The 72,089-nt window shown below is 32.4% G+C and overlaps 3 protein-coding genes and 1 pseudogene across 7 annotated transcripts in view; 2 read left to right on the top strand and 2 right to left on the bottom strand.

Annotated features, from left to right (window-relative positions):
• Positions 1-24,380: 24,380 nt before the first annotated feature.
• Positions 24,381-26,575, bottom strand: LOC112284987 (remorin). The gene is made up of 4 exons (XM_024525415.3): positions 26,329-26,575; positions 25,887-25,943; positions 25,240-25,399; positions 24,381-25,062 (listed from the first exon to the last, which is right to left on the bottom strand). Exons 1-4 carry the CDS (start codon positions 26,387-26,389, stop codon positions 24,783-24,785), a joined length of 558 nt encoding a protein of 185 aa, XP_024381183.3. The 5' UTR covers positions 26,390-26,575; the 3' UTR covers positions 24,381-24,782.
• Positions 26,576-40,501: 13,926 nt separating this feature from the next.
• On the top strand, positions 40,502-42,404 carry LOC112284395 (uncharacterized). 2 transcript variants are annotated; one of them, XM_024524146.3, is made up of 5 exons: positions 40,502-40,652; positions 41,017-41,174; positions 41,362-41,553; positions 41,694-41,966; positions 42,107-42,404. In XM_024524146.3, exons 1-4 carry the CDS (start codon positions 40,537-40,539, stop codon positions 41,825-41,827), a joined length of 600 nt encoding a protein of 199 aa, XP_024379914.1. In that variant the 5' UTR covers positions 40,502-40,536; the 3' UTR covers positions 41,828-41,966; positions 42,107-42,404. The 2 variants fall into 2 exon arrangements, 1 of the variants encoding a protein (XP_024379914.1); XR_016504226.1 differs by lacking the exon at positions 40,502-40,652 and having other exon boundaries at positions 40,756-41,140.
• A 464-nt stretch (positions 42,405-42,868) lies between these two features.
• LOC112284394 (putative nucleolar protein 5-2) lies at positions 42,869-44,852 on the bottom strand (annotated as a pseudogene). Its single transcript, XR_016504225.1, has 5 exons — positions 44,694-44,852; positions 44,480-44,521; positions 44,184-44,363; positions 43,688-44,017; positions 42,869-43,512 (listed from the first exon to the last, which is right to left on the bottom strand). The product of XR_016504225.1 is annotated as a putative nucleolar protein 5-2 (transcript).
• Positions 44,853-69,341: 24,489 nt separating this feature from the next.
• LOC112284464 (blue copper protein 1a-like) overlaps positions 69,342-72,089 on the top strand; it is a 3,103-nt gene continuing 355 nt past the window's right edge. The window contains exons 1-5 of one of the 3 annotated variants that reach the window (XM_090252041.1): positions 69,342-70,286; positions 70,925-71,227; positions 71,526-71,638; positions 71,793-71,885; positions 72,064-72,089. The exon at positions 72,064-72,089 is cut by the window's right edge and continues 355 nt beyond it. In XM_090252041.1, the coding sequence (XP_090108167.1) occupies positions 70,969-71,227; positions 71,526-71,638; positions 71,793-71,885; positions 72,064-72,089 (491 nt within the window). In that variant the 5' untranslated portion in view covers positions 69,342-70,286; positions 70,925-70,968. The other 2 variants (XM_090252043.1, XM_090252042.1) reach the window with 2 other exon arrangements.

Here is a 72,089-nt window from a genome sequence, read left to right as displayed (position 1 = left end):
TTGGATCCAATTGGCTCTACGAACCAGGCTCACCCGTTGTGTGAATTGGTCCTTTCTCTTCCTACTGACTCCCGTTATTGGAATCCAATGGAGCATTTCAGTATGCTCCGGCTGACTGTAACGGGGTGACTGAACTTGGCCACTCACTATTTACACTGGAGTTGGTCGTTGCTCCCAATATTCGAGGTAACTGAACATTAATAAAAGTCCCCTTTCTTTATATTTTTACGGTATACTCGTGTGACAACACGACATCCAATCCCTATGAACCTGCGCATCCTCCGGTATGCACCAATTTACCCAATTGCTGTTTGATTTAGAAAATATCCTCTACGTCTTTGTCTAGTTCGTCTTCGTCACTATCATTATCCAAATCACTTTCAATCTTTTGCTACGGAATCTCTATACCTTCATTAAGGTCTTCCATATTCATCTCCGCGTGTCTTCATTTAAATATTTTTACTCGCTTCCCTGCAATTGGTATTTTCAATTTTGTACCATCTAACTCCCGTAATGAGTAAGTCGCATTATCATGAATAATTGTTACTACATATGGTCCAAACCAACGTTTTGAAAATTTCTGCAAAGTACTATGTTGATTATCCAGACTATTGTCATAAACAAGTACCCAGTTACCTTCCTCGATTGCTTTTGGTCTCAATCGATGTTGCTTATCGAATCGCGCCTTGTTTTGTAACCTTGCTCTTTTTAACCTTCCCAATGCTATCTGGACATCTTCCATTCTTTGTTCCAATTGTCGAATCCTAATAGCCAGAAGTTCTTCTCTTCACAATCCATCTTCCCATAGTAGCATACTCCAAGTAAGTACCTTTTCTTCAATCGGCATAATTGATTTTCGACCTATCATAAGTTCTACTGGCATATATCCTGTCACCAAACTATGTGTTGTTCGATCAGCCTATAATGCAAATAACAAAAGCCGTGGCCACTCTCTAACTTTTCCATTACAAGCTTTAACTAATGCTTTCACAATCGGTGGGTGATCGCGTTCACTTTTTGCATTCCCTTCCGAATTATAAGCAGTAGCCAGTGATAGTTTAACTCCACATCTTTCAAAGAACTTACGAGCTTCTTGTGCATTTAATTCTCCACGATCTGCAGTGATTTTTTCTATGCATCCAGTAGCGGCAAATGACATCTTGAAGCAAAAACCTAAAAATCCCCTCTGTAGATTTTGTCCTCAATGTTCTTCCTTCTACTGGATTTGATAAATCTTCACGAGCTAAAACCAAATATCTCATCTGTCATAACTCAAATAGCATAATAACCAAATCAACAATCCATTTAAAATGAATAGCCAGAGGATACGTAGGATGAAGACCATCTCGATGTCGGATATTAGAATACGATTGACAGATTTCACATGACTCTACAAATGAGAACACATCTCGATACATATTTTTCCACCAATACCGTTCCTTGAGTTTAGCAAAAGTAGCCCAGATTCTTCTATGCCCTGCCCATAAACTATCATGAAACTCCTTTAATAATTTTAGTTTTTCTTCCTTTTTGCCTATCACTCATCGTGGCATCCTGTAGAATAAGTAGTTATTTGTTGAATTGTAGATACTTAGTTCATAGTGTAAACAGGGATAGATGACTGTTGAAAAGGTAGTTCAGTAGGTAAAATGGATGAATAGTTAGGAAAAGCAGTTTTCATTAGAGATGTAGCAGTTGGTATCTCGTGGTAGCATAAGGAGGATGGGAGAGAGGAAGTAGGGGCCATTACTGTGATAGTGTGAGCCGGGGTAAGCTTGGTGCTACCTCTTTTCTTTTGTTGTTATGTTCTTTGAAATAAGAGTATTGAGAGTTTCTGAATATTGTGAAGTGAATCATGGAATGAAAGTGTGAATGGAATTATATGTTATTGAATGAGAAGAAGAGAGATTGAATGCTGAAATCTGAATGTAGTTCAGCAGAGAGAATGAGTCTGTGTTTGTGTGAAACACTGTAATGTGAAGGCAGTTAATGGTGAAGAACTCCAGAATTTGGATTATAGTATGATTATGTCCTCTCATTTAGGATAGTGCGGGATTACATGTTGTTTGTTATCAGTGATGGTGGAGTATTATTAGGAAGTGGAAAGCATTGTAGTGTTTCCTGGATGTTTTAAGTAGTGCGGAATACAGTTAATTGTGTGACCCTAACGTGTAAGCTCATGCGGTATTCTTTCCCTGTGTTCGAATTCCCCTATACAGGTTTACTCTGATTAGATAAGTTAGAGTAAGTAAAACGACAATCACACATCCCAATTCCTTTCTCCGGTCTCTTCCATAAGAATCCATCTCGAAGTAAAAATCCATATGTTTTTTTTCTTATTTGTTTGAATTTTTCTGTAGACCAATTTTCCTGCTTAATCAAGGTATTCAAGTAATGACCAATATTCAATAATTCTCCTTAATAAGATTCTTCAAGAAATAGCTTGTCTTCCCTGTTGAGATTTGATATTGAATAGAATTTCAATCCAACATCATCAATGTCTTCAACCATTTCGTCCTTCCTCTCGTATCTTGCTCAAGATAGCATGTATGCTACTAAATTATCCTTCCTAGTAACATGTTTAAATTCTGGATTTAGTGACTAAATATAAGTAATCCATCTCAACATTGCAATATCTGGCGTTGAACAGTTAGTAATCATTCCAAGCAATGACAAGCAATCTGTTTCAATTACTACTACTGCCCCAATCAAATAGTCTTTTTCAGCTTTCATAGCCGAAACAACTCCCCAAAGTTCTCTTTTGACTTGCGAATATGCACGCTGACAAATACTTAAAACTTTAGCTCCAAATCAAACTGCAAATCTATTCCCATTTGAATCATCTTGATCCACAGCTCATCCAATGGCAATTGGACTAGCGTCTACAGTAAGAATCGCTGGTCTATTGCACTTATAATCAACCTTCCTCAATATTGGAGGTGACATCAATAATTTCTTCAATCTTTGCATTGCCTGAATATGCCTTTCTTTCCATTTAAATCGGTAACCCTTGCGTAATAGTTCATATAATAGATCCGCTATGTGAGCAAAATGAGGGATTCAGATTCGATAAAATACACATGCACCCAAAAACCTGTGAACCTCTGTTAAAGAATCACAATCCTCTTTCATCCTTCCAATTGCATCAACTTTAGTCAGATCTGGTTTTCTTCCGTAAGATCCACATAAATGTCCAACAATTACAACCTCTCGTACTCCAAATATGGACTTCATACCCGATAATGTAAGATAAACTTCTCCAAGTCAAGTTAAAATCTTTTCACAATCTTATATATGATCAACAATATATTTGCGACACCCCCTCGTATCTAAAGTTTCATCCTTGTCTCCTTCTCTGCACCCTTTTATAGGAACATCATCCAGAAAAGGCATAGTCTTTTTCGAAATAAAATCTCTCAATACCTTATTCATCCCATTCATCATATGCGCAACTGAGTTGATCGCGCCTTGAAGAAGAGTGCACATTCTAACCAATCCAAGTGGTGTCCTCATTGTTGTCATATCTCTACTTCCTTCGGCAAATTGAAATTGATCATAACCTGAATACAAGTCACCCATTGAATAGATCGCCCTTCCAGCAAACGCCTCAGTAAATTCATCCACAATAGGTCTAATTCCTGCATTCCTGACAGTTACTGCATTCACCGGTTGCATATCTTGAATAAAACGTAGTGACCCATTCTTCTTAGGTACCGTAAACTATCGACTAGAATACGGTGCAAACAAGGATTTCAATATTTTCATCTTTATCTTTTCTTTTAATAGTTCCACCAATTTAGGTAAATGTGCCCTCGATACTGGAATCGGTCTTAGATTCTAAGGTACATGCGGTACAGTGAAGATAACCATAGGTGTTATAATATTTGGATCCACACACCCAATTTCATGAGATTCGAAAGCAAACGATCTACCTTGTTTAGCCAACATCTTTTTGAAGCAAGTAATTTCCTCCGGCAATAAAGAACCATCAAAACCAATCTTCAATTCTTCAAAAGTCTCTTTAGTAAACTGATGTCCAATACTCATTGGATCTCTTAAACTTGCTTCTTTTGATGCTTCTCCCATTTGTTCTTTAGAATCTTCTGGCAATGATCCGGCAACAGGCTTTACCTTCTTATCTGCCGTTTTATATCTCGTCTCTACAGTGACTTCTGGTGCTTGAAAAGATTCAAGTATGGTATAAACTTCTCTTAAATGAATCTCAACAATCTTATCATTATCCGCTAACCCAATAGATGTAATCAATTCCAATGAATCTTCCAGCCCATTTTCTTCATAAACACCTAAAATCCTCTCATCATCTTGCAATGTACCTAACTTGTGTAATTGTCCTTCAATATCATATAATCTTTTTCTTTCTTTTCTTTTAAAATCATTAACTTTCTTATACATAATATTTCCATTCTCCAATATACGAATAAAACTCGCATCAAAGGCACCTTCATCTCGCGAGAGTACCTCCTCTTTTGTACCTCCATAATCTCGCTTTACAGTAGTACCTCCCCAAAATCCTTAAATCCTTCAACAATCTTTGGTAATGGTTTCTCCCTCAACCTATCTCGATTCCGTTCATGGTTAGGAGGTACTGTTAGAAATTATACAGCTTTCCTCCCATCTTCGCTCCGTACCCTTGCATAAGCAGAACCATCGTCAAGTACTTTTGTTTCCATCCGTGTTGCCGTGATATAAGGTTGTCCTAAAATCAACAGATAAGACGTTGTATCTTGAACAAAGAAATGTTGCTCCGTTGCAACATCCTCAATCCGAATTTTGACATCTGGATAAGCTCCATATAATTCGCCCCGTGTGTTATTAGCTGCTCGTATTGCCCATCCATGTTCCATATCAATTGGCCATTTTTGCTTCTTATAAAGATCTTTAGACATGAGATTTATTTCAGAACCATGGTCGACTAAAGCAACAATTGGTTCTTCTATATCTCCTACTTTCATCAATACCTCAGTAGTTGCCCTTGTCCAATGCTTTCGAATATAATGGCTCAAAGTTTCCATTTCCTTAAGACTATAATCTTCGAAACGTACTCGTTGATTATACCCATTCTTTTCATTTGTTGATTGCTTGTAATCAATATCAACCTCTTCTTCTTCTTTATATATTCTTGCATCAATAGCATGCCTCATTCCAGTTTCACCCATTAATTGCCTCTTTCGCTTAATGTTGTTAATGATAATATCATGAAACTCCTTTGCAATTTCCAAAACTTCTTTCAATGTGAATTCCACCTTAGCGTTTAATATACGTTCTTCCAACATCCCTTTCAAATTTGTTGCCGCTTCAATGTCAAAAAGTAGCTTATAAGCAATTGATTTGCCCTTATCTTTTGTCTCCTTTGTTTTTTCTTCCAATGATGCTGAGGTATCCTTTATAGGCAATTCTTGTGAAGCTGCCTCCCGAGCCTTGTCTCCTCGAGTTTGCTTCTTAGAAGAATTTCCTTCTCTAGTATCATCAAAATTTCCTTGTCTCTTTTCTTCCATCAAAGCTTCATGTTGGCTCTTAGCAATATATGCATGAACTGAAAGAGACTCAACAAGATCCTCTCAATCTGTTCTACCTCGTATTGTAGCTATAGTCTTCAATAACGCTTCTTGAGGTAATTTCCCTTCTTGCATTGTAGAAACGGCAAAAGTCCAAAATTCACTAGTTTCCGTACTTCCACCAATTTCATCATCTACTCTAGCACCATAACTTGCACTTTCTCGTGCTGCTGTTTCATGCTCTTTTAGGTAATCTTGAACCAATGCTCTCATTCCTCCCTTGCCAAAATTGGTTTGAAGAAGATCCTCCCTATCTTTCAATACTATCTTTCCATCTTTTCAGCAAATAATTCCCTGCCGTATCATATTATTAAATTCATTGCAATCTTTTGTAGTGTGTGAAGCGTCATCGCACCAAATGCATCTTTGAACATATCCTTGTTTTCAAACATTCTTCGAATTGTTTGTAGAAGTATTCTCTTCAAGTCTTGCCAATTTGATTTGAAGATCTCGCATTCCTCGTATAATTTCTTCCATCTCCATATCTACTTTCTTTGATAAGGATGTCGAAGGTTGAACTGTAGGCATTGTTGGTGGTGTCGTACGTACTGTAGCTTTGGGTGCTTGTACTGTTTTCGGAAAATTGCTCCTATCCTTCCTCCTTTCTCTTTTTGTAAGCAATCCCACCGCATCTTCAACGTTCTTTCACTTTGTTGTCAATCCTTCTTTTTCTTCTTTGTCTTCAAGAAGGAGTTCTAATTTCTCTTGCAATTCTCCATCAGCAGCTAGAAGAAATAGATCAACTTTGTTCGGCTCCAATGTCAATTTTTCTACCTTCGATAATTGAGAGTACTGCCTCTCAAATTCCCTTAGTAGCTCTGTTGCTTGTAAATTCTTATTGTCACGGACCAAAAATACAAACAAGAAATCTAAACAAGAAGTTCAAGAAGAAATGACAAGAACTAGATTATCAGATGAGTACAAGAGCAACGCCAAGAGAATTAAGCTAGAGCTTCAAGAGATGTGTTGTCGAGACTGAAGAACTCTTCAGCCTCGACTCTTATATATACTACCGGCCTATGGTTCTAAGGAAGCGCATCAAGAAGCTTCCCAAGAACTATGAAGCTTCTCGAGCAACTACCCAAGAGCTAGGAAGCTTCTCAAGTAACTTCTTAGAATCTACTAGAATATTCTAAAAATCTTCTAGAACCTTCTAAGGGAATCTTTAGGGAATCTTCAAAGAATCTTTAGGAAATCTTTAAAGAATATTCTAAGAGAATATTCAAAGAATCTTCTAGAAATTTCTAGAGACTTCTTTCTAGAAGGTTCTAGAAACTTGTCTCTAGAAAGGTCTAAGGACTATGTCCCTAACATCACCTCCTCCTTTAGCTTCGAGGTCTCCGAGAAGCAATGTTATCGTCAGTCAATACCAACGTAAGAAAATGAAGATCTGTCGCATAACCTCTGCTATGAACTCCAATTGTTGTTCACGAGGCAAGTGATTCAATGGTCCTTGAAGCCAACGGTAGTGGCCCACGCCTTCAACTTCTGACCAAGCATGAACCTCCGTGTCTTCATTGTGAAATTGTCCTGCAAACACTCCTTCTGGCTGACCATTGTAGGTAGGCTCGACCTCAAATACAATCACCAGCGATCTGTTCCTCGGAATCCTTCGACGTCGTCGTGGTGCAAGCGGTTCTTCATCTCGCAGTCGTCTTCGTGAGCTAGTTGCTTGAGATAACATGACAAGTGTAGTATCTTGGCTATCCATATTCAAAGGCTAAAACAATAAGAACAAACTTGGGCTACTCACAAAGTTCTACGCTATCTTGGAGAGAATGACTACATCAACTATGGATTTTGGTGGTGCTCTCTCCTCTTTTCTGTTTTCTAGATGAGCAAGCTTAAGTAAGAAGCTATCATCGAACCAGCTTGGATTTCTCAGGATATCGTCGATGAAACTCCTGTACCTTTTGCGGCGCATTCGCGAGATTTTCGGCCGGCTCCCATGTTCGTTCATTAATATCGTAACCGCTCCAATGCACAAAGTATTCTAATTTACCCCGTCTTTGCCGTGAATCCAGGACCTTTTTCACCTCGTATTCTTCGTGGTTCTCTATTTCTATGCTAGGTGGTGGACATTGTACTCTTCCAGGAAAAGACGATTCTCGATAAGGCTCCAACAAAGAAACATGAAAGACAGGATGTACCTTCATAGTAGCTAGTAACTCCAGACGATACGCTACAAGATTGATCTGCTTCTGGATAACAAATGGTCCCAATCTTCGATAGTCCAATTTGTCACATGGCCGCTTGGTCTTAATATTTCATCGAAGCAGCCAAACTTTGTCTCCAATCGTGAATTTAGGTGCCTGATTCCGAAATTTATCCGCGGATGCCTTATAAGATTCTTGGGCAGTTTGCAATTGAAGCTTCAATGTAGTTTGAAGTTGCGAAAGCTCCTTCACCAATCCTTCAGCTGTCGGATTGTTAATCGTTGACGAACTCCATAAGTCAAGCTTCGGATGGTATCCATAATTGGAAAAGAATGGCGTTTGTTGACTTGACGCATGAAGGGTGTTGTTATATGCGAACTCGGCTAGCGGTAGATATGCGATCCAATCATCTTGTTGATAGTTGATGGTGCCACGTAAATATTGCTCTAAAACTTGATTCACCCATTCTGTTTGGCCGTCCGTTTGAGGATGAAATGCCAAAGAAAGCTTGATATCCACCTTGAATATTTCAAAAAGAGATTTCCAAAACTTTGACTCAAACTGGGTTCCTCGATCCGATACGATATCATCTGGTAGACCATGATATCGATACACATTATCAAGAAAGAGTCTTGCTGTGTCTTTGCTTGACGATGTCTTCTTGCAAGGAACAAAATGCGCCATCTTTGTAAGCCGGTCTACGACAACAAAAATGCTGTCAAATGAATTCGATGGTGGTAGATCCGTAATAAAGTCCATGGAAACCGAAGACCATGGTCGGCGCGGAATAGGCAATGGCTGTAGAAGTCCATAAGGCCGATGTCGAGGGTTTTTGGATCTTGAACAAATATCACAAGATACAACAAAATCTTTCACATCCTTCCACATTTGAGGCCACCAGAAATCGCGGGAAATAAGTTCCAAGGTCTTATTGAATCCAAAATGTCCCGCAGCTGGAAAGTCATGACGAGATTGAAGAACTTGGAGTCGTGTTGGTCCTTTTGGGATATACAACCGCTCTTCGAAATATACTAGATCTCATTCCATCTTGAATTTATCATCACTAGCATGTTACTTGATATCAAGGGCTAGAGAAGCTTCAATGGTTGCGGCCCGTACCTGGTCGAGGAAGTCAGCATCAATTGGTACAATAGCTGCGTTGAGCCGAAATTTCTCTGGCTTCAACAATGTCGTGCACTGTTGATCAAATGCTGCATCTCCAGCCTTTGGCACGAGATATGATCTCCTTGATAATGCATCGGACAACCCTTGTTGCTTCCCAGGCCGATAAGTAATAACAAAGTCGAACCTGGATAGCGACATACTCCACCGAGCTTGACGCCGATTCAAAACCCGAGCCGACATAAAATACTCCAAATTCTTGTGATCCGTATATACGGTCACTGGATGTGCAGTTCCTTCGAGAAAGTGGCGCCATTCTTGGAAAGAATCTACTATAGCAAGGAGTTCCTTATCGTGGATCTCATAGTTGATCTCAGCAGCAGAGAATTTTCGAGAATAGAACGCAACTGGATGGAGCTTCTCATCTACGCCCATCTGTGAAAGTACAGCTCTCAAAGCAAAATCCGAAGCATCTGTCTCCAAATAAAAGGCCTTTGTAAAGTTTGAATGTACCAAGATTAGAGCTATAGTAAATACCATCTTCAAATCTTGAAATGCTTTTTCTGCGATAGGTCCCCATTCGAGCTTGTCCTTACACGTTAACCGAGTGAGGGAGGCAGCAACTTGAGAATAATTCTTGATGAAGATCCGATAGTAGTTAGCAAATCCAAGAAAATATTGTACGTCCCTAACCGTCTTCGGAACTTCCCAAGACATGATTGCTTCCACCTTCTTTGGATCCATCTTCAAGCCTTCCGTAGTCGCGATGAATCCCAAAAATTCCATCTCAGTTTGGTGAAATAAGCACTTCTCCAATTTGGCATAGAGTCCTCGCTCCCGTAGTTTTTTGAGTACCAGACGAACATGCTTCTCATATTCTTCCTCGTTCTTAGAAAATATCAAAATATCATCTAGATAGATGACAACAAAATCGTCTAGATGCTCTCGAAAGATGTCATTCATCATGTGTTGAAAGACTGCTGGAGCATTAGTAAGACCAAATGGCATGACATTGTATTCAAAATGGCCATACCTTGTTCGGAATGCTGTCTTCCATTCATCTCCTTCCTTAATTCGCACAAGGTTGTAAGCTCCTCTTAGGTCAATCTTTGTAAAGATCCTTGCACGCCCAAGTTGTTCTAGAAGACCAGAGATCAAAGGCAGTGGATAGCGATTCTTTTTTGTCACCTTGTTGAGACCTCGATAGTCCACGCACATCCGTAGTGAGCCATCCTTCTTCTTCACAAATAAGATTGGTGCCCCAGCTGGTGACTTCGAATGACGGATGAAGTTCTTGGCTAGATTCTCGTCAATGTACTTTCGCAACTCAGTCAACTCCGTCTGCGACAAATTGTAGATTGGTCCAAAAGGTGGTTGTGCTCCTTCTTGCAATTCAATGGCACAGTCATAGGGTCGATGCTCTGGCAGCATATCAGCATTCTTCTTTTCAAAGACATCTTTGAATTCTTCATACTGCTTTGGAATAACCAAAGTCGGAGTTGCATCTTCTATAGTCGGAGTTGCAAAGATGACAAGAGGTGTATTTTGCTTGGCTTCCTTCATGAAAGCCCTTGCACCTATAAACAAGGATTTGTTTCTAGACATTGTCTTGGCAGATTCTACCTTCAAGGAGTTTGTTGGAAATGTCACTTTCCGCAACTTCCAATCTATCAATGGATTATATCTATCAAGCCAAGATAGTCCCAAAATGATAGGACATGAAGGGGTCTTGATAACATTAAACACAATATTGCTCTCATGGTTTTCAAGACGTACCTTCAATGGTTTAGTTTCATGGATAACATTGTCCAAAGACAATGGTTGTCCATCTATGACTTCTACATGGACAGGCTTAAGTTTCTTTACAAGAGAAATATTGTGAAGCTTGGCAAACTCTTCATCTATAAAGCAAGCGGATGCACCCGAGTCTAATAAAGCATCGACTTGTAGTTCTTGAATACCCAGATGTAAAGGTACCATAAAACAATCTGAAGGTTGAGCTGAGAGAAAGGGACCTTGATTAATTTTGGATGTTGAGATGTCCAGCTGCACGGTCCCTATTGTGGTTGGGCATCCTTGTTTTCCTGCATGCTTCTACTCCTGAGTCTTGTTGTTTGAGGCTTCTGTTTCTTCCGACAATCTACAGCTTTATGGCCCGCTTCTCCGCAATATAAACACAAGTTTTGTTCAAACCGTCGCTTCCTTTCCTCAGCTGTGAGGGGTTTGAAACGTACTGCATCAATTTGCATGGGTTCAGGATCTGTGGAGTGATTCTCTGGACCTTTTGAAAATGTAGCAAATGCTCCATCATTTCTCCAGCCTGATCGTCTTTCTTGTCGTAATTCAAAGAAGCGGTTGTCACAAATAATTGCCTGAGATATAAGTTCTTCTAAAGTATCCGCCTTAGGCATGGTGATCAATAAGTTCTTGACATCATCTCTCAGTCCATATCGAAATCGTGTCATGAACGCCTTATCATTCCAATCAAGATCACATGTAAGCTGTTGAAATTCTGCAGCATAGATTGCAGCAGAACGTGATCCTTGTCACAGATTTTGTATCTTTCTTTCAGCCACTCTTTCTCGATCGCTATCTCCAAACGCAGCAGTATGTCTCTCTATAAAAGCCTCTAGGTCGTACAATATTGGAGAATCCTTCTCCAATAGTAGAGCAAACCAAGAGCGAGCATTTCTTGATAGAAGAGTACCTATGAAAGCAACCTGGGTAAATCCATTCGGATAACGAAAAGGGTATAGGCGTAGGTAAAGCCGTACTTGTTGCACAAAACCTCGGAAGTTGGCTCTTGTTCCGTCAAACTTGTCTAGCATACTCGCTTTTGGTTCTTTCATACTAATCCTTGAAGTATCTATAGGGATCGTATGTGACACATGTCTTGCTTCTCTCAGTCGAATGATCTCTTGTTGTAGGCTATGAATTTCGCGTCTAGCTTCTTCGGTCACTAGATCAATTTGAGGTTCTTTACTTGGATTGCGAAGAAATGCAATCTCCTTTCGTACACTATTCATAAGAGCTTGAAGATCTGCAAGAGTTGCCACTCTATTGTCTACTTGTGGAGATGCACTGTCTATGACCTGGTCTACTTCCATATTTAGAGAATAGATGGATTAAAATTTTGAGAGAAGAAGAAATTGCTAAGTCTCTTGGAGAAAATTGTAGCACTACCTGTCACTAAAACCTACTCGGAGAAAAGAAAAAAAATACTAAACGATTTCAGTTTTAGAGGAGGGTAATCCGCAACCTCTAAAAATGCCTCAATGCTTTCGAGAAGAGGGGTAATCCGCACTCTATCAAGAAGGCAAAGCTCTGAAATCGATGTTAACAGTCTTTTTTACTAGTTATGCTAAACAAAAAGAAGGAATTAATATCAGTCCAAGAGAGGATAATCCGCAACCCTTACAACGCTCAAATATCTCCAAGGAAAGGGGTAGTCCACTCTCTGCCTCAAAGAACTAAGCTCTAATATTGTGATTGAGAAAATATCAGTTTAGAGGAAGGTAATCCGCAACCCGTAAAGCGCTAGAATACCTTCAAGAAGAGGGGTAATCCGCTCTCAAACAAGAAGGATTCAGCTCTGATATTAAGATAAAGGTAGTCTTGACAAACTGTCACGGACCAAAAATACAAACAAGAAATCTAAACAAGAAGTTCAAGAAGAAATGACAAGAACTAGATTATCAGATGAGTACAAGAGCAATGCCAAGAGAATTGAGCTAGAGCTTCAAGAGATGTGTTGTCGAGACTGAAGAACTCTTCAGCCTCGACTCCTATATATACTACTGGCCTATGGTTCTAAGGAAGCGCATCAAGAAGCTTCCCAAGAACTATGAAGCTTCTCGAGCAATTACCCAAGAGCTAGGAAGCTTCTCAAGTAACTTCTTAGAATCTACTAGAATATTCTAAAAATCTTCTAGAGCCTTCTAAGGAAATCTTTAGGAAATATTCAAAGAATCTTTAGAAAATCTTTCAAGAATATTCTAAGAAAATATTCAAGGAATCTTTTGGAAGTTTCTAGAGACTTCTTTCTAGAAGGTTCTAGAAACTTGTCTCTAGAAAGGTCTAAGGACTATGTCCCTAACACTTATTGGGCCGTTCAATCCATTCCAGAAACAGCTTCTTAGTAACGCGATCAGCATCTTTCAAGAAATATTCGTCTTTCAATGCATGTGAAAAAACCTCCCATGAATTCCCATAACGATCCGTAATCGATGTAATGTGGTCTCTTATCTCCGGTATCGTGGCAAGTCCAAATAATTCAACCATTTTCTTCTCAGAAACCCGATTTAATTCCATTTCACGAACATAACATCTTAAATACCTTGAAATATTCCTCCCATCAAATTGATCAATTTTATTGACCACTGCTTGCAATGCTTTGGTTGCCAAAGCTTCCTTTCGATCATTGCTTTGCTGTTGCTGTATTGATAATGAGAAGGCTTGAAACATACTAGCAATAGACAGATCCATGTACATACCTTGTCCTTTACAAGAATCCCCACCAGAAACTCCTTCCAAAAATCCTTCAAAATTTTTATTTTCGTTTTCTATAAAATAAAGATAAAATCAACCGAAATCCAATACCTTCCACCTCAAGCTTTCACGTTGGGTTCACCACTTTTGTCGTATTACGTGCTTTCCTGCTCAAGAACGCGCCAGGCGTCTCGCTGTAGAAGGTAGTATGGAGATTCGCCAATAGTCAAGCAGTCTATCAGTTTTTGACTGTTGGAATATAAACGACTGCAAGAATATACCATAAATCTATACGGATGCCCTTCGACTGCTCGTCGAAGTCCTTTTTGTCCCAGCCGGTAGGTCTTTAAACGTTACAGAGAACCCCGAACAACCCAAACTGCTAATCTTCGATACCGCTTTATACTCACGATCTTGTATCCACTGATTGTCTTGTTAGATTAACCTAATAAATTTCATTCACTCCGCATACTCAATCCTATAGACACCCTTTTAATTCTTCATCACGGATGTAACTCGATTTCACAAAACAGTCAAGAGTAATCAAACCCACTTCATTAAAAATCCCGATTCACCATTATAACACTGACTTCAGCAATGATTGCCTCAGTCTTTCCAAAACCCTATGAAGAAAAAAAAATCCCATTCTCTGTCTTTTTTCCCCGCCCGAAGCATAAAGCTAGCTCTCTGATTCTTCAAAAAACTCTCCAAAAACTTATTCTCTCCTCCTCTCATTTCTTAACCTTAATTCTAAATATCCTCAATCCTCCGTCTTGGATCCAGAATTGACTCCCACTGTCAGAGCTTGATCCAAAATTGGCTCTCGTCGTCAGAGCTTTCTCCTCCATTTTTACCTTTAAGTGATCTTTTTACCAAAAATAACGTTCCTTGAAACGGCACAAAGGACAGGACAGCCTGAAACAGAATCGAAACCCTGTAATCGGGACCACATTGAGTCGCCCGACCAATTCAGGTCTCATATTGGCTAAAAGTCCAGTAGTAAGACCCGGATGTCCCCGTAATTAGATCAAATTGGTCCTTCGCGTCAGATTGGCTGAGGCCCGTAGTAAGACCTGGATTTTTCCGTAATTAGACTGCATTGGATTGCCCGGCCAATTCAGGTCTCATATTGGGTAAGAGGACCCGGATTGGATTCTTGAAATTGGATCCAATTGGCTCTTTGAACTAGGCTCACCCGTCGTGTGAATTGGTCCTTTCTCTTCCTGCTGACTCCCGTTATTGGAATCAAACGGAGCATTTCAGTATGCCACGATTGACTGTGACGGGGTGACTGAACCTGGCCACTCAGTATTTGCACTGGAATTGGTCGTTGCTCCCAATATTCGAGGTAACTGAACATTAATAAAAGTCCCCTTTCTTTATATTTTCATGGTATACTCGTGTTACAACACGACACTGTGCGATTAAAATCTTATGTAACTCCTAGTAAAGGTCATATGTTCTCTTCAGATTCTATACCTTGTTTTACAATAGAAGTTTGTTTAAGACCAAAAAATCACAATATCTTAGTTTTGTTACATTCAAGAACCTCAGCCTATTTTATAGATGAAGATTTTGTCAAAAAATAAGAAATATCATTAGTCAAAAAAACTAAACCCGTACATGTAGAAGTCATAGATGGTGGTTTGCTATCTTCTAGAGATGTTATGTATGAGTCTGTTCTTTTAGATTTAGCAATTAAAGATCATAATAATATAATAATTTTTAATTTAATAAGATCTTTGTCTAATTTAGTTATTTTAAGATTATCTTGATTACAGAAATATTATCCTCAAATAGATTGGATTTCTTGTAATCTTAATTTTTTTGATAGTTTAATTCAAAATCTCATTATTCAAGTAAAAAAACATAAGTTTAATACATCCAAATCCTTACTGGTAGGTACAAGAGCTTTTATGCATGCTACAAAAGAAAGGTTATCTTTTACTTTAAATGCCATGCGTATTTTTGATAGTGAAAAGACGTTGAGTGGTATTCTTAATTAGTATCAAGATTTTCAAGATGTATTTGAAAAAAAGAATGCCAATATTCTTCTAAAATATCATCTTTATGATTGTTCCATCAATCTTCACAAAAGAGCTCAACGACCATTTGGACCAATCTATATTCTATCACAAAATGAATTAATTGCACTCAAAGAGTATATTGATGAAAACTTGGCTAAGAATTTTGTATGTCATTTTAAATCTCTAGTAGGACTCCTATCTTATTTTTGAAGAAAAAAGACAAATCTTTACAGATATTTATAGACTATTAAAGACTCAATAAGATCACCATTAAGAATAAGTATCTTCTATCTTTGATTTCAAGACTTCTTGATCAACTGAATCAAGCAAAGATCTATACAAAAATAGATCTATGAAAAGCATATAATTTGATATGCATTAAAGAAGGAGATGAATGAAAAAGTACATTTTGAACTAAGTATGGGTATTTTGAATATAATGTCATGCCTTTTAGACTCATGAATATACCAATTATTTTTCAACATCTAATGAATGATGTCTTTTATGAGCTTCTTGATAATTTTATTGTCTGTTATTTAGATGACATCTTAATCTATTCTAAGAACATAGAAGAGCATGAAGTTCACATTTGTCATGTATTACAAAAACTTAGAGATGCAGGATTATATACAAAGTTAAAAAAATGTGTATTCCATACTATTCAAGTTGACTTCTTAGGATACATCATTTCCAATGAAGGACTAATAATTGATCCAAAGAAGGTCCAAACTATCATGGATTTGAAGATTTCAAAAACCATAAAGGATGTACAATATTTTTTGGACTTTGTCAATTACAATTGAATCTTTATAAAGAATTTTTTTCAAGTTATAGTTCCACTTATACATTTGACTTATAAAGAAAAATTTGAAGTGAGTAAAGAAGTTGAAGCATTCTTTGATGCTTTAAAAAGAGATTTTATTTTTGTACCAATCTTATATTGTGTCAATGTCTCTAATGTATTTTTCCTAGAAAAAAAATGCATAAGACTTTGCCTTGTGTGCAGAGTTATCACAAATAGGAGCAGATGACAAATTCTATTTAGTAGCTTTTCATTCCAAAAAAATTTCAATAGCCAAGATTAATTATGAGATCCATGACAAAGAGCTCCTTGTAATTATAGATACATTTCAAGAATGGCATCATTATTTAGAAGGCACCTTAAGACTAGTCACCATATATATAGATCACAAGAATCTCAAGTATTTCATGTTGGCACATGTTTTAAATTGTCACTAAGCTCATTGGAGCATGTTCTTATCAAGATTTGATTTCAACATCATATATCAATCAGAAAAATAATAAGGTTTATTGAATGCCCTTTTGAAACATTTTGATCTTCTATCAAAAGAAGAAGATGCATCTTTTGATTAACAAAAAATGATTCTCTTGAAGCTGGAATATTTTCACTTTTAAGCAACAAAATCAATATGAACCATTGATTCAACATTTGTTAAGCAAATTCAATCAAATATGTCCTCTGATCTTTTTATCCATGATATTAAGAATAATTCTTTTAAGTCTCATGATACTTCCAAGTTTGAATTTAAGAAAAACCTACTCTATTTTAACTGATGATTATACATTTTAGAAAGTAGAGCATGATTATATATTCTTCAAACTCGTCATAACTTTCTAGCAGCTGAATATTTTGGATACAACAAGACTTTAGAGCTAATAATGAAAGATTTCTAGTAGCCTCAAATATCGAAGGTAGTCAAAGACTTTTTACAATCATGTGATATTTGTTCAAGATCCAAAACTCTTTGCCATCAACTTTTTGGACTTCTTTAGCCTTTACCTTTCTAAAACAACTATGGTCTTTCATTTCTATGGATTTTATTATAGATCTTCTAATTTTAGGTTAATATAATTCTATATTTATAGTAATAGATTATTTTACTAAAATAGTATATTTTATACTATGTACAAAATCTATCATAAGTGAAGAAATGGCTAAGCTTTTTCTTAACAACATCCATCACTATCATGGATTGCCTAAAGATATTATATCAAATATGGACACTCAATTTATATCAAGATTTTGGAGAAACTTTTTTAAGATTTTAAAGGTGGATATAAAGCTCTCTTTGGCTTTTCATCTACAAACTGATGAGCAAATACAATAGATAAATCAAGTTTTGAAGTAATACATGAGGTGTACCATCAACTATCATCAAGATGATTGGACAACTCTTTTACCATTAGCAAAGTTTGTGTATAATAATTTAATACATTCATCTACATAATAAATATCTTTTTTTGTTAATTATGGTTAGCATCCACAATTCGATACTTTTGACTTTTCAAAAGTTAATAATCTTTGGATAAGAAATGGTCTTGATCTTTGATAGTCTAATTTATAGCATGGTTGATTGGTTCTTATATTATGCCAAAAGAGCCACACCTTATGACCAATTTTAAAAGAAGGTTGTTCTTTTTGAAGTCTATGTATTGTTGCTTTATATCTTTCTTAAACTTCTTCTAGTCAAAATTTCATTGTTAAATGTAACTCTACTAATCTTATAGTTAATTCTTTAGTTGTTAGATTATTAAATTTAAAAGATAGTAATATATTTAATTTTGAATATTATCCATATTTGGCATAAAAAAACATTTGTTAAATAGAAGCATATATAATATTATTGTAAGCAATTTTGATAAGCAATAAATAAAAAGTTTAATCATCTTATTGATAGTTGATAGTATTTCTAAAATATTGTTCTAAAACTTGATTGACTTGCCTCATTTGGCTATTAGTTTGTGGATGAAATGTTGAGAATAACTTGATATTTATTAGGTAGATTTTCAAAAGTGATTTTTAAAACTTGGATATGAATTGAAGTTCTCAATTTGATATAATTCTATTTGTCAATCTAAAATATTAATAGATATTATTAAAAAAGAGTTTAATCATCTCTTTTCTTATGACTATCTACTTACATAGAATAAAATATATTATCTTAGTAAATTGATAAATAATTACAAATATAGCCTCAAAAAAAATTAATACTAAAAGATCTTTTATAAAATCTATAGAAATAAAAGATCAATATTGTCTCAAAATTAGTAGCGGTTGGAGAAGTCTAGATAGGTAATGTTAAAGATTCTTTGATGTAGAACATATATCACATAAAAATATAAATTTATTGATAGTCTTTTACATCTTAGACTAAAATAAGTTCCAAAAAAGAAGTTCTGATATCGTTTGGAATTTAAAATATTTAGTAATAAGAAAGTCATGATGCACTTGTAATATACAAAGGTATGTAGGTCCTTTAAGAATATATAGATATTTTTTAAAATAAAGAAAGTTATTTTTAAACTTTATTTTAAAAAAAATTAACTTGAGTATATTTAGGACATTGTTTAATATCAAGGACAAGAGGGTCTATAGTCAATGTTATAGAAACTTGATAAAAAAGTAAAAAATCAATTCAAATTGACATAGGTGTTGTTTAAAGATACAATTGCTTGGATGTTATGAGTGTTGTTTGTTGTTGAAAATTACTACATCTTTTTTTTAGGAAAAGATATAATTTCTTGGACAAAACATCTAATAACCGTTATTATTTTTTAAGTCAATATAAAATATTGAAGTCAAAATAACATAAAAAAAATATTCCATCGAGCTTTGTAACAATTTAAAATATTAGCCATAATGAAATCTTTAAGATTCTTGTGATTTGTATATATAGTTATTAAATATAAAGCATGTTCAACCATATGGTGCTATTCTAGAAAAATATATGAATCATCAAATCAACTTATAGATTGTATTAGAACAAAAGAATGCAATTAGAATGCAAAGTAGAATTATTTAGTAAAAGATTAGATTGAAAAAGGCTAAACATAATCAAAATAGTGTTAGTATAGAAAGTATGATTAGTTTAGAATATCTAGTAGAATTTCACATATAAAAAATATCTTAAAAGGCATGAAATTGATATATTTTTAATATCTTTGAAGTATCTTAAACAAATCTAAAATAGTCAAAATTCTAATATAATTTGGATTCAAATATTATATGATATTTAGTATATAATCCATCATATAATAGTTATTATATAAAAGCTATATAAAATTTAATATATTACTAATATAAGATATTAATAGAATATAGAGATGTTATAAGATGAGTTGAGTATAATTAAAATACTAAATAAATACGGTTTATATATGGTTGGATAATACATACAAAATATAAATAGCATATTAGATATATAGTATATAAAATATAATACGTTAAGAATCTAATAGTTATACAATGCTCTATACAATTGATATATCAAATTAAATATAAAAACAATTAAATACTAGTTGGTGATTATCTAGTGGTCGATTTTTGAGGAGGTCATGATTCAAATATCAAGAGAAACTTGCCACCATCAAAGTAGCTAGGATTAGGAGTCTCTTGCATGATCAAATTCTCTTTCCATGTTTTTTCCTCTCAATTTTAAGAGCTCCATATCATTCAATGTATTTTTGGGGGTAGAGCCAATAATCTTTAATTTGTGGTGGCAATAGTGTCATAATGTTTTTTTAATTGCCTTATCTATTCATTATAGCCAATGGTTAGAATTATTGTTGGAGAGTTTTTGGCATAGGCATCTTTTAGTTGGTATCACCTGAGTGTTGTAATGTCATGGTGATTCATTTGTGTACAAAGAGACATGTTATCAATGATGCTTTGATTCTTCTTGTATCTGCATTAGTGCGACTAGAAGAGCATAATATAGTTTTTCTATTAAAATTTCTTGTCTCAATTTTCTTTACTGATTGGTTATTACTAATTAGATTTTATTCAAATTGATTTTTTTCTCTTATTATTTTCTTTGTGCCTTTCAATCTATTTTAACTCACCAATGGTACTTCTTAGTTTTTTTTTTTCTCTTTTTTTTTTCTTTTTTTGTGACTAATTAGAATACTTGTTCCTTTTTTCAATTGATTTCTTGTGATTATTTTGTTGTCTTGTTGATTGTGCTCTTTTTCTTATTTTTTTGTTAAATTTTACAAATTTTGAGTGATTTGGATACAATTTAATACTTCTTTCATCATGCTTTTCATATACTTTTTAATGAATTTGGAATTTGGATGAAAAAGTTACAAATTCCAAATGACACAAAACTTGTACCTAATCCATATCCAAAAACTTAAACTTGATGATCCTAGCTTCCAAAGCTCAAATGACTTTGAAAAAGAAACCCTAATTCCTAATAAAGCCTTGGGCAGCCTCTTTGAAGTCCATTGGGCATAGCCTTCGACCTATAGAAATAAAGATCTCCATTCCTTGCCTTCATCCAACCATGCCTTGCTTTCATCCCTCCAAATAAGCCTTTTGCTAGTTAAGATTTTCTTCTTTAAGCTGTAATCTCCTCTCAAGGCTTCACACTAAACATTTAGGTCCTATAATTTTTTTGAAATGTTATAATCAAAAATAAATAAAACTCAAAATAAAGTTTGTTAAATCCACTCTCATTAAATTAATCTATTAACTATTCTAACATACATCTAGATTTATTAACATATAATATATTTTAACTAATTTTTACATACTATAAGCTTCTACAATACGAAAACGCAAGATAGATAAGTCTCCAATCTCTCTTATAGATGTGGATGGAAGAAGGTGGATAGAACTATTAATCTAATATCCTTAAACCTTAAATCCCTACTTAAAACATTTAGTTTGGAATTGATAAGGAAAAAAATCACGTATTTTAGAAGGTTGTTGACAAGTGGTAGGTTGGCTAGAGATGCAACTAGGTGAGTTCCTCATCAATGTAGTATGAAATGTTTGTAAAGAAATGAGCTTACCTCATCTGTTGAAGGTTGGAAATTTCAATGTAGACATGAGCTTGGAAGGCAGTATCATCTTGTACCGACATGTAGACCAGTCTGGGATGATCGAGAAGGTTGGGTCGATTTTGGGAGAGGAAAACGTGAACATTGCATTCATGAGTGTGGGCCGAATGGTACGTGGTCAAGATGCAATTGTTGCTTTCGGCACTGACGAGGAATTGAGCAAGTCCATATTGCAGAAGGTGAAAGACATTCCCGACATTTACAAGTTGGTGTTCCTCAAGCTCTGAGCACTACATCTGACGATTGCTGGTTGCAGTAATCGAAGTTGTACATGTCGATTTCTGCACAACATTACAACTGAATCAAAATAATGTAGACAATGAGAAGAGAATGTATAGCCATCCCAACGGTGTTGAACAGGGTCTTCCTCCTATTCACTTTGGATGATGTTGCCCAAGGTCTCAAAATCAAAAAGCCTGATCCAATTTACCGCGAAGACTACACATGACAAATATATTCAAGTGAAGAACTGTAGACAATTTTGGTTGTAGGTTTGCACTTACCTAGATTAATCTTCTCTATGCTTTTGTATGGAGATGGACAATTTGAGATTTGCAAACAATATGATTATATAAATAATACGAGAACTTAAAATGAGGAGAAGATGGAACTTACTATTTAACAATACTAAAATATAGACTCTCTGGTGGGTTTTGAAAAAGTCGACTTTTGATGTAAAATAGTCATATATTGATAATAAACGTTATGAATGTTGATTGTGACCTTACTGTTTTGAATCCGATTTGAAGATTGTTTCATAGAAACTGTTTTTGGTTGGATTCAAACTCTATTGTACATGCATTCGGTTAAAGCTGAGTTTTGTGATAAATTGAATCCAAAGGGGATTTATGGGATGCTATCCCATTCTTGACAAGTATTGATCAGATGGATCGGCATCACGGCACTATGTTGTCACCAACTCTTGTCAACTCGACAAATTTTTACGAACAAATTGTGTTGCAACTGTGACTTAATCTTGGAGTTTTCCTAAACCATTTTTGACAGCCCAGGCAGGACAAATGGGTCAAACTTAATGTAAAACTTCCCTCCCACCTCCTGAATTATGATTGTACTGTTTTCCACTCTTGTCAACACTCACTGCAACCGAGGCACTGCACGAATCATTCCAGAAACAACACCTAAAACCTTGGTCTGGGCCTTTTCATCGACACATTCGTCCACAGCATCTGGAAATTGATGCCCACTTTGCAAGTTCAATCGGCGGAGATTTAGCACACAACCTTCCGTTCTTCAACTCATGTTCGAAAGTGGGAAAAACTACAAAGGGTAGTAATGTTTCCGACTCTAGACACAACTAATGCATTTTTACGGGACCGGTTCTCTGCTTTGTCTGATACCAAACAAGCTAAGGGGCATCAAGACCAGATTTCCTACTGAAATTGAAAAAGCAGGACACTGGGTATCCCTATTTGCTGCCTCCTGAGCATGAGTTTTGGAAGAGAAGCGTATTACTATCTTAAAAGCCACAGAAATTTGTGAAAAAAGCAATCCTTCATTCGAAAGAAGAGTTGCACCTTGAAAAGAAACTCTGCTCGATTGCGAACTCAGGTTCGTCAATTCATAAGTCTCAAATGAAAGGCCAGTGCTTGCATTCATGTCCATCCCTACTGCCCTAAAACTTTTTCGGAGTTGACGTCTCACCCTTAACGATTCAAAGCAAATAGCGTGGTTTTTTTGGTGGGGTTCAAGTACTTGTCACAGATCACTTTCTGAAAGAAGCATGACACCCACCCACTCGGTGCTCCGAAAGGTAACGATGCCTTTGAAGCTTACACAATCGTCGAAGGTCATTGAAGAGACATTTTTCAACAATGTTGAGATGTTTCCTCAATCCCTCTGAAGAATTTTGGCAAAACCATCCAAGCTGCAGACAATCGAATACTTGTTTAAACGCCACATGATTCATTCGATTGCGAGCCGTTAAATGCGCAGACATTTTCCAAATTTAGCATCCAAGACGATGGGGATTGGTGGACGGCATGCATCGTTTTCAGCATGAGATTGCTGGAATTGAAATAGAGTCATATGTCGACTAGTGAGCGTCACAAAGGCGAAAGCTTCAGTGTTGCCCTTTGTAAAGTGAAAGAGACGTGAGTTACGTATCCAGTGTCTGCAACTAAAACTTTATTAATAACAAGTTGTAACCATGCATTACATTCGTATGAACTGATCTGAACGATTTAGTTGATGGTTTTTAAACTACAACGCTCAATGCTTCATCGGAGAAAATTACACCTTTAATTGTGAATGGTAGCGTTGCATTACACATCAACAATGAATACTTTGCAGGGTTAAAATCATTTCGATTTGCTAGTTTCTCAGACGAGAGTCGGTTGCGATTTCTCGTTGACAATGGTTGAAACATTCGGTAGTCACTATATCTTCGTGTTTGATATACGAAGACCCTGTCAGATGCTCCCCTCGGTTCAGAAAACGTCTGAATCCTTTGCAACACACGGTAGTGGTAGAGTACGAAACGAAAATGGTGACTGCAGTAGAGAATCTGTATGAATTTTAAGATCCAATTAAATTGAAATACGAAGGTCGGTTTATTACATCTATCGTCTTCTTCACAGGGATTTTAATGTTTCGAGCTTTGTATGCTATACATTGGAGAGCAAGTGACGACACACTTTGTCTCTCATTCTTGCCGGCTTTCTCTGATGGGCCATCGTGGATTCTACTCCCACCTTTTGAAGAAATACCACCGCTTGTGGGAAAATGAGCCTACCAATTTCTATTGCGAGGTAGTTTACAAGTAGTTGCTAGCTCTGCATCAAGTGCAACTTCAGAAGTCACCACCGACTTCGATCTCCTCGCATGTAGTACGTTTTAAGCCCGCAACTTCACAATCTTTTACAAGCTTAGCAATACCACATCTGTTATGAATACATAGCTATCAAACTGCCAAAAACAAGGTGCCAGTTGCCTTTTCATCCACAGAATTTATCCATTTTTAGAGTTTGTACAGCAGTTAATTCAAAATATGGTTATTTCAAGGACCTTTTGCACAGTTTGCCGACAAATCGGAATCAATAAGACCCAGCTGTCTCAATTTAAATGTAGAAGTTGCTAGTTACGTACATAACAGTCTAACAAACCAACAAAGCGGAAACTGTTTCATATATCAATGAATACCTCCTCTATATGTTTATTAATGCGTGTAGATGTTACAACTGTGACAGTTGAGCTCACTCTTTACAACTAAGGACCCCCAAAACTACTTCGTCATGGAACACGCAGAGATGACCCGGAATAAGAATGTCGTACACTAACCGTAGGATAGCTGCAATGGAAAAGCAGATGGGCATTTGTCCCTATACTAGACTGAGCTGGATGTTTTTCACATGCGACTTTACAATACACCGAGATTCCGTGACCTTCTTGCCTCCCAAAATACAGAGTCTAGTCGATCTCGTCAAATAGGGTTTGCTAACGCATTCTTTCCACACAGGTTGATATTGATAAAATCCCATAACTCTAAGAGAAAATCTATGGATGTAGGGGAGAAATGAAAGTCGAGGATTTTAGGCCGCAAAACAACCGTACTTCACAGGGAATTTTCCCGTTGCCCTGATCTTAGCAGCCATCTCCTGGGTTTTGAGAATGTCTTCACCCTTCTTAGCAGCGTTAACGGCCCTCTTCTCCTCGGCGGCCTTGTGGGCAGCTGCGATTTCATTTTTCATCATCTCCGTGTACTTCGCCCGTAAGTTCTCAAGCTTCTCCTCTTTTTTTCTAAGGCGGGCTTCGGCTTTGGTCTTCATTGTCGCCTCCTCTTCAGTGATCCTCTTCTCCTCTCTGTTAAATCTGTGGAACAGTCCAGGCACTACGAATGAGAATTACATTCTGTAAAACATGGTTACTCTGTCAACGTAAGTTCACACGAGCGATGAAGATTATAAGAATGAGCGTCGGGCAGGACAGAATCTACTACGAACACGCTACGGAGGTGATTGTTATTTGACTGAACATGTAATGCAGCACCTATTATCAATTTTCGCTTTCGCAGACTCCTCCCAGGTTTCCACTCTTTTATACAGCAACTCATGCTCAATTTTTTGGGTAGCCTTCTCCATGTGAATGATAGTGCCGGGTTCCGTAGGTGCTTCTTCGACCTTGGTGACAGCCGCTGGGGCAGGGGCACCTGATGTGAACGTCACACGAAGTGTTAAAAAAATTCTTACGCGCTCGTTGGCTCCCATGAGCATGCAGGTCATATATCCTCCTCACAATATTGCAAGATCAAGTCTAACGCACTCAAGCCGACGACATCTCCATGGTAGTGATTCAATGCATACTAGGATCAACAGGTTTCCGGGAGGTATCACAGCGCGTCCTCCACAACACAAACCATTGCAATCCGGAGGGGATATATCTTAGCTACAAGAAAACTACTGAAGAGCGCTTGAAAAAAAGTCATTGTACCGTAGCACTCGGGCAGTAACATCCCGGGCCACAGGATTTTAACTCCACATTTGTTGAGTTCCAGACTGAGGAGATATACTTAACTCTCTCAAAAGTGTCTAGTAAAAATCTTCTAAGTTCACCCTGGACTAGTAGATACGAAACTCGTAACTAGAAGAGAATCAAAGAATTAATTCACGGTGAGACCTCCAGAAAGTCTAGCATACCCGTTGTGATGGCCTTCGATTCCACGGCAGGTGCAGGGGGCTCAGCAGCTGGATTCCCTGCAGAAGCACAACGAAATTAACAGAGGCGCAGAAGTCAACCACGGTAGCGTACACATCTATTCAACAGCAAATTGATGTTCAAATCAGGAAACGCATTCTTAGGTTTGTGTAGCGGAATCTCCCAGTGAGTTCCGTGACTAACTGACGAGCCCACGAGGACTCAATCGTACCACTCTCTCAGTACAGCCACCACCACGAGATTACAGAGAAAAGGTGAATCACGTCTCAGGACTTCACAACAGCGCTAATCATACACTTCCGGTTCCAAGTACGATTTGTCTGTCTACTTGCCAAGTAACGGACTGCGGTCTAGAAGCTAGAGGAAGCATGCACCACGTGCATTATCAAAATGCACTCAGGAGGTGGTTGGTCGGTTCTATACCTGCATCTACGGGTGCAGGAGCAGCAGCCTCGGGTGCTGCAGCGGGGGCTGGAGTAGCCATGTCCACGCAAATCCCAGGAAGGAAATAGTCTATACACTTCCAAGTAGCTCGAACTCGAAATTTCCAACAGTACACCCTTAGAAGAAACTCCCAAACTAAACAACACCTGGAGCTTGAAAGACGTAGAAGACTGAGTTCCAGAAACCAAAGCCGGCTGCAGAAAGGAGAACAGGACAACAGCTGAGTGCGGACTAGCAATAAACCCATTAAAGCATTGAGGAGCCTCATAAATTTGGCGGAGAGTGGCGCGCCAGACGGCGATGGCTTCGGAGCCGGAGCGCGTGGATGGAAAGTGGGTGTGGGGCACATGATTTGCACTGCTGGGACCAGGGAAGTTGGTCAAGGACTTTTCCTCCAAAGGACTGGACGAGATCTTCAGCACACTCTGTTGGCCGTTGTCGATGCTCATCGCTGGCTCCATCCCCTCGTCGTCCTCGTCGTAATTCCAACCTCCCTCCCTCCCCGCCCCCAGATCCAATCCAGACAAAACCATCCCTCTAATCCTGTTGCTTAAGGATCACTTTCTTACTCTGACACTGGAGGGTTCCCATCTGTCCCTCCCACCGACCCATCAACTCCAGCTAGCTCTGTCATCTTCGAATTGACAGCATGATTCCGGATACCTCCGACGACACACATACAAACTCTCTCTCTCTCTCTCTCTCTCTCTCACATACACACACTCTGTTCAAGCGGCGAGCCAGGCTGCTCTATTAGCGCAATACGCCGAATTCTTTACCCAGCTAGCTGTCAAAGTTGGCTTCCAGAGCTTTCAGCGACATTCACTGACATGGGCTGTCGACAATCGTCCTTGTTGGATGAATGCATAATTTGTTATTCAATATTTATTTGTCTGTTTCCTTTGATAACTGCTTTTTGGGGGGTAATGACCACATAATGTTTCACTATGGGATACCAGGTTTCCCTGCTGCCAAGTATCCGGCACAAAAGAGTAACAAATATCATGTGGTGGTATTTCTACAAATGACTTCTTAAAAATAACATCTCAATTTGTTGTTCTCTCACTTGCTCATGATATTAGTGCAAAGTATGAGGGATTGTTTGATTCATCTAAAAGCCAACATCTACTCTTGAATGTGTCTATTATAATACTGACTTTGTTTTGTCCATTTTGGAATTCTGTTAACTGGTGGCCACCATGAGTCTTGTCTTATCTCCTTTTCCGTTGCTGTTTTTCTTTTTTCTTTTTTCTGTTTTACTTGGAATGCCCACCCTTGCAGAATTATGAGATTCTTTTCAAAGTGTCTTTTCATAAAGAGGGAAAAATAATTTCTAATTTATATGTCTGTCTGTATGTATGTAGCGAAGAAGAGGGAGGGTTGTGAACTACTGCTTACTTGTAGCATTTGTAACTGTAGCTATTATAAATTCTAATTTTAAACTGGGCATTGATCCTACTAATATACATTAGATTGTTTTATAAAATGACCAAGTAATTTTAAAATCAAAAAAAGATATATGTAATTTCATGTCCTCTTACACTAAATATATTTCTCTATTTGATTTAGTATTGAAAAGTTTGTGCATTGGAACTGTGAGTTAGATTGCAGTTCCAGAGAGACACATAATCCAGTTGCAAAAAATTACCCTTTCGAATTTTCAGATTGGTTAAACAATTAAATTCACATCTAAGATTCTCAGCAAGTCCAGAATACGGGTCAAGTAGGGATAACTAAATGCTGCCCAATGTGTTGACTGCCCAATTACCCTGCTGCAACGACAGCCTGGCTCGACGACGAAATTTTTCATTCATCCAACTTTCGTCATCATCCATCAGTGTTTAGTGCAACAAACACACCCACGAGTATCAATGGTTGACAAGTATAACTGTTGAAACACTCTTTTAATAACCAATAATTGAGTTTGTTGAGTGTTGGGTCGCTTCTTTCATTTCCAAAAAAAAAAAGTTCTTAAACGTAATCGCTCATTCATGTGTGCTGAGCTTATGTAGATGCAGGTGAAGCCATTGAATACAAGTGAAAACGATAATGCTGACCCAAAAGTTTATCTCACGGTGAGCACGCCAAACTTGACATTTTTGAGAATTTAAAATTTAGATGAATATTATGTTTTCCAAATCCAACCTTCATTAGTTAGAGGTTAATGCTATAATCATATTTAAATTTTGGTAATTTTTTTGTGTGAAATGGTTGTTAGAGACAGTATGTAATTTTTGTTATTTTAAAAAAAGAATTTAAACCAAAATCTCATAGTCTCAAATTTATGAAGTTGAGTAACATTTTAATAGAAACAACGTTCTGATTCAACTTACTTATTTTTTTATACAGGTTCTGACTTGCTTCATACAATTAAAAGACAAAATACAGTAACTTGTGACAAATTAAAATAAATAAATAAACCCGTAAATAAATCAATGGTTACAAAGTATTGAAGAAAAATTATATGCAACATTTAAATCACTACATAATTTTTTTCTAAATAGTAAATAGGAAATCAACTAAAATGTTTTTGAAACCTTACAGTTCTTCTTATTTTGTGTTCATTCAAACAACATTTAAATTTTGGATTCTTTTGAGATCGTTGGAAAACAAAAATTATGATACAGTTATAGTTTATGACCCTGAGATATTTAGGAACACAACAAGGTAAATATTTCGTTATTGAATTGTCCAAAGAATACATCAAAATAGATTTTTATAACAAACCATGGCATGACTTGAAGGAAAAAGTAAAATATTATGAGGTTTAAATTTACACCATGTATACACAACTGCAAACACACCAACAGTGTAAATAACACAAGGATATTAGTTGTACAGTACATGCTTATTTGAGTGGACACTTTTATTGCTAATTCATCTTTGAAACTTTCATAGAAAAATTCATTGAAGTTCTTATTATTTGAACTCATATTTATGTTCATTCTTGATTAAAACTATGTCATGATTTTGTAAAGTGTGATAAAAGTATTAATAATGAAACGATGATGCATGGGTAAGTGTAAATCACTCTTTGGAAATTTATTTCAAAGAGTTTGAAGATCTGTCGGAATGGCAATTGTGACACAGGAGGTCCCAGAATATAAACTTACATGTTTGATGATAAAGTTGTATGAAGATATATATGTATATATATATATATATATGCAAGGAATTTGACTTTATAAGGTATAGGTTATTTCATTGTATTGCTTAATTCTCAAAATACACCAGTTTGAAAAGTAAAATGATCTAAACAATGAAAACTAACTGAAAACATTATCAATACCTCAATTCATGGATTTTGCATCAAATACAATACTTGCAAAAGCTTCTATTTTTTATTTTTTATATGTCTCTCTTTCTCTCTTTCTCTCTCTCTCTATATATATAATACAGAGAAAATGGAGTTTATGTGTACATCCAAAGGATATTACATCTTCTCAAGCATTCTTTCATATAGAAATCCATTCAAAATTGTTTGCTAATTTTTGTATCAATCAAGTGTCTTAATGAATGATAAAGGTAAGTAGAGACAGACTCTTCAAGAGCCACATTCCATGGATATTAGCTATGTTGTATGTTATCCACTTTACAAGTGACATATGTCATTCTTTTACTTTAGATTTGTTGTTTGGATGCTTCTTCAATAAACAAAAACCTTTAGAAATTAATTTCTATGTCCTCTATAATCATGTAAGATCTCATTGCTTTTGCATATTGTTCCCAAAACTAAGCAAGGGATTCTAATGTTAGTATATATGCATAACTATGTAAATATATAAATATATATATATATATATATATATATGTATTAACTTGTGATAATTTTTTTATAAATTGGATACACCATAAATTTGATATAGTATCTATTATAAATTCTATCTTTGAAAAAAAATATTAAAAAACTAAAAAATATATTTAAGGAATAGATGAGTTACTTGGTGTTTTTTTTTTTTTATCTTAATAAGAGATTTTGAACATTGTGAGTGTTAATGGGATAATAATATGCTTTGTGCTACAATATTTTATAAGGGGTTTTATTTGGATATTCCAAAAGGAAGTCTAGCAATGCTAAAGGCTTCAATTAGATGATATAAGAGATTCAAATGAGAAAAGTGGACATTTAAATATTTTATAATATTTGGTTTACAAAAAAATATCATATAACTACCTAAATATATTTATTAATTTTTATGATTTCATTGATTTTTACAAAACAAGTAATAAATGTTGCTAAGATACCATCATAGAAAATTTGAATAAGATTTGATTATGAACAACTACTATATAAGGTGAAAGACAACGCATGTGGTTCCACTTAAACCATTCCAATATGCAAAGTATATAGGGGTCTAATTTGAAAAGAAACAATACTAACTTCGATGATTTGTTTGATGGTAGAAAACAAAACCAATAAGATGTGCTAACCTTAGGATTCATGAAGGACTAAGTGCATTAGTTGCAAGTTCCAATAAGATGTGGGATTTGCTCTTATGCTACTCAAACAAGGACTTTCCTATATTATTATCTAAGCCATAATTCTTACCACCTTTGCAAAAATCATAAGATTGAACAATATTCTAAAAAAGATGATTGACATATTATACACAAGAACTGCTTATGGTGCACCTTGCCACACATTTAAAGAGGCAAATATTGCCATGTTTCTCAAGATATGTGAAACTTAGAAGTTGGGAGATGAATTCTTATATATTCACCTTACCCTTTGTTAAAATTTTATCAATTTTTTTTTTTGATCCTATGAAAGTTGGATCTAAGATATAAGTAAAAAGAAATCAAATTAGATATAAAGCATAGTCTTAATTATCATTTTTTTACTCCATAGTTTTACTATCAATAGTTTTACTATCATAAGATATTAAATCAATCAATCCAATTAAGATATATGCAATGCCTATGGTAAATTAGATATTTAATATCTTGAGATGATCTTTCTAATCAATATTGAGAGGCATATTGTTTTGAGAAGGCAATGCACGAAGATGCCACAATTGCCTAATGTAAATTTATTACCAACTTTTTGCACAACAATGTCTAGCTCTATATTCCAAAATAGAATGTGCCACACTAGGACATTTCTAATGTTTTTGAAAAAGATGATTATCTACTTGAATAAAAGGATGAAGTAGATAATCATCTTTTTTAAGTAGATCAAGGGACAAGCCTTGCAACAGACATTGTTGTGGTTTAGTTTTAGAAAAAAGACTATAAAGGTGGAATTGCCATGTCACACTATGTACATGAATATCCATCATTAAACTACTTCAATAGCAATCTCATCATTCAAAACTTTGCTGTAATTAATATCACTAACAATACTTACAACATGTTTTTTTACAATGCTTACATGTTAGAGAAAGAGCACATATGTATTGTGTTGGTTGCTCCTACTTTATCATCTCAAAATTGTAAATACGTATATCTAGGATGGCTGCGTTCTTCCAAAAATCTCAATGGGCCTACTTGATAACTGTGTCGGCTAGAATAAATCTAAGCTCGAGGTAATGTTGTTTGCACTAATGTCAATCGTGTTCTACTAAAGGATCGTTCTCTGTTTTAGTCAAAACATTTACACACCGATTGACCTGATCAAGGAGGTGAATAAGATCCAATCAATATGTGGTGTATTTCTGGATCATCGAGAGTCCAACTGACCCTTCTTTGAAGAATGGAAGGCCGTTTTGAACAAGTTTTTCCTTCCTCTACCCACTGAGTTCAAGTCTATTTTTGTTTTTGTTCTTTTTTTGAAATCAACGAGGGCTTCGGTACAGCACAACATCTCACTTATACTCTTGACTTTGATGCCATCGTCTTCTCAATAATTTAATTAGGCAGCGTGGAGGCCATCTGCAGATAATGATAGTTGAATTTTGCACCGTTTCGGACATTCATCAATAAAAAAAACTCAGTGAGTCATCGAGATTTTGCAAGACTGGTTAACATTTGGTAAAACGGTTTACAGCCAAAGCTCCCTACATGCCTCGAGACACTGAACCATTAGCCACGCTCGGAGCTTCAGGGCCAAATAGGCACAGACTGCGGGAGCGGAGATGTGAGGAGGTGTTGCCCATTCTGTCACTGACATTGGAATATATAATGTGGGGTGAGGTCTTGATTTTCAAATTGCTTGAATTCCGCTGCACATTCGAATCAACATCGACACAGTTTAATGGTAACACATTGTGTGTGTTGTTTATCCCTCCGTGTCTCATCAACTCCCAGAAACATGGGGAAGAACAATGACGAATCGAGAGCATATTGCGCGGGTGTTACATTGACTTAAGGATTTATTATTATTATTATTATAATCTAGATTAGCAGTGTACAAAACCTCGAGGGGAGTATTTTCCGATGGACAGAAACAGCTTGGCTAGAATCCAAGGGGAGATATCAAATTTAAAAAAAAAAATAAAAAAAATAAAATAAAAAAGGAATTGTGCAAATTGAAGGATCGCGAGTGGGACCCCCCCGCGGCTCAAACAAGTTATGGCGCATTTGAACGAGCAAGAGATACGGGGCCCAGAGCACATAAACCTGCTGGCACTGCCAACTGTTCCACACCTTTGCATCCCTAATTTTTAAAAGGACATATGATATTGCGCCCCAGTGATGACATTTTCCGCCTTAAATAGGCTGGGCCAGGTCGGCGAGTTTGGGAGCATTGCGGCCGGACGGAAGCGAAGCTGAATAAAGGTTATGTCAGAATGAATAACACACACTTGCAACATTCGTTCGACATGGGTTCACTTGAAATATTGTAGTCGCCATCTCAGGCCAGCCAGTGCAAGCGAGGTGAGCTGGTGGAGGGTGCCAGTTGGGGTCTCGCAGCTGGTTTGACGTGCTGCACCAGCATGACAGTGTTCAGAAGTGGACGTGCTCTGCGAATATGTCAGTGGGATACTACTACTCATCCACGAAACTTTTTCAAATTACGACGACGATTCATTGATCCATGTATTCACCATAATTAGTCAGCGCAACAGCGGGTTTAACATCCATCCTCGGCTTGTTGTGTGAATCCGGCGGCCCTTGAAAGAAGAAAGAAGGGAGTGGCTTCAACTCCACCTCTTCCATGTGAGCACAGTACCGCATCCGCTTCCTTTGTATGCGCACAGATCCTGTACAATGTGCCCATAAATGTTGCACCCACCCTGCTCTGTGTGTTGAATCAGAACCCAGTCTGCTTTGTGGCGTTCAGAACTCCGGGGTCCCTACAGAAAGCAGGATTAAAAATATTTTTTAAAAAAGGGGGAGGGGAAAGGGAAATGATGGGGTTAACTGGCTCCATATGTGTGTAGTTTTTTAGGAGGAAAAAGGAGATTCTTTTATTGACGTACAGAAATGATGGCGCAGGTGTTTGTTGGTTGGCTTGTAGGCACACCTCCTATCCCTCAGCCCGCCCACCACTGAGTCACCGCAACAACAACAACAACAACAACAACACTTCCAGTGGCAGTGGATGGATTGGCCCAAGCACTTGTTGCTTTGTGCGACTGTGTGAGAAAATCTAAAGCAGGACAATCCTTTCGCTGCATAAAGACACGATGATTCATAGAGAATGATGCGGCGATGTATTCCTGGTGTGTGCGTATGTGGGTGTGTGTGCGCTTTCAGGGTGAACAGTTGCAATCAGGATGGAAATCGTCCGAGGAAACTCCGTCACGATGTTGACATGATTCCCACGGGGACGAAGTCAGCCCAGTTGGGTTTCCCAAAACTGCTAATCTTCTGGATACAGTATGAGTCACTGGATTGTAATAGTGCCGTGTAGAAGGGATTGGGTTGCCTCGGTTGTTGCGAACCCCCTTTGGCGGTGGGGTCCCAACTCCGTCACCCGCTGGGTATTGAAATCTGCAGGGCCAAGGAACCGGATGAACACGCAGTTGTGTGTCCTTTATCATTTCCTGGATTATTATATTATATTATATTTTGTTTTTATTCTCTCGAATCAGATCAGATCTATCTTTTTTATTTTTATTTTTTTAATACTATTAATCATACACTATGAATTACATATTCTTTGAGACTTTTTCAAGGCTCAAGCAGCAGGTAACTGATATAAATCTTGGAAGCGGGGCTTTGTGTCATTCTCGATTTGTGTCACGTCTATTTTATTTTCTCAGATTCAATTTGTAAAGAGAGCTTTTTGTAACATCGGATCCCCTCACACATGTATTTGTATTAGTTAGTCACAATGTTTTGTAGTAATTAATATTCAATATGACAAATCCATGTTAGTTCATCCTATTTAAAAATATTATCAAACATTCTCTTTGAAGATTTTGGCATTACTATTTTGTAATTTAAATGAAAATTTAAAATCTAAAGCAATTTCTCATCCTAATAAGCATAATATTCATTTACAAAGCACAAGTTAAGTTAGCAAAAGTCTCTATGGATTAATTTAAATTTTATTTAGGCCCAAAATAAATAAATAGAAAAATTCTTATGATTTTATAATTCAATAACTTTGCATTTGATGAACATTAGGTGATAAGTAAGGTTATTTCTTAACATATGTTAGAGATTCTTTTTATCTTTATTTTTTTATAATTGATTGATTTTTTTAAATATATAAGTCTTTTAATTCACAATATAAATCTTTTGTAGTTTTTTGCTATAGGTATAAGCAATATCCATCTCTAATATCTTAATAACATATTAAATTTTAATTCTTCAAAAATATAGAATTATATAAATTATTTTAAAAAATAATGTTATATTTATATCTATATTTTTATTACTCTATTTTGGCATAAACTAGGATCTATTATTTCTCGCAAGATAATTAATTTGAAGTGCATATGGTTGTCACAGACATATGTATTTATTCAAATAATTATCTATATGATTAAGTAGAAATATGTAAATATAGATTAATTTCATAATATTTTCTAAAAAAGCTTCCTAGAAGCTTTATAGACATAGTTTTGACTTTACACATATTTATAGTTGATTAATAGGTTAGAAACTTGGTAAATAAGTTAATCTAGGATTATACGTATTAATAGCTTTTGAAACAAGCTAATTATGTGATACACATATGAAAAGCTTACCTTACAAGTAAAGACATATGTCTACCAAAGTTAACACATATTAGAGGTTCTATAGAACATCACCATATAGCTCCTAGTTAGATAGTATATATAGAGGCAAGAGTGAAGCCTTCTTCACTCTTATCAATGCCTTTCTAGTCCTTAATCTTGTTTCAAGACTTTTTAGTCTTCTTGTCTTTGACAATAGCCGATCAAGTTTGTACTATATTATCTTTGAGTGATTTTTTAGTCTTTTTGAATGACACAAGAGTGTATTGATCTTTTAGTTCTTTAAAGTTCATATCTTTGATAGTTTGATAAGAATCATAACTTATTATTTTTGTCTTTTTTGAAAATAAGTAGATTATTCTAGTTTTATTGTTGTATTTTGAAGATTGTAGACTATCCACATTTAAACAAATAGTTTAGTTTTTTAAATATCAATTGTCTTTTTTTTAAAGAGAGTGGATTATCCCTCCTTATAATTTTTTTTATTTAATATTAGAGGTTGTAGATTATTTTCCTCTAAAACAAATTTTTGAATTTGTTTGAATTATATATGGAAGAAAAGAATATGGATGCTACTCTTAGTAGAAGTAAGAATAGATTTGTAACTATTGCAAACCTTCATAAACTTGTCAACACTCTAAGAATACAAATCTTATATATTTCCAATGTGAATCATAAAGGTACTATTCCTATGCCTATGGAAGAAGTCCAAAGTCTATGCCAAAAAGTTGTAAAATTGAGGGAAGCAAGTAGATTAGCCTTACAACCAAATTCATAAAAGTGTAGCTTCTACAAGTACAAGAAAGGTAAAGATTAATATGCTTGAGAAGTTTGATGGTACAAGATCAAAATTTTGGAGATTTTTACAACAAGTTAAGCACTATTTAAGATTACATCTTTTCTAACACTCTAATGCATTTACTCAATTTGAATTCATAGATACACTTCTATCTAGAAGTGCTCTATCTTAGTTTGTATCTTTGATGGAAACAAATTCACAATTACTCTATGATTTGAATTTATTCTTAAAAGTATTTATGGCTATATTTAAAGAAAGTGATCATGAAAGAATAGCAGAGACCAAACTCACATCTATATAATAAAGATCATATTCAGCCACTATATGTACTACTGAATTCCAAAATCTTGCTTGTGATATAGATTGGAATAACAAATCCCTTATCAAATCAGTTTTGATATGGATTGAAAGATAATGTCAAAGATTCATTAAGGCAATTCCAATCTTTTCTTTAAATTTTATACTAAATATCTAAATCTTATATAATTAATATAAGTAAATTTGAAAATAAATTTTCTTACATCAATTTTCTTTAAATTAACCTATTAATCATTATAATGTACATAAATACTTATAAATATATTATATATTTTAGTTAATTTTTATTTACTATTAATAATTATAATACAATACCATAACATTCTATCATAGATTGTGGAAGGATATTATATTGGATAGAAAGATTCAATTTGTATTAAGATTTTAGAGAATCTTATTTAAGATTTTAAAGGTGGATATAAAGCTTTCTTCAATTTTTGTACTCAAAATGATAGACAAACAAAACGAATGAATCAAGTTTTAGAACAATATTTGGGATGTACTATCAATTATCATCAAGATGATTGGGCAACTCTTTTGCTATTAGCAAAATTTGCATACAATAATTTGGTACATTCTTCAATTCAATAAATACTTTTCTTTTTTCCAATTATGATTATCATCCACAATTTGATACTTTTGACTTTTCAAAAGTTGATAATTATATGATAGAAGATTTGATAAATTGTTTGTTAGAGATTTAGTCAAAAGAAGTTCAAGAACAACAAAAGATTAATGTAGTTGCCTATTGCAAGGAATAACTACAATTCAACATAGATGAAAAGGTATAATTACTTTGTCACAATATTAAGACTATTTGTTCTTGTGTCAAGTTAGACTATTATAAGTTTGAATCTTTTCCTATTTATGAACAATTCAATTCTATTAATTTTTAATTATATCTATTGAAGTCTAAAAAGATCCATCTTATATTCCACATATCTTTTTTAAGTCATATAAGAAAGTAAATATCTTAAGAAAAATATAAATGCCACCTCCTCCTACAAAAATGGATAATATTAGTAATTTGAGATAGAAGAAGTCTTAGATTTAAGACGGCATCAAAATAGATTAGAATATCTTGTCTATTAGTTTAGATATGACATAAGTGAATGTACATAGAAGCGGACAAAGAATCTTACAAATGTAACAAAGAAAGTTAAAGCTTTTCATTGACAACATCTATAATAATTAAAATTAAGAATAACAAAATTTATAAAAAATGATGATTAATAAATGTAAAATTTATTTTTAAAAGGAAGAATAATATCATAGATATATATATATATATTTACTATAATAATTATCTATATTATTAGATAGAAGTAGATAAATATAAATTAATTCTATAATATCTTCCAAATAAGCTTTGTAGAAGCTTCATAGATATAATTTAGACTTTACATGTGTTTGTAGTTGATTGATACATTAAAAACTTAGTCAATAAGTTAACCATGTGTCATACATTGTCGTATTGTGGTTCGGCTACCATGTAAAAATAATGGATTTATATATTTAATACACAATATACTAGACAACATGATCAAAGCAATGTTAGTGGATTTTTGTTAGTTATAGGATGTGAATAGCTTACCACCTCAAAAAGAAGTTGTTTAAAAGGGCTTCTATTAAAATTTATGTAACTTTATTTTCTTTTGATAGTGACTTTTGAAGTTGATCTTATTAGTAGTAGCTTTTAAATATTTAGAATCACCTTTGTTAGATATTAGTGATCCTTAAAGTCTTATTTTTATTTTATTTTATATGGTGTTTAGGGCATATATTATATAAATCTTATAAAAAAAAGAGTTCGAGAGAGATTTTGGAAGTAAAAAGTGAGTTTAGCATATCCATATAGATGAATGCAGATGGATAATATAAATCTCCATTCCTATTGGTCAAAAATCATGACCAATGGGCTTCAAGGAGGCTGCCCGAGGCCATATTAGGGATTAGGATTACACTTTCGAGCCATTCAAGCTTTTGGAGGCTAGAATCAGCAAGTTCAAATTTTTTTCTATGGTTTTGGTATAAATTTTGAGTCAATTGGAGTTTTTATGAAGAAGATATAGGTGCTCAAAGTCGAGGTATCAATTTTGTACCAATTGTCACTTTTTTGGATATAATGCACGTGTATAGAAAGCAACAAAGGATCGGAAACTAGGATTGGAGAAAGTACTTTCTTGGCTATAGTTTTGGCATATTATTTGATGGATTTCAAGTTCAGATGAAGGAGATATTGGAGGTTGAAATCAGTGCTTGAAAATCTAAGGGTAGTAAGTGACTTGATTCACTAGTGGTTGTGTTTTGAGCTATATCTTGAGAAATTTGATGAGATTTTGGCTCAAAATTTCCAAGAATGTGTGTAATAATGTAAATAAACTTTATATATAGATTTTGTGGTATTTAGGTTTTGGATTTGTGAGATATGAAGAAAATAGTACTCGAGTGCTTGTGAATTAGGGTTTGAAGCACTTGCTAGAGTTTTTATGATACCTAACGATTGGTAATAAATTTATAATTGAATATTTTTGAAATAAAGCTTAAAAGTAAATTTTATATAATTTTTAAATTTGACAAAAACTAAATGGTTAGATCGAGAGATATGAATTTCTAAAGTTTGGGAAGAAGAAAACCTATATGGGAAAAATATATTTTGAAGGAGTTTTATTATAAATTGAGCATTTTATACAAAGTAAAGGGATTTTTTGGAAGTCATGACTTTACATATATATTGAAGATGGATGTATAGAGCTATGGTTAAATTTTGATATAAAGATGAGTTTTTGAGAAGAGATTATGGATTTTCTTTGGAATTATTGAAAATGTAACTTACTAGCAAATGATTAATTATGATTTGGTAACCAAGAATAACCAAGAATGTTAGGGAATTCCTAGATATTTTTTAAAAGCCCTATGTACAAACCTTTTCAAATGTAAAAGATTTTACTAGTACAATATTTTTTTGATATTATAGTATTTATTTGTCTTCTACTTTAAAGGTTAAATAACTTATTGGAGCTTGGCCAATAAGTTAAAATTAAACTCTCTACAGCTAGGTACCTAATGTATTTCCAAATAGAAAACCATGTAATATAACAATGTGTTGGTAGCTTATAAAAAAAACTATTTATGTGGCGCACATATAGAAAACTTACCTTACAAGTTAAGACATGTATCTTACGAAGTCAATACATATTAAAGATTGTATAGAATATTACCATGTAGCTCTTAATTAGATAGTATATATAGAAGCAAGAATAAAGCCTTCTTTACTCTTGTCAATGCCTTTCTAGTTTTTAGTCTTATTTCAAGACTTTATAGTCTTTTTATCTTTAGCAATAGCCATTCTAGTTTAATATATTACTATGTTTGAATGACTTTCTAATCTTTTTGAGTAACACAAGAGTATATTAAATTTTTCTTTCTTTGAGATTTATGTCTTTGAAATTTTTATATGGTTGAAATTTATCTATTTTAGATATTTTATTTTATTTTTAGCTAGCAAAAAATATTCTTTGATTCTATGGTTTATTTTAAGACAATTCATGTTTCTCATTGGTAACAATATAAGATATATTTATTTATTTATATTTATAAAATGAGATTTATTATTATAAATATATATTTTTTTGTTTAGAATTTTTTGCTTTTAAAAATCTTGGATCTAAAATACAAGATTAGTATATATTATCTTTGTATTGGTCTTATAAACTATCAGCAATGTTTTTGTTAATATTTGTAAAATCTTCAAAAATCTTTTGAGACATATATTTTTTTCCTTTGCTAGTTTTGGGCACGTTCTGCATTGACTTGGACCCTTGTCCCAGGTTCGAAGTCTGACGCCTAAAAGCTTAGAGTGAATAATGAGGGAGCCTTGGCTCATGTGCCTGCGCTTGCTGACCACACATAGGATGTCGAATAAACAACTCTTTTTCTGTGACAAGGCTGCGTAGGAGCCTGCCTTACATTTGAGAATACTTCCGCCCAGCTACATTTGAAATGTTCTTTTCAGCTCACAGAAAAGGACTACAATGGAATCTAGGTTCACTTACAAAGATTCATCTTTCTCGATTTGGTGGCGTGTCTAATCAATCTGATGTATATTTTTGTCTGATGTGAGTTTCTTGATCACTCTTACCCATATGCACAATTGTTGCTCATCGACTTAACTAAGTCTTTGGTGTTGTGAGGTCACTGAGACATTGTTTTGGTTTGTAGTATGTGCCCTCAAACCTCCATGACTTCAGTACACAACTTCAGCTCCCAACAAATCTTTGCCGTTGAAGAATCTCCTCTGGATTTTGCGATGGAGGATATTTAGTTAAATCACAGTTTATGGATGTTACTTTGATTCCATTCCCCGAAAGTTGAAGTTTGAGGTGAAAAAGAATACTAGAAAGTGGGCTTACGATTCAACTGTGCTCGAATGGGGCTTTCACCAATCTCTAGCTTTACGGGTCATTTTGTGTGGAGATGCAGATCTGAAGATCAAGCAAGTTTCTGCGACGCGACTATACCTTGGTCAAGAATTTCTAGAAAACATCATTTTTTGCTGGACTTAACACTAGTGCCCAACTCCGGAGACCTCTCTTTTGATTGTGCTGTAAGACCAAAGCCATTGATGAGGACTTTACATTGTAATGCGCTAACACCATCATGGAGAACAATTATCTGTTTTCTCATGTGATTTTCTTTTGATATTAACTAGGGCTAAATCATCTGGCTTGATGTGGGATTGGTAATGCTCCCAAGCAACTTCAAAGGCTCATGAGATGTGCAGAAACTCGGAACAGCTTATGTTTCCCTCTCATGTGCCTGTTGTAGTTCCCCGGAAGCAATGTCATATTAAGGCCTTCAAACTTCGGCAGTTGAGCAGTGTCCCCAAGAAATATGGTTCACGTGAAATGCAAGATAGTGCTGCAATCTACAAGCCAGGATTTCTTCACCCAGGACAGGAAAGGACCAGATCAACAATTGTAATTGGACAGACAGCAGCGGGGCAGGCCTTCGAACCTGGTTGGAGTTTTTTCTTCTTGGGTACTTAGAAGAGGAAGTGTATTTCAAACCATCCTTCTCTCTACAGTTTGATGCGCTATACCACTCAGGTCTTGCGGCTTACTGTTCTCAAGTTCCACATTTTCTTGTGTTGATCGCAGGCTTTCCGTTCGCTAAGCTTTTCTCAGCACTCAACTTTCAACCATACTCCTTACAACACAAAAAACCGCTGCAAACAAGACCCATACCACATAGTTCGACGCCGAGTTCAGTACGTAGAGTCTGCCTTCTATAAGGTGCAGCAATGACATGGATCATTCACCGGAGAAATAATGAACTTCTCGCTGTCATCTACAGTTCGTAGTGGTCACTTCCATTACGACTATTAGGTTCTGCTCATTCAGAAAAGTTAGAAGAAGAGATCAGGATTCAAGGTCAGTATTCACGAGTCCATGAATACATTCGACATCCCTTTCATAAGCATGCGTACTTCTGCCTGTTTCCTTATCCAGATTGGGTTCATCAAGTTCAATCATGTTTTTTAATGCTGAGTTCTCTTCTTTCATTGTAACAGACTCCACCTTGCTTGGAGGAGATTGGGTTCAATTGGATCCATATTCTTCAAAATACGGTCCTGCAGTTTCACCAAAGCCTGAAGATTCAAAATTTCAGTAACTTATGGGCTCGATAGTAAGTAGCTGACATCAATCGGACAGATCCAATCATGCACTCGGCTGCAAAAATAGACATCGTTATAGGATTTCATGGCTCTAAAATCACGTCTAAAGCGTCCAGCTGCATTGACGGCACATCTGAACCAAAAAATTACAACCATAAAAATAATAAAGCTCGCAACATGCCAATTCGTTCCATTACTGCACACAATTGTCACATGAACTGCAGACACGCGCACTACCTTCTTCGCTGTACAGTCAGCTTTCCCTCCCATTACCAACAAACAATTACCAATCATGAAGTACAAGGAATCCATTTGGGCCAAATTTACTTCTTTTTGAAGTATTCAGACTTGTGAAGCTTCCTGTCAACGAAAAAGACTGCGCTTAGGAATTTAACGATTCGAAAAAAATCTCTTACGATGAACTATGTCATGGTCACAAGACCCAGTACAAAAGAGTTTTAATTTGAATAAAGGAAACAAAAAAATAAAAAATAAAAAATAAAAGACAATCCTCTGGAGCAGCCTAAAATAATGTACATACAAAAAGTAGGTCTGGCTGCTCTCTGATAGAGTCCAGACACAGACCAAATCACCATACCTGGGGTAAGATTACTCATGTCTCAGTTAAGAATACTAACCCTATTTTCTGTGATCAAAATCTCGGTGCCTGTAGATTTTTAATTAGCCAGAGCACGCTGACATTTACTAGAGCCGGATATGTGCATTTGGTTTTTGGAGATAGGATTAGTGTTTGAGCCATCGGCATCAGTTTAGCTCCAAGTGCACAATAACATTGTGCTGACTATTACTTGTAAAGTGCTACTTCTATGGAGACTCTTCCTTGTTCTTTTTTCTTTTTCTTCTTCTTCTCTGTTCCGTTGGTTGCCTCCACTGTGGCCTCAGCTACAGCCTCGGCTTCAGCTTTCCTCTTCTTCTTTCCAGACTTCGTGAGCTTTGGTGTGACGGCCACAGCCACGGCCACTGTAGCGGTGTGGCGTAGGGAGTTTGTATAACAACTTTCTATTTCTTTTTCTTCATTGCTTGGGGTGTAACCTCTGTAGTTGGTACGGTAGCTGGCTCCGCTGCGGGCTCCTGTACAGTGTCCTATCATAATAGTAAGGTTTGGTGCAATAACATTCATACGACTCCTCAAGTAGTCAAAAAGCTGGCCTCGGTACTCAGAGTGCAATGACTTGGTCGCACAGGGACTTGATGTTCAACATATCATGATTGCTAACTTCTGTACCCATAGAAATGACTGCTGCTTCTTTCATTTCAGACTCAACCTCCTCTTGTAATATCTGTTCAGGATTACAAGTGGAAGCAGCTTTTTGTAAATTTGTTGAGATAAGTGGGTCAAAAAGTATTGCAAATGATGGGAAGTCCATCAAACGCATTAAGCTACACACTAAGATCAAGTAGATGACTAAGTAGTCTTTGATAGCATTAGTCCAAGCGGTACGTACAAACACTCACCCCAGAGAAGTCGAGGTCTGCGGTGTTTGTCCGGCCGCCCATCAACTTCACTAATTTGGCGTATTGCACATTAGCTTGAACAATTTTTGCAAGCTCAGGAAAGTGCCATCCGTACCATTCACGCACTCTCATTGCATACGTATTTAGCTCCTTGTCCAAATCGTCTAAAAGCCCAATGGTTTGCACAATCATGGTATCCACTTTGTCAGGGCTAAACTTAAGTTTGTATCGCGATAAGCTGTGGGACAGTCCAAGACTCATGGGAGCCATATCGTGACCCTCAAGCCCCTCATCAGCTCCGCCACGGCTGCATTGTTGACAGTTGATTTCCTATTCGCACACACATTCGTCACTGTACAGTCAAATTTTGGTCTGCAGCAGGATATGAAAGCAAGGGCATTACGCCTCCAAACCGTACCAAATACAATATGCAAACGCTTAAAACCCTAAACCCCTGGCCCAAAACCATGAAAGAAGAACAGAGATATACACTCACCAGCTTGTCACTAATAACCTTCCCGAGCTTAGAATCAGCAATAGCTAGAGTCTCTCCTTGACATTCTTTCTTGAGAAACTTGTAGAGGCCCTTGGGCAGCTTGCTATCCACGAGGTATGACGCAGCATTCAGCGCATCGGTGGTATTCTCAAATTTGTCAAAAGCTTTCAGCTTAACCGTCTACGAACCCCACAAACAACTAGTCAGCATTGAGCATCAACCCTGGCCCTAAACCTTTACATCAGATTCCCACCAAGCTGAAGAATCAAGTAAACAAAAGAAAAAAAATAAAGTACCTTTCGTGCAAGGTCCGGCGTCTCGAACTCCCTGTATAATTCCTGCACCCGATTGAAGCCCAGCATCAACATCCATCAAACCAAGACCGCACACAACTGTCACCATGGCCAACCTTCAGAACCTCAACTACAATCAAACACCGCATTCTACACCTAAACCCAAGAGAGAAAGCTGACCGATCTCGGAGGCATCGAGCTTGCCCTCGTTCAGGACCTTGAAAAGGGCGAACCCCGCCGGCGTCTCAAAGAGCGCCAACATAGTAATTCAGACTTGAGCTGCCACCCAGTTCTTCACCGAGACGAGAGTGAGTCTAGACATGGGCCCTGGCAACTGAACTGTGTCGGGGGGAGTCTGCGTCCGCGGGATCGGATTGACTGAGGCGAAGGGGTTGGGAGTTGGGGCTTTTCCGTCGCTTGCCTTTTGACTTTTGGACATGAATGTCGCTGCAAATTGTTAAGCTTGTCCAATGAGGACGGCAGGGCACACATGTCAAGAATTTTGGAATTTGAAAATGTAGATATTTGTGTTCTATGAAATTCACTGAAAAAGTACTATTCACAAGACGTCGAGATTCATTCATTATCCAGAGAATACTTTTATGGTCACATGTTGTGATTGTTTTTAGGCAAATATATGAATGCATCCAAGGATTGAATCAAAATTATTGTTTAAGCACACATGTAGATGGATGTTGAATTGAATTTTTTTAAATTGTAACTTTCTATACAAAGGTATAAAAATATGCATAAATAAATATGATCACAATGTCTATTACACAACTATTTCAAATTTTATCAATTATTGATTTAATAATATGGTTGTTTTATATGGTTGATTATTATAAATTTTAATATAATATTTTGAACCAATATGGAGAATTAAATATTTTAAATAAAACATTTACAAATAATATACAACTAAGAAGATTAATAGTATTAAGTCTTCAATAAAAATAGGTGTAATTTTAATTCAAGCTAAATATTATATATATATATATATATATATATATATATATTTCTTATATTTTTATTAAATGCTACATATTAAAAATACATATTTATATAACCTTAAAAAGACTAAAATGGTTTACCACTAAAATTATTTATTTATACCTTCAATGAAGTTGTTTGCAAGTTCACATATGATGCTTCACTATCTCTTTATTAGCTATTGTTAGTTGTACGAAGTTTTAACACAATGAGCCATAAGGGTGGGCACATCCAACAATTGAATCAAAATCTCTAAATCAATAAAGACAATGAAAAACCTTAAAAAGATTAAAAAATTAGATACTATAATAAAGGAACTAAATGTGGAAATTAAAGAAATCTAAGAGAAGCTCACATAAGCTCAAAAAGACATTAAAAAAGCTAATAAAAAATTTAGAAAGTAAGGAAAGAAAACAAGAGGATTGAAAAAAGAAAATTTACAAGTGAAGCAAGAAGTTTGGAAAGTTGACCAACAAGCCAAAGTACAAGCTATTCTTATAACTTAATAAGTAACTTAAGTTGAAGAAATAAAAGAATTATCTATTATTGAAAAAGAATTATTCACCAAAGCAAAGCTCTAATAGAATAGTAGGAGCTTTTGTTGGCAAATTATATAATCAAAACAACAGCCAATTATGTAAGTTGAATAATACAAGTGCAAGAGGCAATCAAAGAGCTAATAAAAATAACAACAAAGGTTATTCTTATAGACTCACAAAAATTTAGTTCAAAAGATATAAAGATGTAAGTAATTTACTTTAGGATTGAAGCTTTATAGATTAGAAAACATTGAAAGAAATTCAATTTCACTACAAAGAAGATCCATTATGCTTCATAAATAATGTTTCTATCAAGTTTAGATGAAATCCTATTGCTAATCCTAATACCTCATTTAAAAAAGCTCCAAATTGAACCTACATCAATCCATGGGAACGCTATCCCTCTATCTTTACTAAGATGAAACTAAGAATCCAGATTCCACGATTCTTGTCTTTTTAAAATCACTCATGATATTGTATTGTAATATAATTATATGGTGAAAGTTAATAAAATGAGTTGTATTATATAAGAGCCTAATTAAAAGATATAGTAGAAAAATATAGATAAAAGATAGAAAAGTAATAAATACTTCTAATATTAATCTTGCTTTTTTATATAAAAAACTTCTACTTACTTAGTAAGGTCATAAATAAAGCAAAAAAAAGTAAATGAAAAAAGAAATAGTATGGACTTCTTTCGAAGGAAGTTGAAAATAATTAATATTAAAAATTACCTCAAGATACCAAGTATTAATATCCAAAGTGGATTGATTTTGAATTAAGATTGAAATTAGATCCTAAGATACAAAAGCACATACCTATAGCAATTATAAGTTTTTTTTTTTGTTGATTAAAGAGAAAATTGTGAGAGAAAACTTTAGAAGGATCATTTTAGCTTTGATTTTAAGTAATTTAGATGCATATTGAGTGTTTGAGAGCTTTTCAAAATAAAAGATGTATAAATTGGTTTTCAATTTTGAAAAATAAAATAAGACTTACATATTTGAAGAATTTATATATACAATAGCAATTTTGTATGTGAATTATTGTGATTTTATTGATATTTTTGTTTTAAAAATAATTTATAAAATTAAAATCAATAAAATGGTTAGATTGAAGGATATGAGAGTTTTATTAAGTAAAGATTTCAAATTTTTGAATTTTAGGATCAATGAGGTCTTTTATGATCCTGAGAAATTTGTAGACTTGATCAAAGAAAAAATTTGTGAAAGTATATCAAGCTTTAGTATCTAAATACTTGTAGAATTGGAGTACACTTAAATGGTTCAACAATGAGTAATCTTTGTTGAAAGATCAACATTTACATTAAAAAAAGTCGACAACCAATATCTAAGAATTTTAGAAGTTTTTTTTTTTATTATTTTTTTATTATTATTATTTTAATTAACTAATTAGTGAGTTCAATTTTTTTCCAAATTTTTATGCTTATTATTTGCTTATAGATTGAAATATGAATAATTTTTTTTAATGAGATCAAAAATTTAATTAATAGCTATTGAGATTTTTAAAAAACTATAAAAATTGGTTAGAATTTATTTAGGATTTATTTCAATTAGTTTAATATTTTTTTAAGGTTCATTAGGATTTTATTAGAATTTTATTAGAATTAATTTAGGATTCATTAAGATTTATTAGGATTTAATTAGGATTATTTTAGAATTGATTTAAGATTAATTTAGGATTTATTAGGATTTTATTACGGTTTTAAGATATTAGAATTATATTAGGATTTTATTAGGATTATTTAAGATTTATTTAGGATTTTTATTTTTAATATTTAAAAAGAATATTTTTTATTTTTTAGAAATTTTATTTTATTATTTCTTTTAGATTTTTTTATTTTTTTTGTTTAAGGTTGATTTATGATTTTTTTATGTTTCTTTTGTAATTTTTTTAAAAATTCTTTTGGATTTGATTGAAGTTTGATTAGAATTTTTTTGATTTAATTGAAATATAATTAAAATTCTATTAGACTTGTTAGAATCTTGTTATTGTAATTTTCTATTATCTTCTATAATTAAATGCTTGATGCATTTTTAAGCAAGAAGTTACATAATACAACAACAAGGATTGTTTAAAAACCTACAAGTAAAGCTTGTTGTCAAGGATACAGATTTCTAATGACTAAAAATATAATATACACTTCTCTCACTTAAAAAGACTAAAAAATCACTCAAAGATGGTATGATATTAAACTAGAATGGTTATTGCCAAAGACAAGAAGATTAAAAAGTCTTAAAACAAGTCTAAGAACTAGAAAGGCATTGATAAGAATAAAAAAAGGCTTCACTCTTACTTCCATATATATTATCTAACTAAGAGCTATGTGGAAATGTTCTATAAGACCTCCAATTTGTATTCAACTTGCAAGACATATATCTTAACTTGCAAGATAAGTTTTCTATATGTGTGCTCCTTAGTTAACTTGTACCACAAATTATCAACATATATAATACATGGCTAATTTGTTGGCCAAATTTATAATCTACTAATCAACTACAAATATGTATAAAATCAAAGCTATATCTTCAAAGCTTTTAAGAAGCTTCTCTATAAGATATTATTAAATTTATCTATTTTAATATATTTCTATTTATTCATATTATTTAGATAATTATTAAAATAAATATGTATGTCTGTAACATTACCTCTTTTTTAGGGACAAATTCTACAAGAAATGGTAATTACATATTGATGATGTCTAAGATGCAATAAATTGTATTTGCCACATACTCTCATCTTTGTTTCTTTTGAAGGTAATTCATAGGTCCCTTTAGCTATTAATAAATATCATTCTAAGATAAGAAGATGACCATGTTATTTAATTATTTTTAAGGCTTTTGTAACTTCTTTTAAATAAAATATTTTTAATACGATTAGAAGACATTTCTACTTCCAATAAAATCATCAAATATTGCAAGTCTCTTCTAAGGTCATGATATCAAATGCATTATATCTTGCCATCTATTTAAAAAATAATATATTATTTTTGAGGATCTTCATCTCTATTACGTCATCTTAAAGGCTATGACAATTATAATATCTTATTTGATAAGTCAGCAAATGATAGTTCTTAACTTAAATCTATTGGTTGTTGATTCTTTATTTTTTTTAGCACTATAAATACATAGAAGCTACAAACAAAGATAGAAGGTAGAATAAAATCTTTTTAAAATCTTATTTCTTTTATAACAAAGATTTTCTATTCTTTATCTTAATTTTGATACATGTCATCAATAAAAAGTATCAACTTTCTTTGGTGTATTTAAAAGATTCTTAGTAGGCTTCCATGTGTGCTAATTAGTATTATTTCTATGCCAATAAATAAGATATTCCAACCTATTTTGGTCTTGTTTTAAGTCTAAGACTTTTTCCACCTCAAACTTTTGATTATTATCTACTTCTATAAAAAAAGTTAGCATTTGTCTTCTTCCTAAGATATTTTTTTATCTTATATGACTCAAGAAGAGATACATGGAACACAAGATGGATCTTCATAAACTCCAATAGATATAATCAATAAGCAAAAAGATTTATTTATTCACAAATAGGAAATGACATAAGCTTGTAATAATCCAACTTATCATAAAAGCAGCTAGTTTTGATATTGTGACAAAACAACTATACTTTGTTGCCAATGTGAAATTGAGGTTGCTTTTTGCAATTGGCATCTCTATTGGACTTTTGTCATTCTTGATTTTTTTTAATTATATCTTTTTTATTATATATAGTTCAAATAAATAATTATCTAAATCTTCTATTATATGATTATCAACTTTTGAAAAGTTAAAAATATCAAGTTGTGAATGATAAGCATAATTAATAAAGAAAGATATTTTTTGTATAGAAAAATATACCATGTTATTATAAATAAACTTTACCAATGATAAAAGAATTGTTCAATCATCTTATTAGTAGTTAATGATATACCTCAAATACTACTCAAAAAATTAATTAATACACTTCATCTATCTATTAATTTGAGGATGAAAAATAAAAAATAGTTTTATATCTATGATCAATATCTTGAAAAAAAGTACTTTAAAATATTGATACAAATTGAGTCTTTTTATTTGATAATGTATCTTTAGACAATCCATAATAACAATAGATGTTGTCAATTAAAGACTTAATTGTTTCTTTATTTGTGATACATTTTATATATGGTACAAAATGTGCTATCTAAATAAAAAAATCTATTATCACAAATATAAAATCATAAAATATTTTATCAAGATTAATTGAACTTTATTGAAAAATAATGAATCAATAGTCAATATTGATTTTATTACATAAAGAAAAAAATACTCCAATTTTAAGGAAATTTTTCTTTATTGATTAAAAATTACATCTACTTCTTTGGATGCAAAATAAAAACATCTAAAAATAATGCCAAATAAACCTTGTTATTTTCTTAGTCAATAAGTGATCATAACATCAAATCTTCATGAAGACATTGTCTAGCAAGCTTGGCCAAGATTCAAAATATGTGCTACTATAAAATACTTGAAATTTAAGTAATTTATATATACAATGACTGAATTGGAAGAGCCTTCTAGATAATGAATTTATTCTTGAAATAAATTTATAATTACAAGAAGTTCTTTGATGTGGATTTCATAGTTGATCTTGGATGTCGAAAATATTTTAGAATGGAAAGCTATTAAATTGAGCTTGTCATTTTTTGCCATTTATTATAAGACCACATCCATAGCAAATTTTGATGCATTTTTTTCTACAAAAAATGCCTTAAAAAAGCCAACTTGATACAAGATTGGTGCAAAAATAAATATTGTCTTTAAGGCTTCAAAAGATACTTCAACTTCTTTGCCCTACTCAAGTTTGTCTTTGTAGGTTAAACATAAAAAAGAATAATAACTTAAAAAAAAATTTAATAAAGATTTAGTAATAATTAACAAATCTCAAAAAATATTATATATTTCTAATTATTTTTAGGATCTTTTAATTCATGATACTTTGGACCTTCTTAGGATCTATCATAAGGCCATTATTTGAAATAATATATTCTAAGAAGTCAACTTGAGTAGTGTAAAATATATATTTTTCTATCTTGATATACAATTTTTTAATTATCAATTTTTATAATATATAAAAAATATAAAGTTCATATTCTTCTATATTCTTAGTATAGATTATAATATTTTCTAAATAATAATTAACAAAATCATTAAGAAACTCAAAAAAGACATTATTCATTAGATATTGAAAAGAAGCTGGTACATTTGTGAAATTAAAAGGCATGACATTATATTTGAAATATCCATACCTAGTTTAAAACATAATTTTTCATTCATCTCCTTCTTTAATGCATACAAAGTTATATATTCTTTATAGATTTATTTTTGCACAAATCTTTGCTTAATTGAATTGATCAAAAAGTTTTTAAATTAAAAATAAAAGATATGTATTCTTAATGGTCATCTTGTTGAGTCTTCAATAGTCCAAAATTATTCATAGAGATCTATCTTTTTTTTCTCTACAAATAAGATAGGACCTCCTCTTGGAGATTTAAAATAACATGTAAAGTTTTTAGTCAAGTTCTCATGAATATATTCTTTGAATGCAATTAACTTATTCTATAATAAGCTATAGATTGGTTTGAATGGTGGTTGAGATTTTTCTTGAAGATCAATAGAACAATCATAGGAACAATATTCTAGAATAATATTTACATTCTTTTTCTTAAAAATATCTTGGAATGCTACTTGAAGTCTCTTCTTTAGCAAAAATAGGTGTCACATATATATCAAAAGTTGTCATTTTTTTTGCACCATGCATGAAAGCTCTTACACCTACTAATAAGAATTTGGTTGTATTGAACTTATGGATATTTACTTAATTAACAAAATCCTAGGCTAAACTATAACAAAAAAATAAAAAATAAAAAATCCAATCTATTTAAAGATTATACTTTTTTAGCTACAATAATCCTAAAACAACTTGATTAAAAATAAATATAATAATATTAAATATTATTAATCTATTATAATCTTTACTTGTTACATCTATAAGGAATTATTTTATAGATAATTCCTCTAGAAAGCAATAAACAACCATCTATGACTTTTATATTCATGGATTTATTTTTCTTAACAAAAAATATTTTTTATTTTTTAACAAAGGTTTTATCTATAAAATAAACTAAGGCTCCAAAACTAACTAGAAAAAGATTTTGTAATTTTCTAGTTCTAAATAAACTTCTATTATAATATAAGGTGAATAATTTAAAAATAAAATAAGACCTTTATTAGATGTTACAAAAGATTTAAGCTACATAGTCTCTATTGTAGCTAAAAAAACTTATTTTTTGATACATTGTCTTCTTTCGCAACTATGCTCCTCATTCTATAATTACATTACTTCTTTGAACAATGTTGAGTAATATACTTAAGTTCTCCACAATATAAGCATAATCCTTCATGATAACATTCAGTCTTTTCTTACTCAATAAGAAGTTTGAAATGTACTATGATAATTTATATAGGTTCTAGATTTCATGAATAAGCTTGTGAAAATTTAAAAGTTTTACTATAACTTGACTTATATTTCTCTAATTAAATTATTGTTCTTGGCATCTTTCAAAGAATCAATTGTGCATGTAATGGCTTAAGCAATAAATTATTTTAATGAGTCAGCTTTCAACATTGTCAATAATAAATCTTTGACATTAACTTTTAATCTATATCAAAATTGATTAATAATGGCTTTGTCATTCCAATCCATGTAAATCTAAATTTATAAATAAAATTTTAGAATTTTATAGTATATATAGTGGCTAAATGTGATCCTTATTATAAAGATACAAATTTGGTCTTTGATACCTTTTTTTGATAATTTTTTCCAATTATGATCATAAAAACTTCTAAAGGTGAATTTAAATCATAAACAAGTCATGAATCTTTTTTCATCAAAGGTAAAAATCAAGAAAGAGCACTCTTAAATAAAAATATACATATGAATTTTTAAGTTATTAAATTAATTCATTGATATATTTAAATGCAAAAAAATACTTATGATACTTTAAGTCATTAATTTTGGAAGTTAATGTAGGAATTTTGAAATAAATAAAAAAATAATAGAATATTAGTAGTTCAAATAGATCTTTTAAAACTTTATTAAAAAAACAATTCTAAAATAGATAGTTTTTCTTTAATTTAGCTAATATAAATCTAAATTTGAAGGTAGTAGTTTTTATTTTCATTAAAATATTTAAATTAGGTTAAAAGTAAAGGTGGAATCAATGATTTAAAACACATAATAAGAAGAAAAAAAATAAAAAGAATAAAAATTTAAAAGAAGAGGAGAAAGGGAAAAAAAAAAAAAAATGAATACCTTACTTGTTTGAAATTTTTAGAATAAAGATGAGATTCCAAAATTTTGGAGAAGCATCAACATTTTTTTCTATTCTTATTAAACTATCATCACTTTTTGGATTGTGCAGTAGTTGTAGTCACTTTATGGACTAGATTCACTTTTCTCTCCTCTCATTCTAGTCTTAGTAATATTATGCCATATTATCCTTAACTCAAGATCATGCTATAGTGGCAGTTAATGAGAGATGTGTAAGAAAGTTCTTATCTTTGTCAATCTTCATAGATCTCCTTCGGCAATTAGTAGACTCATTAGATATTCAATAGAAGGTTGTGTGTTGCTATAGTGTGACAAAAGATTCAATACTATAATATTTTTGCAATTGAAGTAGATGATCTTATTGTTGCTACATTAAAGTATTCAAACATATATAATTAAGGCCATTAGGTGTCAATGTTTACAATAGGAGATAAGGATTGTATAGGTTAAAGTAGATTTTAGCACAATTTGATATATTAGATAGCAGATAGAATGTCAAATAAATTTAGGAGATAATATTCATAAATTTGTAAAGTACATTTGGCATAAAATTGATCTACTAAGATAGCAGCCTTAAAACTACAATAGTAATGTATTGTATTTCTTTCCTTTTGAATATTCATACCTAATGTGGTCGAACTAATTATGAGCAATTCAAAATTCAGCTATAGTCAAAGTTGTAATTGCAACTTTAAGCATTGATGACATAATTAATTGTATATGAGGATAATAATAAAAAATAAAAATGTTGTAGCACTTGGATTAGATGCATAATTGGAGAGTGAGATTTAATTATTGCAAGCAGTCTCTCATTTCTAATACATTGAAATCTTCAATATAATTGCTGCATTACTATGAATTTTATGGACATGGCATGATTCCACTTCAAGGATGGTGTTCTAGACTTTAGCATTGTATGAAGTGAAGATTTGATTTTTTGATAGAGTGCTAGATAATTCACATGAGGAATTTGTATTGAAGAGCATTGCCATGACCAAAAAAGCACATAGGAGTGAGTTGATCCAAACAAAATTCCAATACAAAATTGATTTGATTTTTAGAGCATCCTATATAGTGGTTGATCAATTAAAAATCATCTATAGTTAAGATCCACCTTCAACATTATATTGTTTGGCAAGTGGTGGCTTCAAAGGTATCACCTCTACATTCAAAATTTCCATTGGAAAATTGTATAAAGGTCTGATCAAAAAGGATTGTGATTAATTATAATCAATAAATATTTTTTTGATATCTGTATACTAATATAGGAAAGTTAATGTGTTAATGATGGAAATTAGTAGTTAGATAGTAAGAACTCATTAGGCACATTGTAGGCCTATCCATTCAGTAAGTTAAGTAATTGGAACAAATAGTAGTTCTAGAGTAGAAGCTATTATAAGAATATTCTTGTATGAGAATGAGATTTAGGTTGATTGAATTTAAAATTATCAGGTGAATTTATTAATTAAAGATGAGTTAAATTTAAAATAAATAAAAATCTTAAGGTAAACTTAAATTAAGAATAAATGATAAATTATGGATAAATGTTGCTTGGAATTAGATGAATTTTTATTTATGAATGAAAAGTCGTTTTTAGATGAAAGTTCATTTATGGACGAAAATTTGCCTTAAATGAATTTTAAATTTTTGATAGAAATTAATAATAAATAGAAATTAAAAATTAAAAATACATGAATTAAAATTTAATTCATATAAAAAATTATTTTTAAAGTATGTGAATATTTAAGTAATTTATATTATTGATTTGAGATATTTGAGTGGAATTTAATTAGTTAGAAAAATTAATTTTTTTTAATAAGAAATTAAAAGAAATTTAATTAAATTACTCTATAATTTAAGTAGTGGTTGTGAATTAGAATAAATCACCTATTAGGATGGTTATTTTATTCTTAAAATAAAATATTATAAGATTTTTTAGTCTATAAATCATACATTAATTAAGAAATATTAGATTAATTATATAGTTAAACTATTATAAATTAGAATAGGCTTCTAACTAGTGAGGGATTATTTTAGTTTATAGAATCTAACTTGAGTAAATTTGTCAAGATATTACAAAAGATGAAATCTTAACAAGAAATTCTTTTGTTATAAAAATCCTTGAAAATTTGATCTTATTCTATTAAACTTCCCTAGCATACTTATCCTTACCTCCTTCATATTTGTAGAAATAAGACTCATTACATTCAATTACAAATTTAATCTACTTCTTCTTTTAATTACATAACTTCTTTGTATAGAATTTGAATCTCATTCTTAATTTTTTTCATGTGTATACCAATAATATTTCTTTGCTTGCAAAACTCATAAAGATCTGCAATAGTTACAAATCTATTCTTACTTCTATCAAGAGTAGCAGCTATAATTTTTTCTTCTATAGACATTTCAAATAAACTTACAAGTAAAATTAGTAGAAGGTAATTTGTAACCTCTAATATTAAATGAAAATTTCTACAAAGAGAGATAGTCCACTCTCTTTAAGAAAAAAATTAGTGTTAGAAAACTAAATTGTTAGTTTAAAGGAGGATAGTCCACAATCTTCAAAATACAACAATAGTAGTGGAGTAATCCACCCACTTCTAAAAAAAAAACAAAAATAATGAATTAACATCCTTATCAAACTATAAAAGACATGAATCTCAAAAGACTAATAAACAATACACTCTTGTATCACTCAAAAAGATTGAAGAATCTCTCAAAGATATTATAATATTAAATTAGAATGGCTATTTCCAAAGATAAAAAGATTAGAAAGTCTTAAAGGATTAGAAAGACATTGACAAGAACAAAAAAAGCTTCACTCTTATCTCCATATATATTATCTAATTAGAAGCTACATAAAAATGTTCTATAGGACCTTCAACTTATGTCCAACTTGTAAAACATATGATTTAATTTATAAGGTAAGATTTTTATATGTGGGCCACATAATTAACTTGTATCACAAGTTATCTATACATGTGACATGTGGCTAACTTGTTGGCAAAATTTCCAATCTATCAATTAATTACAAGCACATGCAAAATAAAATCCATATCAACAAAGCTTTTAAGAAGCTATTCTATAAGATATTATTAAATTTATCTACTTTAATTTATTTTTATCTATTCATATTATTTAAGTAATTATTGAAATAAATATGTATATTTGTGATATCTACTAAAGAATTTCTTTATAAAAGTTAATTATTAATATAATATATAATTTTTAAGCCAAAAATCATATCAAAGCAATATTAGGTGCTATTTTTGGAAGAAGTTAGTTTCAACTTAGAAAGTAATTTGGTTACCAAAAAAAAAATAAAGTGGTATTAGATATAAAAAAAATAAAGATGTATAAACTTCCTCTTTGCTTTTAGATGACAACTTGATAATGCTTGCAATGGTATTAATATCATATAATTAATTTAGTGAAGCACCTTCGGTGTAGAATCTTAAATCAGCTAAGGTCAAAACATCCACAAAATCTAGATCTCTTAGCTTGGAAAGATACAAGACTATCAAACAGATATATCACTTGACTTAGATGATTGTCAAATCACCAAGTCAAATACTTCATGGCATAGGCTTCTTGATTGCAGAGGTCAAAATAGAACAAATAACAAAAATAATTGATAAGTAAATTAAATATAGATTTATAAATTAGCAAAAATAAAAAAATTTAAGGATTGGTATGGTATTTATATCAAAAGACAGCTCCAAGTCTAGTTTATGTGATCTTTATAAGTTTCACTATAATTTCTTATGAATTTGTGAATTAGGCAAAAATATAATAATAACAATAATAATAATGTATATTGGAATTTTACAAATTGATATTATAATTTTATAAAAATATTATATTATAATTATAATAATCAGTATAATATATCTTTCTTATTTCACCTATCAATATTGTATTTTTATTTGGACTCAACTAGATTAGAATTGACTTTTGTGTCATTGAAAAATGATAGAAATGACTTCATACTTACCTTATCAAATTACCAATATAATATATACCAATTCAAAATATATATATTAATTCAAAGAATATTTGTGTTTGGTGATTGAACTATAATAAATGATGTTACAAATTCTCAACACAAATAAAAGAATTCCAAAAAAATATTCTATAGAAGAAATGTTTTCACAATATTTTGTAGATACTTCCAATTATATTTCACCTTGTAGTTTATAATATTAGGCATAAATAAAAAAAATATTTAAATATTATTTAATTACATAATAAATATGATATCAATGCACTACAATCAAATATGATCTCTATTCACAAATTCATAGTGGAAATTGCAAATACAACTAGAATACTTTTTTTTGCTATCACAAGCAAACTATCTTAGTCTAATCTGTGCTTCTTTAGTCCAATTTTTTAAATCCAAATTAAAAAAATTGAAGTACTTGTTGATCCATTAAAATTTTCAAATCATCAATATGTATGATATGTAGCCAACTTCTTGATCAAGTTTTCAACCTACCAATCACATATAGACATGTATAAAGACAAAGTTTCATCTATAAAGCTTCTATGAATCTTTTCTATAAGATATTTTTAAATTTATTTACTTTCATATACCTCTATTAATTTATACTATTTAAATAATTATTTGAATCAATATTTATGTCCATGAAATTATTATTTCTTCTTTCTAAAAAAAAATTTCATAAAGAGTGGTGATTAAATATTGAAGAAGTCCAAGATACAAAAATTCAATTTAGCTCCTATTTTTAATATTATTTATTAATTTTAGATAAAAAAATCGTAACTTATTTGTTGTTAGTAAATATATTCCTTTAAACTACCACAAACCTTATTAATTGTATACATATTATACAAAAGTATTTTTCTTCTCACATCAAAAGTTTTTAATATCATAAATTTGGTTGCATTTAATTTTTTTTGTATTCAATTTCTAAATGTATAATGGAGAAATGCAAAGATTCAAAAATTAATAGATCTTTTATAGCAATCAATGTTGCTTGTATTGCTTGAGTCATATGTAATATTAGAGTACTTTATATTTTAGATGTTATGATAGCAAGTTAAAGACGTATTATTTATTAATAGTAGAAGATTTTTGGTACTTATCTTTCATCCATATATTAAATATGAGCTTCTACTTGAATAGAAAAATTCCACTTATCTGCTTAAAAAACTAATCTTGTACTATTCACCAATGCCTTTATTTTATCAAATGTATGTATGTTCAAAATCCAAAGCTAATGATTAGTATCAAATGTTGAAATAAGTTCAAAAGCCTTGTTGTTATCTAATCATAGCCAAAAAATTAATTGTGGAATTATTTTTTAAATAATTTCATGAAAGAAATTAAAAACATTGACTATTAGTCTAGACTATAAATTATTTTATTGGATACATGCAACTATCCAATATCTAAGGGCAACTTGTACTTGCAATCACTACCAAAAATATTTGTACATTGGTCATCATTTCCAACTACTACAAATCCAACAAATATCCTACAAAAAGGTAATATCAGCCATTAATTAAACATTGCCTCTACAATATCTTATCAAAAACTAAGACAATATAAAATGGGACAATACTTAAAATTTCTTGCAACCATACAAGCTACTTAGAAAGATCTTAAAAATAAATCTAAAAATCAACTCTAAATTCTCTTTTCAACAATAATAAGTAAAAAAATTTAAATGCAACAATTTTTTTTCCAAATCCTTAGTATCAATACATAAAATCAAAAAAATTGTGATTAATAGTAGAATAATATTTAATACAATAAATTATTTCTATATTATTAAAATTTATAGAAATCTTAAAAAAAATTATTTATAAAATACAATTCATCATCTAATAATCATATTTTAGAGTTGAAATAAAACTCAAAGTTTCAAATCAATTAGACCATTGAATATTTTGGCAAATTTCATATAAAATAGTCTATATTTTTATCTAATTTCAATCTAAATTATTTTTAGAATTTAATATAATTTATTTTTATTTAAATAATAAAAAATAGTTTTTTAATTTTTAAAAAACTTAATTTTATATTTTGAAAGATTCTAAAATCTATATAATTTTAAAATTTGATAAATTTAATAAATCAAAGATCATTAAAATCTTTAAAAAATAGATTTTAAAAATTTATATATTTTAAAAATAATAAAAATCTATAAAAAAATATATTAAATAAATTCAATAAAGATTTTAAAAACTAAATAACACAAAGATTTTGAGATTTTATCAAACTTGGTTAATATATATTAATTGAAGCTAGAATTCTAGTTGATACCTAAAATTTAGCATCTAAAAGTCTAGCTTATTAATTACTCTTGTCATAGACATACTTATTTAGTCTAATATTTACCTATATGATTAAGTAGAAGTAGTTAAAAATAAATTTATTTCATAATATTTTCTAAAGCAGCTTTTTAGAAGCTTTGTAGATGCGGCTTTGATTTTTCATGTATTTGTAATTGATTGGTAGATTAGAAACTTGGTCAGCAAATTAACTATATATTGGTAGCTTACAAAACAAACTAATTGTATGGTGCACATATAGAAAACTTGCCTTGCAAGTTAAGATACGTGTCTTGCAATGTCAACATGCTTTGGAGGTCTTATAGGACATTGCTACATAATTCCTAATTAAGAGTATATATAAAAGGAAGAGTGAAGCCTTCTTCACTCTTGTGAATTCCTTTTTAGTCCTTAATCTTATCTTAAGACTTTCTAAATCTTCTTATCTTTGGCAATAGCTATTTTAATTTAATATTATATTATTTTTTAGTGATTTTTTAATCTTTTTGAGTGACACAAAAGTATATTGACATTTTAATTCTTTGAGGTTCATATCCTTGAAAATTTGACAAAGGTACTAACTTATTGTACTTATCTTGTTTTAAAAGTGAATGAATTATCTCACTTCTATTGTTGTGTTTTAAAGGTTGTAGATTTTTTACTTTTAAAAAAATTGCTTAGTTTCTTAATATCATTTTTTTTTTCTTAAAAAAAAAAGATTATCCTTCTTTGTGAAAATTTTCATTTGATATTAGAGATTAAAGATTACCTTTCTTTAATTTGACTTGTGGATTTATTAAGTTATTTAAAATAGAAGGAAAAATCATAGATGCTACACTCTATGGAAATAAAAAATAGTTTTTGCAACTATTGCAAATCTTCACAAACTTGTTAATACTCTTAAAGTGGAAATTTCATGCATCACCAACACCAACCACATAAACACTAATCCTATATTTATAAAAAAAGTTTAAAATCTATAACAAAAAATTGTGCAATTCAAGGAAACAAGTCGATCAACCTCACAACCAACTCTAAGAAGTTTTATTTCTACAAGTACGATAGAAATAAGAATTAGTATGCTTAATAAGTTTGATGGAACAAGATTAAAATTTTGAAGATTTTTGCAATAAATCAAACTCTATCTAAAATTACATTTCTTCTAATATCTTGATAAATTTATTCAAGTTGGATTCATAGATGCACTTCTATCTAAAAGTGTCCTCTCTTGATTTATACTATTAATAAAAAAAATTCATGACTATTTTATGATTTAAATTTATTCTTAGAAATCTTTATGGCTATATTTAGAGATAGTGATTAAAAAAGATTAGTAGAAATCAAGCTCTTATTTTTACAACAAGGATCATGGTCTACTATCATATATGCTGCTAAATTCTAAAACCTCGCTTGTGATGAGGATTGAAATTACAAAGTCTTTATCAATCAATTTTTATATAGATTAAAAGATAATGTCAAAGATTTATTATTGATAATATTAAAAATAAAATCTTTAGAATAATTTAATGCTTAAGCCATTGCATATGACAATCAATTATTTGAAAGGCATCAAGAACAAAGATTTGGTTAGAAAAGAATAAGTTAAATATTGACAATAACTTCTAAGTTAGCAAAAATTTATTTATCATGGCTAAAACTAATGCAATCTAATACAGTACATTTTAAATTCCTTATTAAGTAAAAAAAGACTTGACATCAACAAAAAAATTTGTGATTGTATTATGGAAAAGCTAAGCATAGTGTTCAATATTTTCTAAAGAAGTAATATAATCACAAAATGAGGAGCACAATTACCAAAGAAGATAATATATCAAAAAATGAATTCTTCTAGCTATAATAGAGACTATGTGATTAGAATCATATGCAACACCTAATAAAGGTTTTATTCTCTCTTTACATCTCTCACCTTATTTTACAATAGATATCTATGTAGGACTTAAAAATCACAAAGTCTTTGTATTATTAGATTTAGTAGCCTCAATTTATTTTATAAATGAAGACTTTATTAAGAAATAAGAAATATCTTTAATCAAGAAAACTAAATCCATACATATAGAAATCATAGATGGTCATTTGTTGTCATCTAGAAATATTATCCATAAAACTATTTCTTTAGATGTAGCAAGTAAAGATCATAATAATGTAATAATATTTAAGGTGATAATATCTCTTTTCAATCCAATTATTTTAGGATTTTTATGGTTAAAAAAATTTAATTCTAAGATAGATTGGATTTTTTATAATTTTAATTTTTTTTATAATTTAATGTAAAATCTCAATAATAAAATAGAAATAGATAAGCTTAATATATCCAAAGTCTTATTAATAGATGTAATAGCTTTCATGCTTGCAGCAAAAAAAATGTCATCTTTTGCTGCATATGCCATACCTATTTTTGATAATAGAAAGATGTCAAGTAATATTCCTAGTCAGTATCAAGATTTCTAAGATATTTTTTTAAAAAAGAATTTAGATATTCTTCTAAAGCATCAATCTTATGATTATTCAATTGATCTATAAGAAAGAGCTCGACCACCATTCAAACCAATCTGTAGCTTATTGCAAAATGAATTGGCTATATTGAAGAAGTATATTAACAAGAACTTGGCTAAGAACTTCATATGCCATTTGAAAACTTCAATAAGATCTCCCATCTTATTTGTAAAGAAAAAAGATGGATCTTTGTAGATGTACGTAAACTATGAAGGACTTAATAAGATCACGATCAAAAATAGGTATCTCTTATCTTTGATTTCAGAATTTCTTGATCAATTCAATAAAGTAAAGATCTATATAAAAATAGATCTATGAGGAGGATACAATTTGGTCCACATCAAAGAAAGAAGTAAATAAAAGATTACTTTTCAAATTAGTTATGGATGTTTCAAATATAAGATCATATCTTTTGGACTTAAAATGACTCAAAAAATTGTTTCAATATTGATATATTTTTTAAAAAATAGTGTATTATAAATGAATTATAGTGAATAATGACATGTAGTTGGTATAACAAATAAAAGACTCTTTTACAACTATTAAATGAATCCATCTTAAAAAAAATCCATTAGATAATTGTGGTGCTATGACTAATCTAATTTGAAGTAGTATTGAAACAATTTTATGAGCATGGTGTCTAATTTTTGGATTCTATCAATTATTCAACATTACAACATTCTATCATCATCAGATTTATTATGATAATATTATTACTACTCTAATGACATTATTAATACTTACTAGTAGCTATTAAAGCACCATTCTCAATCACAATTCTTGGCATGGACATATTCCAAATTATCACATTTTAGGACGTTCTAAAATCTTCTATGAATTTTTAGAACCTTTTAGATATTTATAGGATTTTTTTTTGGAAACTTGCATAGGCTTTTAGAAGCTTTTTTAGACTTCTAAAAACTTCTATAATCTTCACTATAATATAAATAGTAGTCTTTGAAACCACTTTTGCCATCAATCTCATTCTATATCTTTAATCTTAAAATATGTTTTTGTCAGATCCTTGTCTCCTTGATAATTCCTTGAACAACTATGACACCTATTCTTTGCTCTCTCTAAGACAACATTACCTCTACTCTTCTTCATTCTCAAAAATCTTATAGCCAAATTGCTTCAAAACTTAGCTACAATAAAGCTATTATATTTAGACTAGTAAAAAAGATCACTTTTAATAAAAAAAAACTTTAAATTAGGAAAAATCAAAAAAGCTCATTGTAGTAGATGAAAAGACAATCATTTTCCAAATCAACACTAAAAAGGCTGAAAATTTTGTTGAAGTTGCTAAAAACCTTAACAATATTATCAATAATCTTGTGTCAATTCAAATCTTTCAAAATATTCTTAAGAAATGGAATAAGAAAGCCATGGTGAAGGAAAAATGTTACTACTATCTATCTGCTATTAAAAACAATGCTTGGATCTTATTCTAAAGTACAAGGAATAGATTATAGATGATTGGAAGAGAATTATTTGGTCAGATGAGACAAAAATCAATAGATTTAAGTCAGATGGCAAAAAGTGGGTGTGCAAACAAAAAAGGTTAGTCCTTACTTGATATGAAGATCCAAGAAACAGTTAAGTATAGAGGAAGAAATATAATGATATGAGGTTGTATGGAATGGAATAAAATTAGGAAGATGGCAGAGGTTGAGGAGAGGATAGATGCGAAGAAATTTGTAGAAATTCTTCACAAAAAGTTACTCCCTAACATTAAAGAATCTAGAATTTTGGAAGATAAGATGATTTTTAGCAAGATAAGAACTCCAAGCATAATCAAAATTAGTATGAAATTATCATGGAATTAAAGTAAAAGATTGGCCTACTTAATCTCTTGGTCTTAATTCCATTGAATATCTTTGGAAGTACTTCAAATGCCACCTTAACACCAAGAAGATAAAACAAAAAGAAATTTGAAAATTATGAAAAAAAATAGCTACAAAATAGAATAATATTGAAGTAATTTTGTGCCAAAAGTTAATAGAAAGTATGTCTAAGAGGTTGGAAAGAATTATCAAGGCCAAAAGAGGTCCTACAAAGTACTAATATATAATTGGATATCACACTCAAAAAAATATTTTAATATTGTTCCAAATTGGATTGGACATAGCTCTATAATTATCTAATTGATTTTTTTCAACTTAGATTCATTTGGTAGTTATAAAAGAGTATTTTATTTGCTATATCAACCACGTATCATTATTCACTATAATTTATCTATAATCACCATTTTTACTAAAATATGTCAATATTGAAATAAGTTTTTGAATCATTATATAAAAATACTAGCTACTTTTTAATATCTCATAAGTGATATCTTTTGTAAATTTTTTGATGATTTTATTGTCTGTTATTTAGACAACATTCTAATCTATTCTAAAAACATAGAAGAATATAAACTTCATATTTATCGTATATTACAAAAAGTAAAAGATGTAGGATTATATGCAAAGATGAAAAAGTGTGTATTCCATACTATTCAAGTTTATTTCTTAAGATACATCATTTTCAATAAAGGATTTATGATGGATTCTAAAAAGATCTAAACTATCATAGATTGGAAGGTCCCAAAAAAAATCAAAGATATACAATATTTTTTAGTATTTTTTAATTATTTTCAAATTTTTATTAATTTTTTTTTAAAATTTCAATTCTTCTTATATATTTGACATATAAAGAAAAATTTGAATGAAGTAAAGAAGCTGAAACATCTTTTAAAGGTTTGATGATAGCATTTATTTTTGTACCAATTTTGTATCACATCAATTTTACGGCATTCTTCATAAAAACAGATGCATTAGACTCTACTATACATGTTGTTTTATCACAAATAAGAGAAAATGATAAGTTCTATTTGATAGATTTTTATTTTAGAAAATTTTTAGTAGCTAAGATTAATTAGGAGATTCACAGTAAATATCTTCTTGCAATTGTGGATTCATTTTTAAAATGGCATCATTATCTAAAAGGTGCTTTTAATCTAATTATTAAATATATAAATTATAAGAACCTTGAGTATTTTATTTTGGCACATATTTTGAATTGTCGCAAAGCTTAATGAAGTATGTCTTAATCAAGATTTGATTTTAAGCTCACTTATAGACTCAAAAAAAAAACAAGGTTTAAAAGATGTCTTTTCTAAACATTCTTATCTTGTACCAAAAAAAAGAGATGCAACTTTTATTCAATAAAGAATAATTCTCTTGAAGTCAGAGAATTTTCATCTTTGACTAATAAAATCAACATTAACTATTGATTCAATCTTTGTCAAGGAAATTCAATCAAGTATGTCTTCTGATCCCCTTGTTTATAATATCAAGAATAATTCTATTAAGTCTCATGATACTTCTAAGTTTAAATTTAAGAATAATCTATTCTATTTCAAGGGATGACCATCTATTCCAAAAGGCAAAGCATAATTATGTGTTCTTTAAATTCATCATAACTTTCCAACAGCTAAAAATTTTAGATACAACAAGATTTTGGAGCTAATATATAGAAATTTTTGGTGGCCTCAAATATAAAATACAGTCAAAGACTTTGTACAATCATGTGATATTTATTCAAGATCCAAAATTCCTTGTCATCAACTTTATCAACTTCTTCAGCCATTACCTATTTCGAAACAACCATGGTCTTTTGTTTCTATGGATTTTATTATAAATCTTTTAATTTTAGGTTTGTATGATTCTATATTTGTGATAGTAGATAGTATTTGTATGATTTTATATTTGTGATAGTACTTCTTCCTATAGAAGTTGATAATAATCAAGAATTTAAGGTGGAAGAAGTATTAGATTCAAGGTAGCACCAAAATAGGTTAGAATATCTTGTTCATTAGGGCAGATATTATATTAGTTGTGAGTTCAAAATAATGCACCAAAATTTTATTTACTTAATTTTTGGTGTTTTGACAAAATATAATATTATTTATTTGTTAATTGTGAGAAATTAGAGGTTATTAGAAAAAATGAAGTTAGTTGTAGTTGAAGTATGATAGAAAATGATAGAAAGTTATTCTACTCTTGAAGCCACAAGTGATGGTGAAGAAAGAAGATAAAGAATTACTCTACTCTTGAAGACACAAGTGATGGTGAGGGAAAAAGATAAAAAATTACTTTGTTCTTAAAACCATAAGTGATAGTGAGGGAAGAAAATAGAGAACTATTCTATTATTCAACCATTACTCCTATGACAACAAATCAAGTCATTTTCTAGAAAATCTCTTCCAAAGATTAATATGTCTAAGTTGGTAAATTATTTTGCAGATATTTTGGTTAATTAAGTGATTAGGGATTTAAAAAATATGCATTGATTGAAATCCATGGTGATTTTTCATCATCTTATAGCAAATGGATGCCAATCATTGGTCTTTTCCATATAAGGCATTGGTTGGAGATCATGGAGGGTATAGGTTGACTTCTTATCTACAAGTTGTACTACTTGCATGGATTAGCTAGTAGGAAGGCTCTTAAATTAATTTTTACTTGTAAGTTACCGATAATGCTAATTGCTGATAAATGGCTTGAAGGCTTGGGTATATAAGGCCCTCTTAAAGCCTTGTTCTCTCTCTCTCATCTTTGGTTTGAGCCCTTGGTGAGGGTGGCCCATTGAGGCACCAAAGAGTTGTAGTACTTTTATTTATTATAAACTTATGTTATAAGTTGTTTATTCCATATTCTTGCTGGTCCTCTTGGAGCTCACTGTTAGTGAGATTATTTTCTTGTTTAGACATGTCCATTGTGTAGGGGAGAGAGAATTAGTAAGGTTAGATGAAAGAATCATCAGATTTAGAATTGAAATGAAAAAGTTATGAGGGTATGAAGTTGGGAGGTTTTTTTGTTGCTGCTATTGCTCTACCCTAGTGGTGGCTGCTGTTGCTGCTCTACCCTTATGCTGTTTTCATCCAGCTGCACCTATTTTAATCTGACTGTGCACCTTCCATCTAGTAGTGCTATTTTCATCCGATCATGCTATTTCCATTCCAATTGAGCATGTTTTCATCCAACTGTGTTGTTTTCATCTAAAAACATTGTTTCTATCCAGCTACACCTATTTCCATCCAATAGTGCATGTTTTCATCCAATTGCTTGTTCTATCTATTTTTTTCTCATCTGACTACTTCTATTTGCTAGTACTTTATAATTCTTTTTTTTTTCTTATTTTGTTTTTTATCACTTGTTCTAAATGAAATGGTAACCATTGCTTAGAAGACATTATCTAGATAATTATAAATTGATTGATTAATTAATCAACCATTAAAGTAACCTCACAATTAATCTCTACTACCTTCCAAACTTATTGTGAAGTTATTTCTCTTCTTAAAGTAAAGTACGGAGGATTTATAGCTCACATTAGTGAATGCATATGAGAGCCAAAAAAGAATCTTATAAATGTAATAAAGAAGGTTGAAGCCTTTTATTGACAATATCCATCAAAAGCAAAGTGAAGAATAAAAAATCTTTACTATACAAGAAAGAAGATTTAGAAAAGATAGTATTTTTCTTTCTATTCTACTTTGTAACTTTTGTATATTTGTGACCCTAAGGAGATGGAAAACCAATAACCAACAAATTTAATTCAAGAACTATCACTTGCTGATTCATTGGACAAGACATTATAATTGTCACAACCTTCAAGACAATATAATCAAGATAAAGATCCTCAAGAACATGTTGTTTTTCAATGTAATGAAGATAAAGATCCTCAGCAATAATTATATAATTATATAATAAAATAATAATAAAAAAAACTTTTAAGATGGAGGTAAAGATGAGGTGACATTGGACAAAGGTGGGAACAAAGTGGGATTGAATGGAATAGAGATGGGGTGGAGTTGGGCATAGTAGAGATGGAATAGAAACAAAAGAGGAAGGTTGGAAATGGAGTTGGAAACAAAAGACATGTACAAAATGAATTATGAAGTGAAGAGTAGGGTGTAGCTTTAACAAAATTAAGATGTGACATTAACAACTTTATATATATATATATATATATATATATAAGTGTAGAACTATTCTTTCTTATTTTTTTTCTTAAGTATCAATATTTTAAATTAGACAAGCTTTTTGTTTTTGATAGTTTGTCTTTACAAGTCTATAAAAATAAAAATAAAAATAAAATCGTCATTAAAAATAATTTTTATAATTATAAAAATTATATTTTAATTTTTAAAAATATTTTAAAGTCATCAAATTTTATTAAACAACAAATAGAGTATAATTTTTTTTAATGATTAATCCTAAGCTTCTTAAATTCTAACATCTTAATCTAAAATCTAATTGTAAATCTTAGTTCTAATCTTAATATAAATTCTATCTACCAATACAATGTGTAAAATAAAATAATTTTTTTTACATATTTCATTATAGACTTTAGATATAATACATTATCTTATATTTAGATGAATAGACATGCTCAAAAACTTTCATTCTTTAAGATATTCATTATGAAAATATTGTAGAGAGTCTCATATCAAGCTAAAATCTAAGAATCTAAAACAAAACTAAATACAAATAGTACAAGAGCAAGATAAAAATAAAATAAAAAATAAATAAAAAATCTATTGAAAAAATAATGAACAAGAAGAAGCTCAAAATTGCATAAGTAGAGGGGTACAAAACCGTATAGTAGGGAGGTTTAAACATGGCATTTTTGAGTGATATTTCACCCATGATGAGATCTCAAAGTATCTTGTGATATTTCATAACAACACTTGATCACCTAATCACTTACCTTGCGAGGTGGAGGGCCATGTTGCTTGCCTCAGTTGTCTTCCCTCTTTGACTCCATACCACACTGCCTAATACCATGCCTCAACTTTAGAAAAAAAAAATTAAACAATGATATTTTGGATTTGATATTTCAAGTGGTCTTGAATATATCAGGTGTTGAATCCCAATTATTTGGTTTTGCAGAATTGCCATGATTGAACCCCTGGAGTAAGGGCCCCACCATGACAAGACGCCTCCACAAATCTCAAGACTGAACACATACCTCAAGAATACGAAACACAAACAAATCAACCATACACCTAGAGGCACAGAAAGGCACATTGTCATCAACTACTGGCAGGGAAATGCATATCTGAACACAATCTCAATACACATTTGCTTCATGACACAAGTTCATGTCTTGTTGTAACCACACGAGGAACTCTGAGCAATTGCAGTCCCAGGTTGTGCTTGCAATTGCACGTGGGTCTCTAAGTTGGGGAGGCTTCAGGGATGTCACCTAAGCAGCGCCATGGGGCTGCTGCAACTGGTTTCGAGATCGCTCGATCCATCCAGGTGAATGCGGACCAGCGACACCGCGATGGGCCAGGAGACCCCCACAAAGCATTACCCGCAGTTTTTGCATCTCATTTCAGCGTATTTATTAGGAAAAATCCACTCACCTGAGCACATGGAAGTCTTTGTAGTTTCGTTATTTAGACGCTCGAGTGGGCGTGGCACATTCTACGGCCAATGAGAGAACACCGACATGCAGCGGTTTTTGGCACTCCCCTGAAGCTCAGATTAATAAGGCGGGAATTGCTGCATTTAGCTTGCGAGATCTGTTGTCAACTTTTGCCTACAAAACCGGATCCAGTGGAAAAGCCAGTGATGGGTACGCGTCATGGATTAGTGCAGCTTCTGTAACGATTCCAGTGTTTCCCGTGATTCTCGATTGCGAATCGATGCAAATTCAGTTCCTTTCGGTGGCATTCTACCTATTCCAACATACTTTCCATGTTTTAGTTGGTTCCTGAACCTGAACAGTTGGCACGGAGATACTTCTTTAAGTTGACAAAATGCTATATCGAACAAAGTGATTTAATATAGCGGAGGACAGAAGCGAGGAAAGCTGTTTTTCGTAGGTAGTACGCTTTAGAATCCCCAAGGCAAGTTCGCCATCTCCTCGCGTGAGATTGCTGAGGTCCGACCTGTCCGAGCATGAAACGGTGTGGAGAGCAGCAAGGGCTTTGACGGGGTATTGCGGTGGATCAAACTCTGCGAGCATTTGCTTTTCCAGGCTCCTTAGGTCGGAAGATACAAGTGGGTCTCTCCTGGAATGTGAGTTCTAAACCTTCTTTTTTATTTGACTGGATTGAAGATCTTGTGTCATTCGCTGCGTATCATTTGCAGCTCATTCCAGTAAGGTCCTTCAGCTGACAACCCATTTCCCTCACTTCTAACTTCGGGATATTCATATTTGGGTTTGGATGATGCGGTGCTATTTGCTTCAAAGCTCGGTGTGCTGCTGGGGAAGGTCAATTGAATTCGGAGATCCACGCTTTCCCTACACTTCTCCGTTTAGGGTCTTCCCTCTGTATTGCACAATCAAGCCATATCTTTTGATCGTAGATGTTGCCCAAAGTCGTGCTCATGTCTTTGCAGCTACTCGTTGTGAATACTCATTAAAGCTTCCTGGGCGCTGATTCGAGTCGCCATTCTCACATGTAGGCACTACAATATTGTTACGGTCATCAGTTACAGTATAGGAGAGTTCTGTAACATTGCCTTCTAATGGAAATCCTCTCACGTAAAATTATGGATTGCGCTCGGGTGGCAGAATCCGTTTCTTCCCACATTCTGGCAACGTGATTAGCGCAATGCCTCACATCTGAAGTTGACGACTCTTTTGCGTAGAGCTTGTCTACAGTTGCAGAGTAACACTTCCTCGTTTATGTTTCCGTGTGACTTCATTGCAGCATATATCAAGATCTACTCTCAGACTGAGACTTCGAGAGTACAAATGGCCTCACAATTACGGAGAAAATCAAGTATCCCCATTATCGTCCAAGTGGGGCTTGCACTAGCGGTATGTGTAAATATGGGTCTCCTTCATTATGTTGAAGGTGCAAATTTTACTGTGGGAGCGGGTTACGTGGAGTCTAGCACTGGCAGCACTTACTGGACGAATACAATAGGCGGACTGTTGAGACCTGAAATACTGTTAAGTAGTTATCAACGCTGGACAAATTCTGTTCTAGTTTCTGTGGGCGACACACTCAGTAAGCTTCCGGTGCAACCAACTTTTCATATTACGCTGCTGCTGAATTCTAGTGATGGAACGAAGCTAGTATCCTATGCTGTTAGGGTCTTGTTGATACATTTCGGCGGTGTAAAAAGACTTGCCACTGAATTTCGCGTGAATTTTAGCCCAAATCTGAAGGGAATTTATTTTCATTGCCTTTCAGGTAGTCACGTGAAGATGCGCATGCTCTCTGAGAACTAGTGTTTTAAGTACTCATAATTTCGTGGTCATGTTCGTCCGTCTTCATAACACATTATAATGCAATTTGGCTTCAGTTTTTGAGTATGAAAGAGGCACACATACTGTGTTCCTTGCAAGGAATAAGACTGCCTTCACAAAGTGCGACTTCGACGGAGCAGTACAAGTCCCAGATGGATCTCCTACTACCGTAAGGGGTCACAACCGCCGTTCTTTTCCTGAGGAATTCATAGTTTACGAAGTGTAGTTGGTGGTTGCCGTTACCGCTTTGCAAAACTGTGTTGCAGAACTCTGTGTAGGGATGGTTATGTTGGTGACTAACATCGGTATGATTGGATGGACAGTATACCATCAAACCAACAGATTCGACGCTTTTCTTCGTTTGCACTCTCCCAGGACATTGTGACAGTGGCCAGAAAGTTGAGATCGTACCCTTAGTGAGTATTTCTCGTCCTTCTAAAGTTCTTTCAATCTTTTGCAGGGTCAGATACCCACCCTTTTCTTCAACTTGCAATGGTAATGAAACTATGTATTTATTCATTAGTCCTATTCTCTAGTGATGAATAAGGCTGTGAGTTAATGCCGTGCACTAATACTGTATTACTGTGGGAGCAGGGCACAACCCCCCAGCCACCACCTCA

Source organism: Physcomitrium patens, chromosome 7 (genome assembly GCF_059467195.1).
Source record: "Physcomitrium patens ecotype Gransden chromosome 7, ASM5946719v1, whole genome shotgun sequence".
Classification (NCBI taxonomy): domain Eukaryota; kingdom Viridiplantae; phylum Streptophyta; class Bryopsida; order Funariales; family Funariaceae; genus Physcomitrium; species Physcomitrium patens.
This window is presented reverse-complemented; position numbering and strand designations above follow the sequence as displayed.

Excerpts from the sequence above, each read along its gene's own strand:
- LOC112284987 (XM_024525415.3), bottom strand. The coding sequence starts at position 26,389 with ATGGCTACTCCAGCCCCCGCTGCAGCACCCGAGGCTGCTGCTCCTGCA. Across the intron at positions 25,944-26,328 it reads TCCTGCACCCGTAGATGCAG|GGAATCCAGCTGCTGAGCCC; the intron begins GTATAGAACCGA and ends GTGCTTCTGCAG. Across the intron at positions 25,063-25,239 it reads AAAGCGAAAATTGATAATAG|ATTTAACAGAGAGGAGAAGA; the intron begins GTGCTGCATTAC and ends ACTGTTCCACAG.
- LOC112284395 (XM_024524146.3), top strand. The coding sequence starts at position 40,537 with ATGTTCTTTTCAGCTCACAGAAAAGGACTACAATGGAATCTAGGTTCA. Across the intron at positions 40,653-41,016 it reads GATGTATATTTTTGTCTGAT|ATCTGAAGATCAAGCAAGTT; the intron begins GTGAGTTTCTTG and ends GTGGAGATGCAG. Across the intron at positions 41,554-41,693 it reads GGGGCAGGCCTTCGAACCTG|GCTTTCCGTTCGCTAAGCTT; the intron begins GTTGGAGTTTTT and ends TGTTGATCGCAG.